Source organism: Orcinus orca, chromosome 1, assembly GCF_937001465.1.
Source record: "Orcinus orca chromosome 1, mOrcOrc1.1, whole genome shotgun sequence".
NCBI classification, from domain to species: Eukaryota; Metazoa; Chordata; class Mammalia; order Artiodactyla; family Delphinidae; genus Orcinus; species Orcinus orca.
In genome coordinates this window covers 164755555-164811240 of record NC_064559.1, presented here as the reverse complement: position 1 = coordinate 164811240, position 55686 = coordinate 164755555, and the positions used below count along the sequence as shown (strand labels likewise).

At 45.7% G+C, this 55686-nt stretch overlaps 1 protein-coding gene across 1 annotated transcript; it reads right to left on the bottom strand.

Annotated features, from left to right (window-relative positions):
- Window positions 1-5975: 5975 nt before the first annotated feature.
- On the bottom strand, window positions 5976-47315 carry C8B (complement C8 beta chain). Its single transcript, XM_012534473.3, has 12 exons — window positions 47085-47315; window positions 40742-40898; window positions 37637-37778; window positions 35267-35408; window positions 32275-32407; window positions 29548-29745; window positions 24984-25224; window positions 22588-22716; window positions 20134-20297; window positions 11149-11302; window positions 8870-8938; window positions 5976-6715 (listed from the first exon to the last, which is right to left on the bottom strand). The coding sequence occupies exons 1-12, from the start codon at window positions 47174-47176 to the stop codon at window positions 6564-6566; spliced, it is 1773 nt and encodes a 590-aa protein (XP_012389927.1). The 5' UTR covers window positions 47177-47315; the 3' UTR covers window positions 5976-6563.
- Window positions 47316-55686: the final 8371 nt, after the last annotated feature.

The window sequence follows — 55686 nt, the reverse complement described above, 5'->3', positions numbered from 1 at the left end:
TAGGAACTCGTGAGAGACAACCCCATGGAAGACGTTTTTACAGGACTCCCAGGTCCTACAACCTTCCTGGTACATCAGAGGGCAGTGCATGCTACTCTTAGAGACTGTATGGATTTAAGAGAGAGCCCACTGTTTCCACCTTAGTGAAGGAAAGCCCAGCAAATTGAGTTAAAATTTCTGCATTCGTAGCCCAGGGGTTTTCCGCGCTCCTCTGGGAGAGAGAAAGGAAAATATGTTTCCCTTCTATATTAACAGCTTAAAATGTGAGATAAATCCTCCCATCCTAACCTCTTTTTCACGAACGGACTTGGCTGTCCAGTGGCATGATACATGTCTGACGGATCTATTTCTCCATTCTATTTCTTTAGAGGTAGCAGCTAAGAAGTTTCATCTATTATTTGTCTCTCTCTCCCATTCCCATTTTCCTAACCAAGCATGTAGAGCAGGCAGCTGATGGATGGATGGTGTTTGGGATAAAAGGGGCCAGAATCAGATAGTTTTCAGGATCTGAACAAACTGGCTTATTAACAACGAGGCCCCTTCGGCGGGAGGTGGTGGGGGAAGGAGGGCTGGATACCAGACAATGGCCAGTGACGGATGAAGGAGCACCTGGGTTTGCAAGGTGTAGACGCGAGGTAACTGGTGGCCTCAGCCTCCGATAATGGGAGTGCCTGGGCTCCGGAGCAGCCTCCTGCACAGAGGTGAATGTCAGGCCAGCCTCTTGACTTCCTTTGACAATCCTCCAAGATTCACTGCTGCAAAGGCAAGTCCTATTCCCTCTCGTCTTCCTTTCCGTAAAATACAATCTCCACGCTCAACAAGGGAGAGCTGCTAGGCAGGGTACCAAGGGCCAGATGTCAGGCAGGGCTGGTTCAGCATCCACGCCTGGGAAGGCAGTTGAGCATCACCATGTGCCAGGCACTCTGGGGTGAGAGCAGTTCCTCTGCGTATGCCGTGTCATTCAAGCCTCATGCTTGGGCCATCGATTATTGGCCCTATATTCTGATGAGGACACTGAGGCATGGCGAGGATAAGGGACATCATCAAGGCTTCTCAGCTAGGAAGTGGTGGTGTGGGGTCTGATCCCTCTGTTCCTCTGCCGCAAAGCCTTCTAAATGGCTCTGCTTCTCCGCTGCAGGGACGTGACAGACTAGAGCCCTTTCTCTCTCTTCTGTGCAAGCGGGCAGGTGGGCATGCACCCACCCTACAATGAAACTGGACCCGCTCCTGTGGCAGCAGGACGTTGGGGAGCCCCGTGGCAGCCACCCTCGGACTGAGGCAGTTCTGCCACTTTCGAGCTGGGTGGTCTTGGGCAAATTGCTCAGTTTCTCCGAGGCTCTGTCTCATCACCTGTCAAAGGCAGATAATAAATCCTTCCTCTTTCAGGCATTGAGAGGATTAAGCTGGATTAGGTATGTGAAAGTTCTTTATAACTGGTAATGCCCTCTGCAAATATTAGTTATTATGCTGTTACATTTTCCCTTAATAACCCAGAGCTCGGGATATAAAAGCCTTCCATGTCCTTTATTAAGATACGTCCTAGGGGCTAAACTATCTTATGTCTTTCTTGTTCTCATGTGTTATAGTGGGTTTAGTACCGAAATGTACTAAACCAGTCTAAAGCGGTCTTAACCGACTTTAGAAAACCAAACACGCCAACGATAGCTCTCGTCGATGTTTTGAGGAATCCCCAGGAGCGGTGATGTCAGCGATACTATGGGGTGCTGACTGTCCCAGGTACTCTCCTGGGCTTGGTTAATTCACATCCTCCCGAACCCCAGGAGGACGCCGCTGTCACCATCCCCATCTTACAGATGAGAAAATGAGGCACACAGGGGTGCGGAACTTGTGTTAAGGTCACGAAGCTAGTAAGTCACGGAGCCAGGCGAGGCCACAAAGGCGGAAGCATGGCACCAGGGCACACACGTCTAAGCACAGTACCACTCAGCCTCTCTTCATCTGTTTCCAGTTCTACCTGAGAGGTCGTGATGCTTCCCCCACCCCTGAGGTTCTGAATCCCTCATCCCTCAATATTGTAATTAACATTCCAGAAAAACAACTCAAAGAGGAAGACACCATACAGAAAAATCTGATTTCATGACAGGCACTCAGTAAGAAGGGATTCTCAAAGATGTAAAGTGTACTATTCCAGTGTGCTCCCGTTAGGGTTTAGGTGGTCGTAGTAGGTTTAAAATGAATCCACAAATGAGAAAATGAGGTGAAGGTGGAATGTTGGAAGGCATTTTTTCCCCTAAGTTCTTCCTTATTCATAGCCTACCTCTACTGCACACTGGGCAGGCTTTTTTTTTTTTTCTTTAAAGCTGTGGTTTTCCCTTTTTTTGAAGATGTTGGGGGTAGGAGTTTATTAATTAATTTATTTATTTTTGCTGTGTTGGGTCTTCGTTTCTGTGTGAGGGCTTTCTCTAGTTGCGGCAAGCGGGGGCCACTCTTCATCGCGGTGCGCGGGCCTCTCACTATCGCGGCCTCTCTTATCGTGGAGCACAGGCTCCAGACGCGCAGGCTCAGTAGTTGTGACTCACGAGCCTAGTTGCTCTGCGGCATGTGGGATCCTCCCAGACCAGGGCTCGAACCCGTGTCCCCTGCATTAGCAGGCATATTCTCAACCGCTGCACCACCAGGGAAGTCCTGGGTAGACTTTTTAACCCTCTTGAGACTTGATTTCTTCCTCAACCTATAAATATGCTTCTCAGGTTTACCCCACCAACGATGACAGAGTTTTCTGCTCCCTTCCTCTGTAAAGTTTCTCTGGAGATTTCTGGTGGTCCCCAGTTGGTGTCACCAAGTCCCCTAACAAGTACTGTACTTTCAGCCCCTACCTGACATCAGCTATTTTTCTGCCTCTTTTGTTTTACTCTTTTTTGCACTGCTGCCCACCAAGCAGGCTGAACACGCCTCCCCCAGCCAGTGCTGTGTGGCTGCCTTTATCTCAAGGTCGCTGTATCCCAAATTTCATGATGCCACCATCATGTACCACCGATTCACTAAAGTTTCTCCCTGGCCTGGGATGGCTCTGCCCTTGGCTGCGCTCACCTCCCTTTTCATTAGTTTGTTAATTCATGCAACAATGATTTCTTGTTGCCTGCTCGTGCCAGGCCCTGTATTGGGCCCTGGCAGTGAGGGCAGTGGACAGACACTACCTCTGCCTTCAGGAACGCGATATTTGAGCAGGAATAGGAGACAGTAAACAAATAGATTATAATACAGTGTCCGCAGAGCCTGGAAACATTGGCAAACAGTCATACTGTCATTAAGGACATCTTCAATCTGTAAAACAAAAATATGTCCATCAAGATGCTAATCACGAAGGTCCCCAGGGAGGCCTGGCCAGAGTCCTGAGGGCTTTCTGCTCCAGCCCCACTCTCTCCAGAGGGCTTTTTATATGAGAGCCTGGGAGCAGGCCAGAGTTCTCTCCTTTAAAACAAAGATGGCATTTTCCCCTGGATTCTCTGCCAGCAGATGCTCTTCTCCCAGCCTCGGCGTCCCACCTTGATTTCCAGAGTCAGCCCATGCGTGGCAAGGACGAAGTTTCCCTTGGAAGCTTTCCCTACGTGTCACCTGCTGACTGTATTAATACCTACCCCATCAAATTCAAATAAAGATTAAATGAGATGACGCAGGTTAAAAGACTTCATAAACTGAGAAGCACTCTATAATTGGCAGCTATGACTATTACTATTGTGAAAATAATTATAATACTTATTAGAAGTTATATTATTATCCTAAGGTCGCACAGGAAGGGGTTGGTAGACACAGAACTCCCAGCCCAGACATCAAGCAGACGGCAGAGCTCCCAGCATTTCAGAGATTCATGCTCTCAGACACAAAACCCTCCCACACCCAGGTATCCTGCGCTGTGTTCAAGCTTCCAGGACCACTGCCAAATGACACTGCCTGGCCCGCGCCCCACGGATGCCGCAGCTCCTTCACGGGGACACCGGTGCAAGCTACAGTTGCCAAGGTTTTCCAAAAGCACAGTTTGCATTTATTTTGTTTAATTCTTACATTGTGTTTCAGCCTCCTCCTAAATGCATTTGTTTTCAGAAAGAGCCACGAGGGGACGTTCAGCCCACAAATAAGAATATAATTATTACACAGTTTAGCCGTGCCTGGACGTCACCCCGGTATTCACTGGTGCTCGGCAATTCAATTATCTCTCCTTCAAGACCGTATTTAATAGGATAAACAATTTCTGCTAAACGCAATAAACATGAACCTGCATTGTCATCTCCATAATCAACTTAAATTTCCCATTAGAAGCGGTGGCCGTGATTGAGATTCAGAATTTAATTTGGCGGCGCAGGCTTCGACGTGCTCGTGTCGGCTTCACGGGAGCCTCCCATCGACCCAAGACAGAACCTCTCTTCCCCATCTCTGGGGAATCTTAAAAGAAGACAGATTATAACGTAAGAAAATTATATGGCCTCGGTATAATGAAAGAGATAAAACATGATTGCATTAGCCTATTGAAATAACAGCGATGGCAAAGCAATAATATTAATACAAACAAGGGCCCGGACCCGTCTGCTCAATTGCAGGGGACAAGGGGATGAAGGAAGGAAGACAGAATCACCACGCTGGCTGCAGCAACCCCTAAGCAGTAAAGAATCAGCTCCTTCCATGGTTGTTCTATTGACTCAATTCCAGAGAGATGGGCGGCCAGACTGGTGGGTGTTGGTGACCTGTGCTTTGGTGTCATGGATGTGTTATGGTCTTAGGTCTCAGCACCCAGCCCAGTGGCAAATTTACAGCAGATGATGTGGCCGAAAACAAATCGGTTGAAAATGCATAGGATGAATCAATTCACCTTCAACCAACTGGTTTTTTTCCCCACCAGTCTGATTTCAACAAATTCACATGAAGGTATGCAATCCGACAGGAAGTGCCCAAGAGCAAAGAAAATATTCAGGGATGTTTTAATGAGAAGGAATGAATGAGAGCAACAAAGCTTAAATGATCACTTGACTCAATCTAAAAAATAAAAATAGTTTGGATTTTAGTAACGTAAAGATCAACTGCCCTCTTGTTCTCATCTTTCAGTACCTCCCGCCCCGAATGGGATTTGCACAAAAGCATGAGTGAGTGGAGCACAACGTACAGAGGTAGGGAAGGTTTACATTGCCCACTGATCCACAGCCATCAGCTTGATCATCTCCTGATAATGTTTCCTCTTCCAGCCACCACAACCCCTCCTCTTTTTCTTTCTTTCTTTTTAAACTGTCTCTCATTCAGTGATCAATTTCCGTGGCTCTAGTCTCCAGCTCAGCATCTCCTCTGGGCACCCACTCATGTCACAATAACTCAGCTCTGCACCAGAACAACCACTTGCTTCCTGTGCTCAGCATCGAAAGAAGCTGAGGAACCCAGATCCACTCTCTTTGTGATGCACTGGGTAGGGATTTGTCAATCTCACACACACACACACACACACACACACACACACACACACACTACCTTCTATATTTTATGTCATAAAAAGTTCTTTGTTGATCCAAGGTCCAATTTTGAGAGGAAGGGAGCATCACCGTTAAGAGTTTAAAACCCTGGGGGCTTCCCTGGTGGCGCAGTGGTTAAGAATCCGCCTGTCAATGCAGGGGACACAGGGTTTGATCCCTGGTCCGGGAAGGTCCCACATGCCACGGAGCAACTAGCCCAATGCGCCACAACTACTGAGCCTGTGCTCTAGAGCCCGCAAGCTACAACTACTGCTACCACACGCCTAGAGCCCGTGCTCTGCAACAAGAGAAGCCACCGCAGTGAGAAGCCCACGTGCCGCAACAAAGAGTAGCCCCCGTTTGCAGCAGCTAGAGAAAGCCCGTGCATAGCAATGAAGACCCAACGCAGCCAAAAATAAACAAACAAACAAACAAATAAATAAAATTTTAAAAGAAAAGGGTTTAAATCCCTAGAGCTTGAGTGCCCAGGTTTGCAGCCCAGCCCCCCCACTCCTTAGCTGCATAACTTTGGACAAGTCACTTAACGCTTCTAAGCCGATTCTCCTGCTGTTTAATAGGCTAATAAGCATCCACCTTATAAGGTTGTCATGAGGATGGAATGAATGAATGGATGCACTGAGAGCACTGTGGCTGGCACGCTAATCATTCAATACATATGAACTGCCCATTGCCATTGAATGAGACAGTGTGCTCCTCAAGACAGGAACAGTTTAGTATCTATTCATGGATTCATGGTTGGGCACCTACTATGCGCAGGTTAGTGGTGGATTGTGGGACTTTCACACGGACAGCTCCCAACACAGTTCCTGGCTGGTAGTAAATGTGAGTGAAATAAAATTGTAGAGATGAGCGAAGTGAAGATTACCAGGATGCCTAAGCCCTTCAGGAGACTATAATTATCGTTTAACTTACTATTTGTCTGAATCAGTGTGCATTTTACAAATAATGTCTTTATTTTAAGCATTCTGAATGGCACAGCCCTCCACCTTGGGCCAGCTCCAGAAGGGAGCAGGCATGGGGGGTGAGCTGGCCTGATTCCTTGCTGTGTGCAGCCCACAGTAGCATCACCTGCTAGATGCTTTCCCCTCCTTAACAGTTAAGTGTTTCAGAAGCAGGGCCCAAGCAGGGGCTGCCCCTATTTTGAGGAGGTGGATTGTTGCACTGCCTTTGTCTTGTTTTATGTCCTCCAGAACATGGAGACCAGTTTGACCAGCAATTCCACTTCCCATCAATGGGGACATCTATAAGAAAGAAGGTCAATGAACATTAATTAGCCTTTATGACACTCTCGTGCCCTATAGGAGGGGTAAGGTGTATAAACCCTAGGGTTCTGAGAGTCTGAATCTCTGATCTCCCAACTCCAGTCCACTGTCCTTCCTTCAGGCCATTGGCTCACCATGCTCCCTTCTACCACAGGGCCTTTACACACACTGTTCTCCTTGCCCTAAATACTCTTCCCTCCTCTATTCATCTGGTCAATCCTATTCACCCTTCAGATCTCAGCTTAAGTGTTATTTCTGCAAGGAAACCTTCCCTGATCCCTAACTCCCCATCACTACTTCATATTTTAAGCTCCCAGAGCATTTTGTAGCAGTTACAGTTGAAACTTTAAATGTATTTCTGGGACAAGTCAAATGATGTTGGTCTGTCTTTCTAAAGAGCAATCTCCATGATGACAGGAACTATAATCTGATTTGCTCACCACTGAACCCCAGCACCTAAACTGGCACACAGGAGTCCCTGAGTCCATATTAGTGGAATAAATGAATAGTTTCCAGCTTAGATGCTTCCCAGCTATAGGATGCTGGATAGTTTACTTCTTCTCAGTGTATCAAGCGGGAGCTCTGTTATCTATGTGGCCGTTGTGCATTTTAAATGAAGTAATCACACTGTGCTCTACCCTCCCTGACATTTGCCTTTCCCTTGAGGATTTCTGGTTGTTGACGAGACTGGCAAATAATCAATTACATCCACCATGATAGATCACGCGGCTGGCTGAGCCTCTAACTTGCAGTGTAGCTCTGGGTACATTACTTAATATCTCTGGGTCTCCCCATTGATAACATGAGATAGCTGGAGTGGGAGGTTTCCAAGGTCTCCTCCAACCAGTGGAAATCCTGTGGCTGTGCCGTTACACTCTTACTGGGCAGGTCACTGTGGGGGGCCTGGTTTAGACGTAGTAGGAGAGGGAGTGGAGACACCCTTGAGCACTTTATTGAGGAGGGGAGCAGAGCAGGCCCCAAGAGCAAAGGCTACAGAGTCAGACTCACTGGACCTGAATCTGGGTCCCTACACCTACTAACTGTGTGACCATTGGGCAAGTTAGCTAGCCACCCCCTGAACCTCAGTTTCCTCTATAAAATGGGGGTATTGACAGTTTCTACTTCATGAGGTTGTTGTGAGGATGAAAGGATTTAATATATGTGAAATATAAAGTAACACTATTTATTTTGCTCTAAAACCAACTAACCAATATTTATTTTGCTCTTACGATGGGTTAGGCATCCTTCCAAGTGCTTTATATGCCTTATGAGAAACTTAAGACAACTCTATGAGGTAGTTAATATCATCATCTCCATTTTACAGATGAGGAAATTGAGGCACGAAGAGGTCAAGTAATTTGCTATTAAATGATGGAGATGGAATTTGAACCCACACTGAGTCCAAGCCCTCAGCAAGGTGCCTGGTACATAGTGGACCGCTTAATAAATGTTTGGTGTTTTTATTGGATGTGCCATTTCCTTTAACAGTATCACCAAAAAAAGTCACAGAAAGGAAAAGAAAGGGGAGGAGCTGGGGGTGGAGGGAGGCAGTGCTAAGAATTCTTAGAAAATAAACCAGCTAAAGAATCTGAGAACTGGAAGAGATCTTCATCATAGTCCAGTCGTTCAGTTATTAATTCAACTGCAGCAACTGTGTGGGAACCTGAGGACCCATAGGTAAATGGGACATGATCCCTACTCACAGACACAGGGGAGGTAGAAACACACAACCCAAAACAGAATGTGCTAAGAGCTGTAATAGATACATGTTCGAAGTCCTATGGGATCCCACAGGAGAAATTAATTCTTCTTGGATGAGAATAATTTTTACAGAAGGGGCATCTATGTTGGATTTTGAGGGCTGAATAGGAGTTCACTAAATAAACAAAAGGATAAACATTCCAGAATGATTCAAAGAGATGACTCGAAGAGGCCATGCATTAGCAGTCCTGTAACATGGAGCACTCTCAGTTGTGAAAATAATAAAATATAAAATCAGGAGTCAAGATGGATCTCAAGTATCATAGTGTCCAGCTCGCTAGCCCACTCCCCGACTTTGCTCTTGCTCTTTTGAATTATTCTCTGGACTTCCCTAGACTTCCCTTTCCCAACCAACTCTCACAGACTCCTTACTTTTCCGATTGGTGATCTCACAGGCAGGGCCTTGGAATCCAGCAGGACAGATGCAGTCACAGCGTGTTCCTGAGAAGATTCAGAGACAGTATGAATCATACCACATGAAGTAAGAGCTCCTAGACTTCACCCCTCCCTCCACATCACGGCTTTTCCATTAGGTTAAAATAGGGCAAACGTTTAATTGAATGGTTTGAAATAAGAAGGTTCAGTGCCAAGAATACCCACTCCTTTCTTGAGGGTCCTTTGCTCATGAAAGGGTGTTTATTCCACCACAGGGAATGATGCCGAGTTGTTGAGGAAAATTACCCATTAGCTGACCTTTGACCTAGACATTGGTGTTGGGGGTCAGAAGCTACATTATTGAAGTCCCTGGGGCCAGTGGTCATTGATGCTCAATTTCACCACAAGTAATTGTCTAGTCTCTGCTTGAACATCTCTAGTGATGGGGAGCTCACTACCCTTAGATGTTTCATGCTACCTTAGGCCACTTCTGACATTTTGGAGGTTACTCCTTATGTTAATTTGTCACATGTCACCCTGGAGCTTCTCTCACCTGAATCACACGAACTCTCTTTACAGGACTGTCCTTTATAGGCTGGGCCCTGTCGGCATTCCAGCCTCTGGCTTCCTTTTCTCCATCACCTCCAAAGTAAAGCCTCCAGTGGGTCCCAGTCTCTAGGTCCAAGTTACACACAAGGCAAGGGGGATTTCAGCACCCCTAGATCAAAACCTGGTGCCGGTGAATGGATCCCACCTCCTGCTGAACTGACCCTCACTTACACGTCCTGGTCCTCAGGCAGAATTTCCCATTCTTAGGCTGTCACTTACATCTGCTTTGCTCATTTCCATCCCATCTGAGAAGCTAGACACACATCCCTCCATCTCAGCTGGGCAGGTGGACCCTTTCTCCCTGAGAACAGATCTTCTGTCATGTCCCCTCTGTTGAGTTTGCTCCAACCATGTGAGTTCTGCCTCGAGTCCTGCTGGCTCCCTGGGCTGGGATATACACTACCCAGCTGCTCTTGATGCCCTGTTTTGGCATCATGCTGGACCGGACTCTTTCTTAGCCCATCACAACAGGAACAGAAGATCCCAGGCCCCAGCCTCTCTCACGTTTGCCCTGCCCCATGCAGTGACCCCGGATGTGACCCTCAAGTTAGCAGTCAAGTTCTAGTGGCCATCCATGCCACCCCCCCATCCCCCAATCGTCTCACGATGTATTGGTCAGGATATGCACAAGGTGTCTCCCCTGCTCAGCCCAGGGAGGGCCTCTTCTTTGACCAGGACAGAGTCCCAGAGTCCATCCCCACTCCTTGTTACAGACCACACAGTCTCAGCCTGCTCCTGCCTTCAGTTTAATGCTGCTGTCAGCCATGGGTCCCTTGTGGCTAGAAGCTAGGTATCCCGACAGCCAGAGCAGCCTGTTCTAGCTGCCTGCATTCTGACTTCCTGGGAGATAGACTAACACTGCTTCTAACACTGGTGCATTTCGGTGCAACCCTCGGGTCAAGGCTAGCTCTCCTGCTAGTCTAAAAGCTGGGCAAAATCATGGATCCTGTCTGTCAGTGAATTCAGCTGTGGAACAGCTTCCCAGCCCTCACTCGACAACAAATTATCTGCTAGGCTTTTTTTTTTCAGAGGCCAATCCCAGTGATTCGCTTTAACTATTTTGGGCTGAGGCCCAGGGCTTCGTGCTTGTGCAAAGCTCCCTGGGTGATTCTCAGGTGCAGCCTGAGAGGACATCAGGCGCCTTGCCATAAGTAGTGCCTGAGTGCAGCCATCTCCTTGGTCCAACCCTACTTCATTGTGCTCCAGGGAGGTGGTGCTCCATGGCGAGTCACAGCCCAGCCACAGATTAGAACTACCCGGAGAGAAGAGGGTTTAGCCATCCTGATGAAGTTCTCTTCTCTAGAGAGTCTCACGTAATGATTACATCTGGGGACTGAGCATCAGCCGTTCTAAAGATCTCCAGTGGTTCTAATGCCCAGTCAAGGTGGAGAAGCTCATCCTTAAGAGGCTCCAAATGGCCGGAGTGGGGGGGGGGGGGGCGGCGGCGCTCACATTTTTTCCTCTGAGAAAAAGAACGGAGCTTTATGACAGTCCCTGGGGCCTGAGGCAGAGGACTGGGGAATGACCTGGAAATTCCCCTGGATATACACAGGAAACCCCGACCTAGAAACACGCCTCTGGAGGGTGTGTGGATTTGATCACGTGTTCCGGCCCCAGAGCCAGCCCCTCCAGATGACGTCTGCCACAAGCGACACTGGAAATGGTACCTTTCAGGACAGGGACTCCGTTCCCCTGGCAGGGAGCACACTGGCAGGAGCTGACTTCCTTCTGAAACTCCTCCAGGGCCCGCTTCATGTTCTGCCTCACTGTGCTGGAATAGGCGAAGTCGGTGGCTGTCACCAGTTCGTACAGAGGCTCTGCCTGGGAAGGGAGCAAAGGCGCTTATTTCAACAGAAAACATTCATCACATAGAAACATGAAGCAAGGCTCTACGGGAATGCGCAGGTTTGCTGCATGCAGACCACAGTGGATTCATAGGCAACTGGATAGCGGCCCTTCCCTTTCTCATTCCCACCCCACCCAATATCCACAAATAAGCTCACTAGAGTTCAGGTCAACAAACACTTGCTGAATACCTTCTAAGTGTCAGGCATGAAGCATAAGTAATGAGTAAGATAAAATCCCCACTCCCAAGAAACTCAGAATCTAGAGACAGACACAAAAGTACTAACAGATACACAGTGGTTACAGGTAACAGTGGTAACTTGTAATGGGTAGAGAGCAGCGGCTAGTTAATCTGCTTTTGGTTGGGGAGGGGTGGTGGTTTGCAAGCTACTCTTTGAAAGTATCATGGGAGCATTGTTCCAACATCACTCTCCATCCCCACCCCCAACCAAACCTCTGAAAATCCTTCGTGGCATGCAAGAGCCTCCATTAGGGAGCCATTCCCGAGCTCCAAAGAACACCTTCCCCCCACGAGATGCTCAGAATACTGTCTATACTACCTCATCTGATGCAAATTCTACCTCTTCGCTCCTTTGTGGTCAGCGTCTCGGGTTGAAGTCCTTTTTCCTTCTTCTCTAATTAGATTGTAAGCTCCTGGAGATCAGACCTGTATACTGCTCAGCTGTGTCTCCAGGGTCCCGCCCAAAGCTGAGTGAGAGCCGCTAATAAAAGTGGGTGTGAGGGGCTTCCCTGGTGGCACAGTGGTTGAGAGTCCGCCTGCCGATGCAGGGGACACGGGTTCGTGCCCCAGTCCGGGAAGATCCCACATGCCGCGGAGCGGCTGGGCCCGTGAGCCATGGCCGCTGAGGCGTCTGGAGCCTGTGCTCCGCAACGGGAGTGGCCACAACAATGAGAGGCCCACTTACCGGAAAAAAAAAAAAAAAGTGGGTGGAAGAATGAAACGGGGATGGGAGGCCTCATTAGGGCAACAGCAGCTGGCATGGAGGCGAGGGTGTGGCGAGCAGGGTTAGTGATGCTCTCAGTGGGCACAGCAGTGTTTGAGAGCTGGAAGCCACAGAGAGATGTGGTAGTGTTCGTGGGCTTGGAAAAACAGAGGCAAAGTCCAAAGAGGTAGTTAAACATGTTCAGAGCCTCTTGGCTCGAGTTTCAGCTCCAGGGCCATGTTCCTCTCCAGATTTTGTTTGTGATCCTGCCCTAATCTGGCCCTGGAGCGTTTAGGGTCTGTCTAAATGCAAGCAATCATGCCTAATAGAAGCCTTCAGTGGGAAGAAAACTGCTTCCATTTCTTAATGCACCCGATGCAGACCTTCACTCCAGAGGGCAAAGAAAGGCCCCTTGGTGGCCCCACTGTCGGTCGGACCGTCTTGTGGTCACTGAATTGATCCAGAGGCTGTCTGCAGAATGGCCCAGCCTGCCGGCCACACATGGGAGGGCGGGGCTCCATGGGGGTTGTTGTACACCCACGATGAGCTCCTCCAACAGCCTGCTCTCCCTGCCAGAGCACCTTGAAAGTCTGCCTTTAACCTGCCTTTAACCCCCCAAGCATTTTTCTACCAGTACCGAGATCTGCTCCAGGAAACAGAGTAGGTCAGTGGCAGAACCGGAATAAACCGTCCACGTGTACTGTGTGCCAGGAGCTGTGCTGGCGACTTACACATATGATCCCACTTCATCCTCACACAGGAGCAATTACTAGCCCCATTTCAGGTGAGCGTTAAGTAACTTGAACAAAGTCAAGGAACTCATAAAAGCGCATTGCCAGGATTCTAACCCCAAATCTGTCGGGTTTTTCCTACTAACTAGCCCAAATCTGTGTTTTTTTCATCACATGATGACTGGTGATAGAAATGGCCATTATTCCCATTTCCAAGCTCTCTCCCAGGGTTCTCTACGATGGCTGGCCTTGGAACTTGGCAGCAAGTTGGAGGGTTCCCTCCACAGCTCCATTTTTAACTTAATATGGCTCATTTGTCCTTTTTTGGGTTTGCTGGTTCTTTTCCTCCGTTTTTCTTTTTCTCTCTTTTGTCCTCTTCTTCTTCCCTCCCTCTCCCCCTCCTTTCCTTCCTCCTCCTTCCTTCCCCATCTTTCCCCAAAACACAAAATCCCAACTACTCACATTGATCATTGGGTCCTTAGCACACCTGACCTTGTGGAAATTTTATTGATCATATTGCTGCACAGAGATGGTGGGTGCTGTCTGTGAAACTCCATGCAGTTCTCTGTAATGGACCCTCGTGACTGCTGTTCTTAACGATAACAAGTAATTATTGCCATAGCTACCATTTATTAGGTGCCGAACCAAATACATATGTTATCTCACTTAATCTTCACAACAATCTTATGAGTCAGGTAGACTTCTGTATCCCCACTTTACAGATGGCAAAGCTGAGGCACAGAAAAGTTAATGAGGTTGGCCAGAGTCACAGTCAGTAAGCGGAGGGCGGAAGATCTGAATTGTTACCATCGTGGTTTGTACCCTTTCAGTATGTATTTTTGGATAGGTAGATGGACAGATATTTACACCAAATTGGTGGCATAAGAAAAGTGAAGTTTTACATTTCACTTTTTTCACTTAACGTCATATATTATCGAATGGCATTTGCCCATGCCATTCAATAATCCTTGATAAAATGATTTTCTGTGGTTACTGAGTATCCTGTTGTATTGGTGAACTACAGTGTATTCAACTCTACCCGTTACTGAATCTTTAGGTTGTTTCCATTTTCCTTTTTCCTTTTGCTACGACAAATATGGTCGTCCTCCTTTATCAGCTGGGATACTTTCCAAAACCACCAGTGAATGCCCAAAACCATGAATAGTACCAAACTCAACATATACTACGTTTTTTCCCATACACATATACTATGATAAAGTTTAATTTATAAATTAGGCATAGTAAGAGATTAACAACGATAACTAAAAATAAAATAGAACAATTATAACAATACACTGTAATAAAAGTTATGTGAATGTGCTCTCTCGTCTCTGTCTCTCTGTTTCTCTGTCTCTCTCAAAATATCTGATTGTACTATACTTACCCTTCTACTTGTGATGACGTGAGAGCATAAAGTGCTTAGGTGATGAGATGAAGTGAGGTGAATGACGTAGGATTTGTGACATAGTGTTAGGCTACTGTTGATGTATCATCAAAAGGATCATCTGCTTTGGGTGGTGCTAGATCACTGAAGCACGATCATGTCAATGGTTGGATGTCAGAAGCAGATGATGTTGACGGTTGGGGATCCCAGGTGGGGATGGAGCAGGACAGTGTGACATTTCATCACGCGACTCAGAATGGCATGCAATTAAAAACGTAAGTTGTTTCTTTCTGGAGGTTTCCATTTAATATTTTCAGACCGCAGTTGACCATGAGTAACGGAAACTTCGGATAAGGATTACAGTAACATAGAATGAGGCATGTCTTTATAGATACATCTTTACCAACTTTTTAAATGATTTCTTTAGTCGATTCTTCCATTTAGGGATATTGGATCAAAAGCTATAAACATTTTTAATGTGTTGGATATATACAGTTAAATTCTTTTCCTAAAGGGTTGTACCAATTTATATTCCCGTTTCATCATATAAAAGTTCCCATCTCATTGCTCCCAAGGACACTGAGTATTACAGATTTTAATCATCATTAATTTGACAGGTAAAAAAGAATACTGGGGACTTCCCTGGTGGCACAGTGGTTAAGAATCCGCCTGCCAAGAGTGGAGAGTGGCATGGACATATATACACTACCAAATGTAAAACAGGTAGCTAGTGGGAAGCAGCTGCATAGCACAGGGAGATCAGCTTGGTGCTTTGTGACCACCTAGAGGGGTGGGATAGGGAGGGTGGGAGGGAGACGCAAGAGGGAGGGGATATGGGGATATATGTATATGTATAGCTGATTCACTTTATTATAAAGCAGAAACTAACACACCATTGCAAAGCAATTATACCCCAATAAAGATGTTAAAAAAAAAAAAGAATCCGCCTGCCAATGCAGGGGACACGGGTTCGAGCCCTGGTCCAGGAAGATCCCATGTGCTGCAGAGCAGCTAAGCCTGTGCACCACAACTATTGAGCCTGTGCTCTAGAGCCCACAAGCCACAACTACTGAGCCCGTGTACCATAATTACTGAAGCCCGTGTGCCTAGAGCCCGTGCTCCACAACAAGAGAAGCCACCACAATGAGAAACCCACGCAACCAAGAGTAGCCCCTGCTCGCCACAACTAGAGAAAGCCCGCGCGCAGGAAAGAAGACCCAAACGCAGCCAAATAAATAAATAAATGTTAAAAAAATTTAAAAAAAAAGAATACTGTATTTTTACTTTAATTATCCTTTTCCTAGAGAAGTTAAAATTTTGCATATTTATCATCTGAGTTCTTCTGAGAGTTGTCTATTTCCTTTAAGATATGTTTCTTATAAATTGTATCATTCCTTACACATGAAAGATTTCATGTGTGGCAAAATTGTTTTGTTGTTGTGTTATTTCCATTTAATTACACTTATGGGTTTCCTTATTTAGAATTCAGAATTTATTTTTTCCAGTGAGATCTGGCAGTCTAAGTCTGACATTATCTTACCAGGTCATTCTACCAAAGCATCTGCATTATAACTGAATCACTCTGCTGTACACCTGAAACTAACACAACATTGTTAATCCACTATACTCCAATATAAAATAAAAAGTTAAAGAAAAACACAAAACCTTCTCTTAATCAGAGTAATTTGCTTTTAGGGAATCTTTAAATAAGTTGCTTTAGTAAGGTGTGATGGTCATTATCACTGTTTACCAAATATATCAGCTTCTTTTCCTTCTGGGCACTCGGCAGGGCTGTTTTTCCCTGAACCATCCTTAAGGGCAGGTTTGCAATGCGACTTTTTCTGAGCAGTGAAAGGTGAGCAGAGGGAACGCCCCTTCCAGGTTGAAGCTTTGGGAGCAGAGTGTGGTGACTTTTCCCATTCCCTTACCACTGCTCTGGTGCTCTTGGGAGCACAGGACAAGACAAAGCCTCCATCACCTGGATCCCTGAGAGACATTCAGAAAAGGTCCCTCACCAATACACTCTGGACGTGATGTGTGATTGAGCAATAAACTTTTGTTGAACTAAGTCATTGAGATTTGGGGGTGTTTCACTGCTGCATAACCTAGGCTCTCCTGACCTCTAGGTGAATCACTCACTACTGTATTTTCCCTTCTATGCTTAACCATGCTAAGCTCCTTACCATGGCTTCTCCATCAGCCTGAATCCCAGACCACAACCTAGCACCTCGACCACTATAGAAATGTACATGGAAGGTAGGCTTTGTGACTAGGGTTGCCAGTCAAATACAGAACGCCCAGTTAAAATGGAATTTCAGATAAACAACAAATAATTTTTTAGTATATATCCCATGAAATATCTGAAAGATGCTTATCCTAAAAAAAATATTCCTTATCTGTCTGAAGTTCAGAATTAACTGGACATCCTGCATTTTCGAGTGCTAAATCTGGCGATCCTCTATGTGACTCCTTTAATATCTCAGAATGTCTTGGGAACTTTTTCATCCCTTAATGACCATTTCACTGGGCCACAAGCTTTTTCCTTCAAGATCTTGTGGTTGTCACTCCATAATCTTTAGGCATTGAGCACTGCGAAGAATTCTAAGCCCAGTGTGACTTTTATTTTTGTAGGATCTATTTGTTCCTCCAAGTCAAAAATTTCACCCCCATGTGTCTCAGTATTGTTTTATCTTCAGTACTTTTACCTCCTTTTCAATGAGCTGTTCATTTTGCATTATCAGCTCAGGGAAGTTTCCCTTTCTATGTGCTTGATTAATGCATCTTCACATGTAATCCTGGATCTTTCTCAGGAAGAAGTCTTTGGTTTTTAGATTTCCACTTCTGTACTCTCTGTCCATCATATTTCTTTTATATCATTGTTTTAATCTCTTTGTCTTTTGCTTCTGCATTAAAGAAACATTTTTATAGCACCTTCTACATCACTGACTCAATTTCCGGCAGCGTCAATTCTGTTCTTTATAGTTTCCAATGTAGTTTCTGATTCTACTACTGTGCTTTTGGCTCCCTACATTCAGCCATTTCCCCTTTCATCTGATTAGTGTCTACACATCTCAGCTTCTATTTTTTATTTCATAAATTCCTTATTTTCCTTAATTGTATTATAACCACAGAGCAAATACATTCTAAAATTGACTTCTATTTTTAGATGTATGCTTGTCTTGATCTTTTTAAAATTAAGAAAAGTTTTTATTCTATTTATTTATTTTTGGTTGTGTTGGGTCTTCATTGCTGCGCGCAGGCTTTCTCTAGTTGCGTTGAGCAGGGGCTACTCTTTGTTGCGGTGCGTGGGCTTCTCACCGTGGTGGCTTCTCTTGTTGTGGAGCATGGGCTTTAGACACATGGGCTTCAGTAGTTGTGGCACACGGGCTCAGTAGTTGTGGCTCACAGGCTCTAGAGCACAGGCTCAGTAGTTGTGTGCACGGGCTTAGTTGTTCCGCGGCATGTGGGATCTTCCCAGACCGATCGAACCCATGTCCCCTGCATTGGCAGGCGGATTCTTAACCACTGCGCCACCAGGGAAGTCCCTCGTCTTCTTTATCTTGAATGTAATTTCAATCTTTTGTGTTCAAAGTTCTCTTTATACATGTCCCTTGCTTTCTCTACCTCTTCGTTGAACAAAGAGCCGTCTCTCTGTAACCGAAGTTCACCACTAAATACTGTGAATGGGCTCTTCTGTGGTCTCCCTTTCTGCCTACCCGGCTCCTATAGGAACTGTGTTTTCAGATCTTGATCTTCAAGACTCGTGGCCAACACTCTGTGTCTAGGAATTCCTTATCGAGTGGTCTCTGCCCTCCTGGAAGGCAACTGCTGCTCCAACAACCTGGTAAGCTCACTCTGCCGAGAATTATTTTGAGATAATGTGAAGTCATATGCAGTTTTCTCTTGCCAGAAAGAGTCCATGCCCACAATAGATGTTTCCACCTCAGGTTACCGATGTACAGAAGAGGTGCATAAAACCTTCAACAAATTCACCTCCTCCAGCGCTGGAAACATCTCTCATTCTCTAATCTCTTTCCTCTTTAGATTCTCTAATGTCTTTCCCCTTTCAGCCTCCACAGCCCTTCACAACACTACACTGATAGTGGATGTGATACTTTCCAGGGTATCACATACATGCTGGGAAGCCTCTCTGTGCCTTCAGTAAAGTGCTATATCTCTGAGAATGGTGGCAGTTCTGTTTGAGATGCTTAGCACGCTAACATGTGTGTGCTCTCTCTCTCTCCCTCTCCCTCCCTCTCTCCCTCCCTCCTTCTATCTCTCTCTCACACACACACATACAAACACACACGTGCACACAAAACACACATCCCATATCATATCACATGCTGCTGCACTTCCAACCTATTTAGATAGGTAACCAGGGCAATCCATTAACTGTAAGTTTAAAAAAAGATTCAGGTAAGATATAAGTAAAAAGCAAAGACCAGGGATCTATTTTCTCATGAACTCTGTTCTCTCCCATTTTCTCATGAACTCTGTTCTCTCCCATGCCCGTCTGTGATACCAACCAATGTCACCGTGCCATCAGCCAATCCCAGATTTCTCTGGAGCTGCCTGCAAGCTATGGCTGACTTTGTCCTTCCCGATGCTTGCCAGCAACTGTACCCTAAGTGTCCCTACTGAATAAGTGGCAGAGGAAAGGAATGAATGGCAGTCTTCTTGTTCTGCAGAAACTGTGCATTTGACATATAAATAAAGACATTGGAAAACTGCCAGGGTTGGTAACTGCAGAGCCCCTCATCAGAGCTCCAGCCTCTTAACTCCTCTCCTTGGCTGCAAGAGTAAATCTCTGGGAGGGTGGATGTTGGACCAGCAATGACTGTACAGACAAGGGCAAGAAGAGGACAGTGTAAGATGTGACATGGACACCGTGCTGAAGTCCCCACGGGCAAGGACCTACCACTGCTGATTGGTATGACAGTCTTGTTCTAGCAAACGTCTTTTTAGTTTAAGGCTGCAAAACTGCTGTTGTTTGGGTGACAGGTGGTTGGGATCATTATCTTCTATTTACCAAACCCACAGGAGGGGAGGGAAGAGGTAAAATTCTCAGGTCTGGACCTAATACAGACTCGAGCAGTCACAGATGGATGCAACCTCTGTGACCTTGATTTTTATCAGCCACAAAATTAAGCATACTTAATTTGCAGACTCATGAGAATTAGATGAAATAACATTCCTGACGTCCTTGGCAGAAGTATCATGAACATAGTAGGTGCCCAAAACACGTTAGTGATTACCATGATGTATTATGCTGTCCTGTAAGATAACAATGAACGCAAGCACCTTACTGTTCAGCACAGACTGTATTTTTCATCCTTGCACCCTCCTCTGTTTTCCTCCAGTGCCTGAGTTCCTATCACATCACAGGAACTTAGCTACAATTTGTTGGTTGCGTGAATGAATGTTTAAATGAAAAAATAACTGAATGAGTGATTCCCAGATGAAATGGAAACAATCTTGATTTAAGAATGCTGGAATTAGAAGCTGATGGTTAATTTCCTTTAGCAACTTGGGGGCCCAAGTGAGAGGGAGTCAGCGTTCTCTAGCTGGTGTTGAGCATTGTATTACAATTGGTTCACTCCAGATATATTTTCCAGTATAAGGTATGTGCCTCAAGATTAGGGCTTGGGTCTTATTGAGCTCTGTATTCCATACCCTGGCTCGGAGCAATCCTTCAGACGCTGTTTTCTGAACAGAGAGAAGGAGGGGTAGGGCAGTTGCACGTACCTTAATTTTGACGATGGCCGGGTTGTACTGCACCGCCTCTCCCCATTCCTGCATCAGCTCTGCTGTCGGCAGCTCACTGTATGCCAGGGCAGTGATGTACTCACTTGCCCCTCCTCGCACAAGGACAACCAAGTCATCCACCATGGTGTTTCTCTTGTTTCTGTCTGGAATGGACATGGAGACCTGGCATGTCAGGGGATCCATTTTCACACCTTGGAATTTACTGCAACGTAACTGACAACCTGGTTACCATGATATTTATGGAGCTTGCCTAGGAGATGTAGGTGGACAGTGTGAGTCCCTGCCAGCAAGGGAGTCACAGTGCAAGGGGCAAAAGGGCAGTTCAATCATATATGACACAAGCTGGGGACAGGACAAGAAAGGGACATTTATTTTTAGCATCTGTAAGTGCCAGTTGCTAAATGAGTCTATGGAAGACAGATAGCTCATACATACATACATACATACATACATACATAGGGACAGATGAACAGATCACAGGTAAATAGACTGGTAGGTAGAGAGATAGATTATTAATCATTTACATGTCATTCACTAATTTAACATTGTACATGTATGAACTCAACTAATCTTCACTATGAAATAGGAACTATATAATCCTTACTTTGCAGATAAGAAATCTTAGGCACTAGGGTGAAGGAATTTACCCACATAACCCTGTGCAAGCTCTAAGTGAAATCATTTCTTTGTCTCAGATGACAAAGGTGGGAAAATTTGTGAAGGGTGAGCATGGGATGTAACAGATACTCACTAAACAGTGTCTACCATTATTATTTTGACTTCTCATGGAGTTTGCCAGAAAGCCCCCAATCCTATCAATGAGTCATTCCTATTCTAATTTTTCCATGTGTCCAATGCCAAAGGAACTGATGGAAAGTGACTATTCCATTCCACTCTGAGTTTGCAACACCTGAGCATCATAAAAAGGGGGTCTTGTATACTACTGGTCGGACTGTAAATTGATATAACCATTTCAGAAGAACTCGGCATTACCTAGTCTGGAAGAAGTACATACTCTACAACCGGACAATTTCACTCCTGGGTATATTCCCTGGAGAACCCCTAACACATGTGCACCAGATGACTGTGTGAGAATGTTCACAGCAGCATTGATTATAATTGCTTGGCACAGGAAATAACGCCAATTTAACAACAGGATGAACAAAGTGTTATATTCATACAATAAAATACTATGCAGCAGTGGAAATGAACTATAGTTATATATAAAAACAGGGTGTTGAATGAAAAAAAAAAAAGAACTGAAAAGATTACATTCCATTCACACAAAGTTCAAAACCAAGCAGCTCTAAGCCATATTGGTTAGCAATACATGTAAGTGGTAAAACTATCATGAAAGGAAGGAGGTGTTTAACATGGAAGTCAGGATGGTGTTATCTCCAAAGGGAGGGAGGAGTTGTAATTGTCAAGGGTCTTGGGGTGCTGGGCAGTGCTCTATCTAGTAACTTGGATGGGGGGGTTACTTTACAAGTTTCCTTTAAAGAGCACCTATGTTTTCTGCGTGCCTCCCTATGTAAGATGCGTGCTCCAACCCAGCCCCACCAAAATAAACAACAGTATCCACCATGTATCAGTCACAAGAAAGTGTTCTAGACCTGCAGGTCATTTCGTTGTTGTTTCATTTTGTTTTGCCTTGGCTGTGGGACTCTTTCTTCACGTATGATCACACATACAGGATAAGCTTAGTAAGTACAGCAGGTGAAGGAGAGCTGCTCGGGGTGCAGAAGGGGTCAGGATTGGAGCTCTGCTGACCAGCCTCTCTTTCCTACTCCACTCACCGTGTCAATTCCCAACTCCCTTGTGTGGTCTCCAAATTCTCTGCTCCCAGACACCTGGTTCTACACACTGGCTTCAGCACTCACCGCCTGGTCTAACCCACCATGTGGACTCTGCTCCATGATTTGTGGCTTAGCCTGTCCGTCTAGTTTCCATCTCCCCCATTGTTTCAGGTAAGGACTAGCTGCCTCACCTGTCTCCCCCACTGCCTCCACCTGGCTCCTACCCCTCCAGCCTAGAGCATCCTTTCTCTAGCCAGGCCAACTCCTGGTCCCCAGAGAAAATTTTCATTGTTAGATTTTTTTCTTGCCTGGAAACAACCTCAAGTTGCAATTCAAATGATCCCTGCCCTAGGAAGCCTGTCCTGACGCTCCAGACCGGGTTTGGTGCTTACCACTGCCTTGTCCTCGCTTCTTTGTTTGCCTAGTTCACGTGAGTACCATGAGGATAGGAAGACCATCTCATTCACTTCTGTATACCCAACACACAGTAGGCGCTAGGTAGATTTTTATTGAATGAATAATTCTTTTAATTGAAATGCCTTGGAACACCCAGTCTTTAGCTTAAAGAGTGACTGGCTCTGGGGTTCCAGAGAGGGAAGGATGATAAGCAGAGAAGTCACATGCCCTTGCTACTCACCTTTTATCTCATTGAGAATGCCTTTGCACTTGCCCACCGACACACCCAGCTTGACGTAGACCTCTTCTATGGCAGCGCCAAGTTTAAAATCATGTTTGGCACAGGCCTGGACATCCTTAAGAGAATAATCTGAAGGAAGCAAGCAAAGAGGCTCATGACCTAGCAGGTAATTTGTCCTGTGCCTTTTCCTGTGATTGATTCCAGAGGCCTAACCCTTCCTGGAGGCCCACAGGGACTCAGGTGTAAATTAATGGGTGGCCAGCCTGATGGCAAGAAATGCAGGCAGCTCCTAGCACCAGGGTAGAGACCTCATTAGAGATCAGCATCGACGTCCCCTTTCAGCCTCTTCAAAGACTCTGAGGGTTTTTGCTGCTCTCCAAAGACAGGACATGCTCAGAGTCACTTTCTAAAAATGTGGCTCCTTATCAAACTTCTAGGGATGAATCCAGTGAGTAGAGGCTGCTGCAGGCTGTCCCCCTTCCCCTGACCCTTCCCACTCTACTCTTTGATATAGTAGAAAGAATTTGTTAATTGATTAGTTGAGTTAATGCTTACGAAGTGTCGGGTATAGTGCCTGGCAAAGAAAAGGAGCTGATTTCCCTTATTTCTTCTCCATTTTTGGACCATTGCCCATCTGTTCCTTTCTAATTCTCCCCAAGGCATCTTCCTATCCTGGGCTTGCTGAAGTCTTCAGTATGACTTGTAAACACCTTTCTGTAGCACTGTGAGGTCAGGGAAAGGAGAGGAGAACAGCTTTGGTACCTGGGATTGTCTAGAAATGTTGGTGCAGATCAGTTTTCCCCAAAGCATGTTCCTTGAAACATGAATTCCATGATGATATCTCTTATAATTCTTGTAACAGTAAGAATGACAAGAAACCGGGCTTTTGCAGTCAAGCCAGTGTGACAAATGTTGTATCAAAAGAGGTGGAGTGGTCACTTGATTTCAGCACACCTGTGAAACTCTAAAAGTGGGATCTATTATATGTTTATCCAAGTTGATCACAGAACCTTTCTGTAGGAAGCAATCTGAGGAACTATGAAAAGTGCTTTTGAAACCTCTGGTATGGAGGACAGATCTTGGCAAGACTGAGGCCACACTGATCTAGATTTACCTTGTACACCATGTGTCCTCTTGCAAGTACACTGGACCTGTAACCAAGCCCTGGCGCTGCCACTGTAAACTGTGTGACCTAGGGCAGGTCACTTAACCTGACAAATGCCATGTTGGAGGAAAGAATACTGGATTGGGAGGAAGAAGTCATACCTTGGACTTGAAGTTGATTGCAAGTGGGAAGACCTGTAATATCTGCATGGAGAATGGATTGTAGAAAGGGAATGGGAGTTGAGTATTAGTTTGGAGGCTCTGATAATAATCTGGAACATTGCTGCTCAAAGCGTGGTCTAGGGACCAACGGCACTGATATTACCTCAGAGCTGGTTAGAAATGCAGAATCTTGGGTCTCAACTCAAACTTACTGAATGAGAATCTACCTCCTACAAGATTTACAGATAATTCACATTCATATTAAATTTTGAGAAACACTGGTCTTGGCGTGAGCATAAGGTGGTAACAGTCAAGATAGAAAGAGAAGATAATTTGGGGGGTAGAGCTGATGGGACTTACTAATAGATTGGGAAGAAAGAAAAATAATCAAGGTTGACACCTAGGTTTTTGCCTTGAGCCACTGACTGAATGGTGGAACCATTCTGAGATGCGGATGACTGCAAAGAAACATATGCAAAAGTTCTCTTTGGGGCATGTTAAGTTTCTGATGGTCATTAGACATTCAGATGAAGATATCTCGGAGGCATTTCCACATGAGCTCTTGGGTGCACAGAAGAGATTCAGGATAGACATATGCATTGGGAATAATCTGCATGTTCAAGGCATTTAAAGCCAGGAGATTGGATGCTATTGTCTAGAGGGAGTTATGTAGAAAAGAGGACTGCCCAGAGAGAGGGCTGGCAAAGGAGGACCAACATCAACCAATTCAAAAAACGACGAGGGGGGCTTCCCTGGTGGCGCAGTGGTTGAGAGTCCGCCTGCCAATGCAGGGGACACGGGTTCGTGCCCCGGTCCGGGAAGATCCCACATGCCGCGGAGCGGCTGGGCCTGTGAGCCATGGCCGCTGAGCCTGCGCATCCAGAGCCTGTGCTCCGCAACGGGAGAGGCCACAGCAGTGAGAGGCCCGCGTACCGCAAAAAAAAAAAAAAAAAAGAGAAGAAACGACGAGGAATCTGTCAATGAAACTGTGAAAGTACAGCCAGGGAGGGATGAGGAAAACTCACAGCATAGTTCATAACCCCTCCCCCAACAAGGAATAGGAGCCTCTCCCTGTTAACTCACACTTCCATGTGCCCCATCAGTAAAGCCATGGTCCTTGGGCAGCGTACCTGCTCTCTCCATGGCCTCTTTGTTCATGATGAGCGTGTATTCATAAATGCCCCCGAGCACGGCCTCTGTGATGTAGTGGGTCCCGAAATCACGAAAGAGATCTCTGTACTCCCCATAGCTGTACTCCAGGGGCAGTCGCTTGACTCTCTGAAGGAATTCGTAATGCAGCATGAGGTTCCTGGGTTTCAGCTTGTAACGCGCTACTTCAAGGTCAGAGCGTGCATGCAGAAATGCACTTTTCTAAATGAAAGACCAACAAGGGAAAAGCAGACCTTTAAAGTCAGGAATCTGGAACAAGAAGATGAACTTTCCAAATACCATCCCATGTTCTTGGCCAGGAGTCATCACTCATGATTCCTTTAGGAGACTTGAGGGAAGATGGTCTCTTTGACAAGCCTTCATTTCTCAGAAATATTCTGATGTACTTTTCAGCTTGGAAGAGCTTGTTCTTGGCTCACTTCCTTACAGTAGCAAATAAGGACCAAGGAGAAAGGGAAGCAGAAGCAGACAAGGCAGGGAGCAGCAGGTGCCCGTGGACCACTGAGGGGAGACGGGGTTTGCGGACCTGCAAAGGCAACTTCTTGGTTGACGCTTTTTTTTTTTTTTTTTTTTAAAGAGAAAGAAGGTTTATTCAGGGAGATACACACTCCACAGCCAGAGTGTGGGCCATCTTGGAAGGCGAGAGAGGCCAGTTGATGCTTTTTAAACTGTGAAGAAAAGGCACTCAGGAAAGAGTAGAAGTGGTGCTTTAGGAAGGCTGGACACCGTAGCACATGGCAACGGTCAGCAAACCTCAGCCTGCACTCAGGATCCGGTGCTTGGTTTTGTAAATCCAGTTTTTTGCAGTGCAGCCATGCCTACTTGTTCATGCGTTGTCTATCTCTGCTGTCACCCTATGATGGCAGAGCTCAGCGGTTGCCACAGAGACCCTATGGCCTCGCAAAGCCTGAAATATTTACTCTCTGGCCCTTTACAGAAAAAGTTTGGTGACCCCTGGTGTGTGGGAAAGAATGAAACATGGTAATGCTAGATGAAGGTCAAGCATCCAGGAATGTTACTCTAACCCAAAGCGAGAGGTTCCTACACTGCAGTGAAGGCTGAGGAAAAGGTGAATGCGTGGGAAGTACACATTCTCCCCTCATCTTAAAACTCTCAGCCAGCTTGACCCGTCAGCTCTATAAGCCATGCCACCTCTGCTCCCTGCCCTGCTCTCCCCCACCCGAGTCCTGCTCCAGTGACTCATGACTCCCTTCCCCATCCTTCCAACCTAAGCAGTCACTAGGTGCTCTGTTCATGACTTTTCTAAATATTTTAGCCTTCTTCCTCTGCCTGGGTTATGATAAAAGCTTCCCCATTGATTTCCTTTCTCCCTCTGGCTGCCCTCAATGCTCCAGTCAGAGTTGACGTCCTAAAACTGTTATTACAATGCTCTTCTGGGCTTAAAACAAAACCCTGCGTTGGCTCTCTACTGCCTGCAGAATAAAAGCAACTCCCTTACTCTGAATGTAAGAACTTCACAATCTGTCCCCCAGTAGCCTCCTGGCTTCATCTTCTACAACCCTGAAGTTTTCCCCACCCTACCCCACATACCTTACTATTCTCCACTGCCCACACCGTACCTCAGCATCCGTTTAACGTTTCACTCTTCCCCACATCTCTTTCATAATATAATTTTGCACATGTTGTTCCTTCTGCCAGAAATGCTCTTCCCTCCCTTTTCTGCCTGACACACACCGCCTTATATTTTATTTTTTATTTTATTATTTTTAATTTATTTTTTTTTTTTGCAGTACGCGGGCCTCTCCCGTTGCGGAGCACAGGCTCCAGACGCGTAGGCCCAGCAGCTCCACGGCATGTGGGATCTTCCCGGACCGGGGCACGAACCCGTGTCCCCTGCATCGGCAGGCGGACTCTCAACCACTGCGCCACCAGGGAAACCCCCGACTTATATTTTAAATCCCTGCTTACCTGTTGCTGCCTATGTGATGCCATCCCTGAATTTCCCTGACACACACTCCATCTCCCAGGATTGCACTGCGTATTGCTCCTATTTCCTTTGTAGTATAGACCATGCTATATTACAACTGATAGCAAAATCAGGACTAGGTTATCTGCAAACGTGTTTACCTCTCCTACTAGACTGTGAGCTTGAAGGCAAGAATCATACTATATTTGTCTCTAGGTCCCAAGTGTCTAGTTTAGTGCCTAGCACAATGTAACCATTCTATAACTGGCTGTTTGAATCAGGGAGGTGGGAGGGAGGGAGGGAGAGAGAGAAGGTGCAAAGGATGGTACCCCTCTCTTTCTCTCCTAACAAGGCAAGGTCCTTTTAATCATCCTGTCCTTCATCACTATATTTTAGTCTTGAGCACCTACCGAGCGCCATCCTGGATCTAAAGATGAAAGAAACAGTCTCTGTCCCCAAGTTGTTCACAGCCGAGAAGATGAAGGAAAATAACCAGAGACAGTTACAGTCTAGTTCACGTTTATGACTCATTTTCTGCTGGTTAATATTTTGGCAGCAGAGAACTTTCTGAGCCCCTCACCACTCCCTTTTTCTCACATAAATCGCTGTAGACTTTTAATTTCCTCCACGCTCCTCTCAGATTAGTTTGCTACCACATCATGCTCATGTTGCAAACTCTCAGCGACCAGAGAATAAATGCACCTCGTTCACTCTGGAATCCAAGATTCTTCAAGTCCACCTGCCTGTCACCTTACTTCACACTCCAGTTGCTCCTCTTCCACTAAGTCATGGGCTTTGATCTTCACCTTATGGGCAACAGGGAGCAGCTGATACGATTAGATTAGTATCATAAAAACATTTTTCTGGAAGCACATAAATTTGAAGGGGCAAGTTGGAAGACAGGAGACCCATTAGGAGGGCTGAAGCCAGAGATGAAAGGGCCTGGGCTAGTGAAGATGTAATCAGAGTTTGATTAAGAAATACTGGATGGCCAAGACATGGAAACAACTTAAATGACCATCGACAGACGAATGGATAGAGAAGATGTGGTATATATATACGATGGAATATTACTCAGCCATGAAAAGAATGAAATAACGCCATTGGCAGCAACACGGAGGCAACTAGAGATTATCATACTAAGTGAAGTAAGCCAGACAGAGAAAGACAAATACCATATGACATCACTTATATGTGGAATTTAAAATATGACACAAATGAATTTATCTATGAAACAGAAACAGACTCACAGACATAGAGAACAGACTTGTGGGTGCCAAGGCCAGGACAGGGGGAGGGATGGAGTGGGAGTTTGGGGTTAGCAGATGCAAACTATTATACATAGAATGGATAACCAACAAGGTCCTACCGTACAGCATAGGGAACTATATTCACAATGGAAAATAACACAAAAAGGAATGCATATATTTATGTATACCTGAACCACTTTTCTGTAGAGCAGAAGTTAACGCAACATTGTAAATCAACTATACTTTAATTTAAAAAAGAAAGAAGAAATACTGGAGAGTGAACCTAAAGGATTTGGTGGCCAACAAATGTGGGAATGAAGAGAAAAGAGAGCCAAATATGATTCTGACATTCCTAGCCTGGAAAGGCAGAAGGAAAAGAATGCTATTTAACACAGACAGCTTGGCGGGAAGCACTTGCTTTGGAGTGTCCATAAGGCATCTAAGTAGTGATAACCAGAGGAGTGGGTGGTGCGGGTCTGAGCTTCACAGAAAGGGGAGAAGCGGTGGTGAAGGCTCATGCTTGCCCTGGGAGAAGAGGGGGGTGAACAGAAGAGTCACCTGCAGCAGCTGTAGAGTAAGAAGGGAAGAGGGCCACAAATGAAAATAGAGAACAGGTGGGGCTATTAGAACCCAGGAAGGAAAGTAACTGATACGGACCAGAAAGCAAGCAGGAGAAACAGGCATGTGACCACAACAACACCCCCAAGAAGTTGGAGGTGACCCCAGAAGAGGTCTTGGGTGACAATCGGGAGAGGAATTTCATCTGAATATTTGGAACAGAAGTCAAATTGCTGGGAGTCGAAAAGTCTCCAGAGATGATTTAGTCTTGCAAAGCTATGTTCTTCAGCTTAATGAAAACCAAGGGAAAAGCTCATTAGAAAACGAGAGTACACAGAGAACTATATTCAATAACCTATGATAAACCATAATGGAAAAGAATATTAAAAAAAGAATGTCTTTATATGTATACATGAATCACTTTGCTGTACAGCAGAAATGAACACACTGTGAATCAATTATACTTCAATAAAAAAATTAAAACTGAGAAAATAACATTGTAAATCAACTATACTCCAATAAAATTAAAATAGTAAAAAAAGACAAAAACAAAAACAATGCCATACTAAAAAAAAAAAAAAAAAATGAAAGTAAATAATTATAGAAGGCCACCCCTGTCTGGCCTTTCTGAAAAGTAAGTTAATGTAAGGCCAAGGTATTTTTTGTGAAAAGCTTTTTAAGATAGCAAATATAATTGGCTGCCATTACTAGTAGCAATACAGACACATCTGTGGGCATGAAAATTCAAATGAATACACAGAAATGGAAGAGCACCCGAAGGGTACTTACCGTATGAGAGAATCGTTTGGTCCTGCTAATAAAACGTTTGCCGTTATCACTTGCACTGCTAATGCCAAGTTCAAATATCCCAGGTATTTTAAAACCAAAGCTGAAACTAGACTTGCTAATTGTTGTCCTTGAGACATTATGTTCGAAATCTGAGTATGATTCATATTCTGTCAGTGCAAATTCATATTTGCCTTGGGTCTGAAGGAAGAAAAAAGAAAATGTTCCTTATGTCATTTGACTTACATCAGTTCAAGTCAACAGATATCCACTGTACTCTTACTGTGTTCCAGGTACTAGACTAAGTGCTCCGGACACAAAATACTCAGAGGCGCCCACATCTCCACCCCCAGGGCTCTTGATCCAGCAGGAGAAACAGATGTGTCCAAGCTGATACTCAGAGGTGGGCGCTTGATTTGGACGTCAACTGACAGAAACGTAGGAGAACATTCTGGGCTGTAGGCAGAGACGTGGAGGTGGGCAAGGGCAGGGTGTGGTCCAGAAACTGTAGGGATGCTAGTGCAGTTGTATCAGAAGATACAAGAGTGAGGGGAAGATAAAGGTGCTATGAGAGGGTGTGCTGGCATCCAGACGCTGAGGCTCTGAGTGACCTGTCAAAATGTGAGCTCAATCCAAGAACGAGCCAACCGAGGAAGCAGCTGAGCATCAGGAAGCTCGTGACGGGATGGAAGCGCGGTTGGGTTGGAAGGGATGAATCTGGGGTCAGAGAGACAAGCCAATGCGGAGGCCGTAAGAGGAGCTCAGTGAAGAAAGGCAGTGCAGGGGCGACGCAGGGACAGGGCAGCCAAGCGCCTTTGAGAACTTAGAGGAGCTGTTTGCTCGAAAATCAGTGCTCGTGGTGCTGTGCACAGGGAACTGCCAAGGGCGCTGCCTCGGTGGCCTCCGAGTGACCAGCCCCAAATCGTCTCCGCCCACACCCCACCGGCTTCTGGATACTTGCAGTCCCCATAACACCTCAGCTTCCGAGGAAGAAAAGCAGGTGTGATTCCGAGCGTGGCGGGGAGTAAGGCACCCAAGGTGGGAGGCACCATTTTCTCGTTGGGTAACCCTGGACATTGGCCTTAACCTCTCTGTGCCCTGGTTTCTTCATGTGTAAAATGGATATGATAACGGGTCCTTCATTGGGCTTGTTCTGAGGGTTGAGTTTATGTGGGTGAAACACTGTATAGCGCCTGGCACAGGGCTCAAAACACAGCTATGGAGAGAGGAAGCTCTATATCCTGCCTGGGCCAGGAGCTGTCTTTACCAGGAGGATAAACGGCTACTCTGAGATCCTCCCTTGAAAGCGGAGGCCACAGGGATGGAGCTGGACACCACGGGGGAGGGTGTGTTTGTCCCAAGGCTCATTTTGTCTTTTTCAGCCAATAACTATGTGTGGGGAGGGGAACAGGAAAGGAGAGGGAGGAAGGGTAGCAGTCTAACCTCAGGACTGCACAATTTTAGATGTGAAAACTACCATCCACGTCATCCAGTCCAGCCCCTCCTTTTACAGATGAGGAAACTGAGGCACAGAGAAGAGGAGGAACTTAGCCTAAAGAACAACTGGGACCTGTGACAGAGCCAGGCCTGGCACCCAAGTCTCTCCCTCAGTCTCAGGTGTGTGTGTCACACTGTAACACAGTCTATTCTAAACCCCACTTCCTGTGAGTTTGCTTTTAAGTCTGCTTGTTAATAACACAGGCTTATCTTGGTAGAGCATTTTATAACTTAAAAAAATGCTTAGAACAAAGCCTGGTTCTGATAGGCAAGGACTTGATAATAAGAGTTAACACTTCCTGTCATCTGGCTGTCTCTGGACGCTAGGATTCTTGCATGTCTGTCACGATGATTCTAGTATCACCTGGCATCTGAAACATCTATCTCTTTGCCACTCAATTGACTACATTTATTCAAACCACTGACTCATGATTCCAGTCACAAGGTTAAGTCGCTTGTGTCACTTCCTACCCCACTGACCGTTTGCTCTTCCATCACTGATATAATTCTTTGTCTGTAATGTCTATATAAACTCTGGAAGTCTAGGTAGGGTGTCCCAGCTGTCATACCAATGTTTATATATGAAAGTCTGTGAAATTTTCCAAAGGCAAAATAAAGTATGGACCTTACAGGGTCTGTATTTGCTTTTGCTACAAATATGAAACTGAAGCTACCAGTTTTCTCTATCTATGGCTATAAATAAAAAACAAAAATAGCCTTTTTATCATCCCCCCCAAAAAAGAAGAGTTAGCACTTCCTGAGACTCACCAATTAAACCAGGTATTGTGTGTGCTAAGCATTTACACTCACTAATCACCTCACTAATCCTCTGCGTGCAGATAGAACCTTTATAACTCCCATTTTAAAGACAGGAAAACGGAGGCGCAGAGCCTTTAAGATGATACAGATGGTAAGTTGCAAAGGCATCTGTGAGACTCCAAATCCTAAGCTATGCCTGTCTCTTCACGGGAGCTTTTGTTATTGCTGTTAGTATGATTACGGCTACTACATCTCTGTACTGCCTTTACTATACATGGCATGTCAGCCTCACCACTGTGTCCAGAGGAAGGGACCACCCATTTCACGTATGAAGAATTGACGCTCAGAGAGAAAAAGCGATGCGTCGGCGCTCGCCCAGCAGGCAGGCTGTAGGCCGGGTCTGGATCCATGCTACTGGCTGCTCTGCCAGTGTCCCTGCCATGGCCCTGTGGTGGCTTCCTGGCCGGCACATACCTGTGGGATGAAGTTTTCCACATTGTATGGCTTCCGAAACCTCGTGTTGAGTATGTAATGGGGGGAGCAGGCACCGGCGTAATACCTGTGATCAAGAACTGGGCCCTCCAAGTTGTTTGTGAACAAATTTATCCTGCAGGGAAGGGGCGGAGAAGGGTAAGAGGTGAGGGTGTAATCCCAACTGGTAGACCTACTAAAGGACAGCCAAATTCCTTGGTACGGCACTCAAGGCCCTCAATATCTGGATGAAACCAGCTTTCCAGCTTCATCTCTGGACACTCCCAGCCACAGTCACAAAGCCAGTCCCTTACTACTTGGGGGTGTTCTTCCTCCAGTCTGCTTTGCTCCTCTCCTGTGTAAGGGCTGTTCCCTACGCCTAAATGCCCTTCCAGCCATTCACTGTTTTCTCTCTCACTTATCTCTCAAGAATGGGTTCCGTCGTTGTCTGTCGTGGGCAGCCTTCACTGACACTTGTACCAAGCTGCGTGCATTAGAGGTCCTCATTAGACCCCGTGCTTGCCCCATTCATGTATTTATTGTTCTGCACCCACTGCAGTTGCCTAAGAATGGTCTAGCATGGGAGGAAAGAACATGGACTCTGCAGCCAGATGCCTGGGGTCAAATTCCTGCTCTGCCATTTACGAGTTCTGTAACCTTGGGTACACCAATTAACCTCTCTGTACCTCAGTCTCCTCATTCATAAAATGGGAACAAAGAAAATCTTATCTCTTGGAGTGGTTGTGAGGATTACACGTGTCCATATTTGTTAAGTGCTTAGAACACTACTTGGTCTGTGATAAAGGCTTGTTATTATTTATGTGTCTGTTGTCTCCCCTAGATTCTGTGCTCCTTGGGGATGGTGGTTTTCTTCTTAATTTCTGTATGACCCCCATGACAAGACACTAAATTAATTCCCATTTACTGAGGGTCTAACTGGAAACAGACACAGTCACAGATGGCTCAGGGCATCACCTTACTCAATGTCCCTGAAGTCCTGGATGCCATTATGTCCATTTAGAAAGAATGAAAATACTGTCTCTAATTTGACATTCTTTCTCACCGCCTCCTAAGAAGCCTCCATTCCTGGAGGCTTGTTCTTGCCGACCATGCTAGACCATTCTTGGAAGTCTGCTTTGACTACTACCGACAGCCATTTTTTTGTTCAAAGGAGCTCTGTCTCCTTTTAGCTTCTGCCTGTTGGCCTGTTCTGCTCTACCAGAATTGTCTTAGGCTCTCTCTCCTGTGACAGAGTTTCTTGTAGCATAATAATGCATATTCTTTTTTTTTTTTGCGGTACGCGGGCCTCTCACTGTTGTGGCCTCTCCCGTTGCGGAGCACAGGCTCTGGACGCGCAGGCTCAGCGGCCATGGCTCACGGGCCCAGCTGATCCGTGGCATGTGGGATCCTCCTGGACCGGGGCACGAACCCACGCCCCCTGCATCGGCAGGCGGACTCCCAACCACCGCACCACCAGAGAAGCCCCATTTATTTTTTTAATACTGTAATAATCAATTACACATATTGGCTCACTGAATCCATGGGTATTATTATTATACCCATTTAACAGATGAGGAAAGCGAGGCACAGAGAGGGCAACCGAACTGCCCAGCAGCTGGCAGGGCCAGGACTCAAAGTCTGAGTGTCTTAAGTCAAGAGCAGAGTCTGCTTTCTTCCCACCACACGCATGCCTGCTGCCTCTTGTGTATTAGTTTATCACCACGGCATTAGCTCATGCATCCCTCACAGATTGGAAAGAAGGGTATTACTAACTTCCGTCTACAAATGGCAAAACTAAGGCGCCGCACAGACAAGTGCCTCAGCCAGGGTCCCGTGGCCTGTGAGCCTTATTTCTGCCCCTCCTGCAGGGTCCAGTCAGCCTCTGCTGAATGTCCACTCTGTCACCCTCTTTGCCGTGTGACTCCTGAGAACTCTCTTAACTTTCCAGGCCTCAGTTTCCTTATCGAGGAGATGGGGCTTATAGTCACTAGTTTCTAAGGTGGTCCTGAGAGGAGGTTTTCCCCACCTGAGGCATCTGTATCTCTAATGACAAACTTTCAGGATGGAGGTCTGACGTTCATTTAGGAAGAGGGAGAACCCCATCCAGGGCCACTCTGCTCCCCACACTGCGTCACACACGCTGATTTGTGAGGCGTCTGAAGGGAGGCCCTCCTCTTCCCCTGGAGGCTGAGAGGCTGCAGAGCACAGCAGGAAGGGAGGGTGGGCACCAGGGCAGTCTGGTCCCTTCTGACCCCTCACCTCCCCAGAGGATTTAACCAACTCAGAGGCCCCCAGATTGGCTGCACACAGAGTGGCTGCAGAGCCGTGCTGAAAATGCCCTCCTTCACTGGCTAATTACTTAGCACCTTCTCCTCTGGGCCAGCCCGACAGAGAAACAGATAAACCTCCCTCGCAGCTGTCAAGGGGATTCAAAGGTAATCCTTCCCACTAGCTATCTACCTTACGTTTGGTAGTGTATATATGTCCATGCCACTCTCTCGCTTTGTCACAGCTTACCCTTCCCACTCCCTGTATCCTCAAGTCCATTCTCTAGTAGGTCTGTGTCTTTATTCCTGTCTTACCTCTACTTTGTTATAAAGCAGAAACTAACACACCATTGTAAAGCAATTATACTCCAATAAAGATTAAAAAAAAAAAAAAAGAAAGGTAATGCTTAGAAAGTACCTAACACAGTTACAGAGCAGGTGTCAAATAACCCTTCCCCCAGCCCTCGCGTGGAGCCTCCACGGCCCCAACACACAGCTCTGCCCTCAGTGCTCCCTCCCTGCAGCTGCGTAGGTCCATCTCTCTGTGGGATGTGCTCCCGGAGGCCCTGCGTCTGTCCTCAGGGAGCAGCTGCAAGCATCCGCCTACACCCCTGCCTTTTTCAGAAAGGAAAACGGAGCCACTCTTTACAGGTCCATCCCTGGTTCTTCTCCAGAATCACATTTAACTGTGTGCCCTTCCAGCTCTACAACAGAAGGCGGTAACTTACCCACTGGCCAGGCTGCCAATGGCCCAGTATTGGTCCATTTCCTGCTGACATTTTTTATAAATCCTTCTACAGTTCCCCTCATCTGACTGGTCTCCACAGTCGTTGTCCCCGTTACAAAGAAGTCTGCGGTTTACACACCTCCCTGGAATGGAGAAAGGGGGTTACCCACGGTCCAGTAAGGCCAGTAAGATGGGGGGGGGGACTCACATGGTTTGAGACCCACTGTGGGCCAGACACTTTGCTGCGCCTTTAATGCTCTGTTTGCATTAGTCCTCATGTATCGGGGTGGGTGGGTAATGGAATCCACAGTTTAACCCCCCAAAGAAGCCAGTGTTATATTTCTGAAAGTACTTGAGGGCAGATCCACTAGGCAGGGGTCGAGTGGCCAGACAGAAAGGAAGGCTGGACTCCTCTGCTTGGCACTGGTGAGAGGTGGTGAGTTCGGTGGGCCCTATAATAGTACTAGTCGTGGGACCTTCCAAATGTTACCTGACCCCACCCCCCACCCCCGCCTCAATGTACTCATCTGTAAAATAGAGACTCCACCATACCTACCCCTAGGGTTGCTGGGGATTTAAATGAATGAAACAGTACTGGCTCATGGTAAGTGCTGGATATGCGTTATTACTATTATTAGTGTTTTGATGGCCCAAATGCACGTTGCTGGTAAGTACTGGCAGGAGGATTGGAACCTATAGCTTTCTTATCACAAACTCTCCCCACTAAACCACACCGCCTTCAACACCAGAGCCATTCGGACTACTTTTATTTTTTTTTGCGGTACGCGGGCCTCTCACTGCTGTGGCCTCTCCCGTTGCGGAGCACAGGCTCCGGACGCACAGGCTCAGCGGCCATGGCTCACGGGCCCAGCCGCTCCGCGGCATGTGGGATCCTCCCGGACCGGGGCATGAACCCGTGTCCCCTGCATCGGCAGGCGGACTCTCAACCACTGCGCCACCAGGGAAGCACCGGACTACTTTTAGATGATAAAATTATTTGGACTGTATGTTTAAAATCATTTGCTTCCTTGAAACTCTTTTCCCCATTGACTTGACTTCCTTTCTTATTTGTATATTCTTGCGGGATAAAGCCCATAAGACAGGTAACCTTTTTTCCTCAGATGTGTCTGGTCAATTTTAACCAATGTTTTGGGGTATTAAAGGCAGAAGAGTAACAATCTGGTTTTCATATGTTCCTTACAAGGCATTTAAACTAAAGCCTGCCCAAATAACCATTATGGCTTTGGTCAGAATCATGGAACACTGGTCATAATTAGTCCATGGACACCCTGTAAAAGTCTTTCAGATTTACTGGATGGAGTTTCGCCTTTGCAATAAGCCCTAGAAATTGCTCTAATTCTTTCTGAGAAGATCCCTAAGCACAGTCCGCATGGTTACAGAGAAGGTAGAGAGTTGCAACTCCCATCTAGATAATTTGGGTCAAAATACTCTGATTTTTGCTGGAGCCTTGGAGAAACAGAGGCATATGTTTGCCTGAATGAGCTAGAGGAATGAATTGAAAAGACAAGTGTTTTCTTAGCTCTGCCACTGATGATTATTCATTTGTGTGCGCCTTCCTCCCTTCCTTCCCTCTGTCTGCCCGTTCATCTGTCTTTTCTTTTTTTCCCTTGCGTCCTTTAATCGAAAATGTTTTATGACTATCTCACGGGTTAAGGGTTATGCTGTACTTGGCGATACAGAAGTGCAGGGACCATCTCACCAAAGAGCTTTCAGAGATAAATGATGCTACCCACCCTACCCACGTGTGTCCTCGTCACACGAGCAAAGGTGCGTAGGAAGAGGACTGTTGCAGGTGGCTTTGCTACATTGCATTTAGCCTCAAACCTCTGAGAAAGCCAGCAGAACTCAGGGTCTGCAAAGAGCTTTCACATCCATTGTGTCACTTGATGTTTATGGCAAACTTGTAAGGTATTAACATCACTTCTGATTTTCTGTTTAGAGAACCAACAAGTGAGAAGGTTAAGTGATTTCTCTAAATTACAAAGTCAGAGTAAGATTTAACTCGGGAGCTCTTATTCTAGCACACATAATTTTGGCGTCCATAATGTCAGTGAATGTAATTTGAATTCCCCGATTCCTAATTGTACCTCCTCCACTTACCTGCTATATGATCTTGAGGGAGTAACTTCTCCAAGTCTCAATTTCTCAATTTGTAAAATGGGGGTAATATTAACACCTACAGGGTAGGGTTGTTTTTATGAAATAATACGTGTAAAAAGAGGTCAAGGAGGCCTCCTGACCTGACACATGACCGTGATCTTGAGCACCAGGCAATGGCCAGTCCTCCCACCATCATGTGCCATTGGCTCACTTGATAGCTTTCCCCTCCCGCTCCTGCGTCCCTTTATACCTGTCTGCGCACACACAAAGCCTTCACAGCGCACTTGACTTCTGCATGGCCTGTTGGAAACACAGTCTTCAACTTCTTTGTCAGAGAAGGTGCACGGTTCCCCATGGAACTGAGAGGGCTGGAGCAAGTAGGCATGTCTGTACTGTAGCAGAGAGGAGCAAGGTGAACCAAGGGCAGAGCCTTGGAGACCTGGGGAGCTAAGGGGTACACTTAGGGATCTATATTGCCACTGGCTGTTTGTCTATTTCAAATAGACTGGGAGCCCTCTGAGGGCAGGGACGTTATCTTCAGTTTCTGCATCCACAGTGATCAGTAAAGATTTGCTAAATGTGGGGAAAGCGTGGGCTTTGGAGTCAAAGGTATTAAGTGCCTTGATGCAGCCAGTTCAGTCTTTCAGCTTGCTTAATCCAATGGGTTGATTCAAGTATTCTCATTTACTAAGTAGCTTATAACACAAAAGCATGCACTTTGGAGCCACTGACTCTGATACTTTTTAGTTATGTGATATCAGGCAAGCTACTTAAGCATTGTGATCTCAATTTACTCATCTATAAAATGGGGATAATGAATTACCTAAATATACAGTTATGGAGTTTCAATTATATGTGTGAGATATATATGAAACCTCATGTTGTCTGGTACACAGGAGGCACTCAATTGCTTGTGCTCATTTTTCTTTTTAATTATTAATAATTTTTAGCGGTCAATATTTCTCTATCTCTAGATTATTTATTCCAGAAATATGGATTGGATTTCCAAACTTTTGATTGAGCCACCCAGTGTTGAAAAAGGTAGGTGCTACTTATGCTTGTTTGGTTTTGATCATAGTCATGCCCTCTGGGCTGCCCTCGAGGAGGCTGCAGATGATGGTGGTGGTGATGATGGTCAACACCAGGCAGTGACAACACAGTGCGACGGGTGCCATGACAGGGGCAGTACCGAGCGCTCTGTAAACGCAGAGGGGAATCCACAGTGCAGCCTTAGGAGACAGTGAAGCGACATCTAAGCTAAGCCCCAGAGGGTGAGTAGACACGTCAGGCAAACACGGAGAGCTGGCTGAGGAGGAGAGAGGAGGGCGATCTGGGTGGAGGGAACCGCTGTGCCAAAGCTGAGAGACTAGACAGTATGCACCTTGTTCCAGGAAACAAGAAGAAATCCATCACAGCTGGAGTGAAGAGTGAAGGAGGGAGAGTGGCAAGAGATGGAGGGAGACGTAGCCAGGAGCAGGTGAGGCAGGGCCTCCCAGGCCTCAGGAAGGCTGGATTTAGTACTTCATTATGGGGAAATGAGAAACCACTGCAGAGGAAGGAAATGATCAGATTTGGGTGGCATCCAAATGGTAGCTGCAGTCAAGATTTTGGTACCACCAAAGGGGGCAAAGCAGGACAGCAGCCCCTTTACAGACTGACATGTTAACCAGCCACACTTATCACGTGCATGGTATCTGGAAATCTAGAAAAGAAACACAGACAAGCATCCACCCATGGTCCTTTGCTTTCCCAGAGTCTTGCTTCCTGGAAGGCAGAGGCTAGCAGGACAGGGATAAGGTCTGCAAAGAAGATGCTAGAAGACTAGCCCCAGGCACCAGAGACAAAATGGGTTTGAGGAGTGTGGAGATGATGGAGGAAAGACATCTCCCAATTCCAGTCGAAAGGTTTTGATGAACTCCCAGCCACTGACCCGGCAGACAGCAGTGATGTACACTGAGGGATCGTGTGTGGCAAAGTCTGAGTGCAGAGCTCTGTCTGGCTGAGTGCGTGGATGGATGGACGGCTCATGCTGGGTCTTCCTGGTTTATGGTGCAGATGAAGCAATTATCCAGATAACTGGATCCATGTTGATCACATTAGCAATAATGCCTACTTTGGGAACTGAATAAGCCTGCAGGGCTCTCCACATTGATCCAGTTAAGCGTGCAATTGTCCTGGGCCTACTTCCACAGCCTCTTTAGAGTCCTAGCCCATGGCTGGTTCAGTTTCCCAAGGAGCCGGGGAAATGAGAACCGTTCCCTTTTCTCTGACACATCCTGTTCTTAGAGCCGGCTCCTGGGTCAGCCCTCCTGTGACAACGAAGATCGAAGAACAAATACTGCAGAGACTGTGTGTTTTGACTGGTAGAATGCTAGACAAGGAGGCCAGCGGCCTGAGTTCAAGGTCTGTTTTTGCTACTGGGTGAACCCAAGAAATCACTTCCCTGCTCTGGGTCTCTATCCATCTGCCTAACAGAAAGTGTAACAATTATCCTCCCTTCCTTATAGAGATGTCAAGAAATATGATGAGATCAAACAACACATGTTTATGGAGGACCTCCTACATGCCAGACATTGGCCTATACACTGAAGATACAGTACTGAATACGTTTTTAAGCGCTCACCATTTAATGGAAAGACCAATAATAAAAGAAAAGTAAATGATAAGTGTTAGGATACAGGAGGAATAAGGAGCTATTGTAGTTCATAAAAGGGTATCTATCTAAGGGCAAGGGGGGCTGAGAAGTCAGGGAAAGCTTCTCAAAAGAGGCGGCCGCTAAGCAGTTTCAAATATGAGTAGGTGTTAGCTGGTGAAGGAGGGGGAAAGGTCACTCCAGCCTAAGAAAGCGGCATGAATAAAGGAACAGACAGAGTGTGAAATGTGCCGGAAAATACTCGTGTCCTGTGTGCTGGCATGGGGGCTGTTCTATGGAGATGTAGGCCTGGTCTAAGGCATGGGGGGCCTTGAACACCATGAGTCTGGACTTGATCCTAAGGGCCATGCACAGACTTTGGACGTCCAAGCTGGGGACAGACTGGCCAGACTTTCATTTTCAATAGCTCCCCTGGCTGCACCATGAAAGATGGATTAAAGAGCAAGGTTGGAGGTAGGAAGTCTAATTAAGAAGCTGCTAATGGGAGCAAGGACAGATATGCTTGGAAAAAAAATCTGAAAGATCAAAGAAAGGATCTGACTGCTCCTTGGAAACTCAGAGGAATAAAATCCATTAATTAAATCAGCCAACATTTACCCAGGTCCCACTATGATGCAGGCACTGTCAGTAATGCCTCAGACGATCTTGCTAAGGATTAGGGCTCCTGGAAGCTCAGAGGTCTCCCAAGGCCTGGGTACCTACCCTTTTCTTCTGACAAGGATCACACGTGGTCCAGGAGGACCAGCTGGACAGTTCGCAATCAATAGGCATTGAGGTGACATCCACACTCCGCATCTGTCTAGTCCTGGCGAGGCTCTTGTTGACTGCATTTGACTCAAGAGAGGGTGGCCCTTCACCCCTAAAAGGTCATCATAGAGAAGAGAGTCAAGTATCAGAAGGGAATTAAATATACCTCCAACCACCTGTCTGTCCATTCAATAAATATATATTTGCTCATTTGTGCAAGGCTATTCCTTTATCAGTCAAGTAGAGGTTAATTCACTCAACAAGTGTTTTGGAACCCCCAGTTACTGCCTGACATTATGGCTAGCTAGGGTCAGAAGAGTGCTGAACTCTGATCAGAAGACAGTCCATCAGGAGCTGGATGATCTTGGTCTGGTTTTTCAACCTCTGTGAGCTTCCCTTTTCTCACCTATAATGAGAGAATCATACCTAGCTCATTAGGCTATTTGTAGGATTAAATAAGAAAGTATATGTGAAAGCACTTTATCAACTCTAAAGTGCTTTAGATATGCAGGGATTACAACCACAGTTAGATGTATGACCTCAAGCAATACCCTCCCCATCTTGGGGCCTCTGTTTTATCCCCTGGAAAATGAGAAGTTTGGACGAGGTGGTCTTTAAGTTGCCCTCTCACATTAAGAGTCTACGAAATTTGGCCTGAGAACAAACCATGTTCAGGATACCATGCTAAAGAGGATACAGAGAATTATAAGACACAGGTTTTTCCTTCTGGAACTCACAGTTTCGCTTAGGATAGGAAAAGAGAAACATGCCTCACGCCTTAGCTCTTCCAGACTTTATCCGGTAGGCAAGGTTTTTAAGCATGCAGGCTCCACGGTCAGAGCTGAGCTTTAGGACATCACTGTGGCTGCAGTATGGAGGCTGGGTGGAGGTGGGAAGAGCCCTGAGGCAGGAAATGCAGGTGGGAGGCTCGAGCAGTGGTACCAATAGTGATGTGAGGCTGCACCATTGCAGCATCCAGGGGAGACAGAATGGGGAAAACAGACTTACTAGAGATTCTCGGGTGGAATGGATAGAGTGATGGATAATAGGATGGGGGGCGTGGGTTAGAGAGAGGAACAGGTTTAGGTTGATGCTGGTTTCTAGTTTGAGTGGGTGGGTGAGTGGGGAACTCAGGAGCAAAGGAATCTGTCGAGGATGATGGAGTTGGGACAAGCGGAGTTCCAGGTGTCTGTGGAACACCTACGTAGAGTCATTTGATAAATAGTCCCTACATAGTTTTGGAACTCAGGAGAGGGATTTGTACTAGGGATACAGATCTGATCATGAAAAGCTTTGGGAGAGGATAAGACTGTTCTTGAGAGACGCCGGCCAAGGACAAGACCGTGGGAAACATAAGCACAACCAGCAGACAAGGAGAGACTGGTGTCTGCCAGGCCAGGGCGAGGACAGTACATAGGGGTGGGTAGGGGATGGGGTGAGGCCAGTGGGGCGGGGGGATGGGAGAGGCAGATGGTGTCACATCTGCAGAGCCGTCAAGCAATACGAGATCTGAAATCTGTCTAGAAGATAAGGCAACACTTTTTGTTGAGTTCCTGGCAGTCTTGGGACATCGAGTAAAAGAGGGAATGAACGGGCATGTTATTTAATGTGCCTAGGCCTCTGGTTTCCCCATGTGTAATACGATGGGTATAGTATGGTTTCTCTTTTGCTTCCATCTGAAAGAATGTATAACACTGCAAGATTCTTTGTAATTTGCGTTTCTTTTCAAGGTAAAAAGGGACAAGAGAAGAGAAAGAGAATTAAGATTTGCTGAGCGCCCAGGACGTGTCAGATCCTGCCTGAGATGTTTCACCCATGCCATCTCATCTAATCCTGACAGCAATGCTAGAAGGCAGCGACCTTCCAGAGAGATGAGGGAAATGGCCGAGAGCCATGCAGCTGGTATGTGGTCATGCTGGGGTCTGAGCCGAGGTCTGCTCAACTCTAGTCTATGTTAGGTCCATTTCTCTATGCTGCCCGTAGGGGAAGCAGGCCAGCATCCACTCTGCCAGTCCCCTCCATCTCCACGCAAGGCCTCTTGCATCCCTGTGTCCAAGATTCATTCATTACAGAGCATCACATAGTTTCCACTGTCTCAAAATTTTAACATATCACTCCAGACAAGGTCATTAACGATACATTCTCACTTGGCAACTGTCCTAAAAAAGAGGATGATATTAACTACAGTGAAATGTATCTCCATGACCACCCCAGAGATCAGCAAAAATCAATTGCCTAGTAAAGCTGGATCTTTAATGAAAGGTCAAAGACTAGCGGGAACCACAGGTGTAGAGTCTTTAAAATGGTTACTCGAGGCAGGATGCTGCCTAGCGGCTGGGGGCTTCAGAACGTGCTCTTATCTACTAATCTGCCAGGTTTGACAAAACAATATTGTCTGTGATTTGTCTTCTCCTAAGTACGAATTTGACAGCTCTGCAGGGTATCCTCTTTCTGTTGCCACTAAGAAATAGTTGCATTGTGTTTTTAGCAACTTTCCACCCAATTCAGGCCACAGGGGAGACTGAATAGATAAATAATGTGCACGCTTGCCATTAAGAGTCACAATTATTTTCCCCGCTGAGATGTGAAAGCCTGGTAATGGGCAAGATGATCACTTACAGAAGGAACTTGGTAAAAAGTGGTAACAACCACCAGATCTCTTTTCATTATGGAGGTGGCAATACAATGACGTGATCAGCTGAATAAACAGCATGTTTGTAAATTACATTGGATAAATGTGTGTGGTTTATTAGTACTATAAAATGCAAATCGGAAAGCAAGGCTAGCATTAAATTGCATCTTTAATTCCTGGGACTAGCATGGACCCAACAGAGGACAGGGGCAGTCAGGACCTCTGTGTATGGTTATTATAACATGTGCCTTCACGCTGTGAATTTACAGAGATGAACCAGATGGACGTTCTGACCAACTGCCTTGACTTCTGTCATTCAAAATCCTCTGTGTATTTTTAATGTTGAAAAATTAAACATGCCCAGAGAAGTACAGAAAACAAAATAATAAATACTCAGGTATTCACAAAACAGCATTGGCAATTGTTAACATTTTGGTACACTTCCTTCAAGTCTTTTTTTTTTTTACATAAAAAATAACCTTATAAATTTGACGTCTGTGGTTTACACCAGCCCCAGTTCACTTTCCTCTCTTCTTCAGAGGATACTACTGTCATGAATTTGCTGTACATCCTTCCAGTTTTTTAAATGTTTACATACATACACACACAACACATAGCGTTGCTTTTGTGAGCTGCACTCATACTGGACATAGTATTCTATAACTTGCTTTTGTCAATCAACATTGTATTTCTGGCCTATCCATGTTGATTCATAAAGAGGTCTTGTTTCTTTCTTTTATTGACATGTTCCATCATAAGACATACACTGCATTCAACTTATTCTTTTTGAGGGATGTTTATATATTTTTTTCATGTTTTGCAATTGCAAACAATGCTACAGCAAACACCCTTCTACAAGTCCTTGGAAGGTATCCTCTACGTAAGGACTGGCAAGGAGGTACCTGCCATTCCTCGAGGTGCATGGAATGCAGCTGCCAGCAGGAGGACATATTTCACTTGGTTCCTGTCTCCTACTCTCTTTCTAACAGGAGTCTCTGATCAAAATAAAGATGGACCCATCACGTACGGCAGGATTAGGTCAGCAGTAAATTGCGAGCCATAAGCTTACATAGACAGGGTGCATCAATACATTTTGGCTTTCTGTAGAAATGCCCTGACACAACAACTTTCTTGTCACACACAATTTGTTAGGCAGCTGCATCCTTTGCAAATAGCATCCTTCCTCTTTGCTGGAAGGGGCAGCTTCTGGGTGGTGGATTTTCAATTTCTCTTCTCTGTGTCATTTGCTGTTGTAGAAATGAAATTTAAAGCAAACTCTCAAGGCAACAGATGTGTGGTCCAGAGATAGAGAAATGGCCTGGGAGTCCAGAAAGTCAGATCCACAATGCAGGTGGAGAAGAGATAATGCATTAGCAAGAGGCAGAAAGATACAGGGGCTCTGGAACCAGAAAAAAAACAGATATGAATCCATATTCTGTTATATTGATACACTAGGTGAGGAACCTAGAGATAGTTCTCTCTCCAAATCTCAGTTTCCCTCTCTGTAAACTATAAACAATAGCACTTATCTCAAATAGCTTTGAGAATTAGACTTAATATACCTCAGTGCCTGGCACAGAGTGGCAATAAGCAAACCTAAGTCTTAAGATGACATGATGAGTATTTCATTTGACTTGATTACAAGAGTAACTAAAAACAGAAACCTTTCTTAGCTAGTACAAAGGAGGTCTCAGCATTTCCTGTTGCAGAACTGAAGGCTATTCCTCCACTTCGTGTATGGAATTCAAACACATGCCACGTTCAAGACTGCTCCATGGAATCGTGGGTAGAGGCCAGAGCACTAAACCTGGATTCAGGTAAGGGTTTGAGACTCATGAGATATGAATGAATCTCTTCTCTTCTCTGAGGACCCGTTTGCTCTTCTACATAGTGAGTAAGGATAACACCCCATCTCATGACATCGCTGGATGATTAAGCAAGGTTTCCCAACCTGTTGTCTATACTCACCCACTCACATCTCCACTTCCTACCTCTGGGTGAACTTCCTATATATAAATCTGACTGTGTCGATCGATCCTTTGCTTAAAACCCTTCCATGGCTCCCCATTGCCTAGAGGATAAAGTTCAAGCTCCTCGGCTGGTGTACAGGCACCAACCCCTGCCCCAGCTCCACCCAGGATCTGACTCCTGCTGACTCTTCCTTGGTCCCATCTCTGGCAGCTCCCCACTTTGACCTGTGCTCAAGGCTTACTGAAGTAGATGTGTGGCTTCAGGAACAAGCCAGGCTCTCTCATCTCCCTGCCCTTGTCTATGCTGCTTCCTCTGCCTGGAACACCCCTCACCTCCGTGGCCATCTGGCAAATACCTATTCCTATGTAAAGGTTAAGCTCAAGCATCCTCTCTTCCAGAAGCCTTGCCAGACTCCATCTCCGGTAAAGCCAATCACTCCTCTCGTTTCCCACCTGCCCCTGTGCTATTTATTGCAACAGCACACATAGTCTGTGCTCACATGTTGGTTTCCTCCATGAGAACATGAGCCCTTTGTGTCCTAGTCACTTCTGTAGCCTCAGAGCCTGACAAGGGGCCCCACATAGGGGTCCATATGTAGGGCTGCTATGATCCCTTTAAACCCTCTATTCCAGACACATTTCCTTGGATCCTGATGGACACACAGTACACACAAGGAAAGCCTTGGCTTCTTTTTTCTTCTCAGGGCCAAGCTGAGATTCTTGATAATCATAATACCTACTATTCATTGAGTGCCCAATGGGTAGCAAACACTCATCACCCTAGTCTCGGGGTGGTGCCCAATGGGGGCTGAACGCTCAACAGAGCTGACACCAGGGGGTGCGTACGGGTACCAGGTGCTCCCCCCGTGGGAGACTGTGCGCACACAGCTTTTATGGAATGAGTAAGAGGAATGGCATTAACAGTCCTTCTTCCCACGGGATGGCTCACAAGGAGCCTAGGACAGCTGACAGCTTAGCCTCTGATGGTAGCGGCTTCTCCTGTACCAGAAGGATCCCCCAATTGCCATGTCACTGGTGCTTCTTTCAGTGGAGCCCACGTTTGAACTTTCACTCAGATTAAGTTTGAGCTTTCAACTCAGATATTTGTTTTTAGTCTGTTTTGCAGCCTAGTAACAAATACCAAAAAAAGTATGAAATAAATTAGCTAGCATTTAACTGCGGCGAACATCTGGAATGTGCACGTGTGTGTGTGAGAAAGAGAGAGGGAGAGCGAGACCAAGCGAGAGAGAGAGAGAGAGAGAGAGAGAGAGAGAGAGAGAGAGAGAGAGAGAGAGAATGCAGGAGCCTGAGAACAAAGAGTTTAGGTTGATGAGCAGGTAGGGTAGGTCACTCTCATATTAAAATCATTGTTATGAATTGCCTTTTTTCCCCATACATAACAACCCTTCTGCATAAAGAATCATGCCAAGGTTTTGTTCAGAATACAGAACAAGTATTCTCAGCATGACAAAATACATTTAAACATGTCAGTTTCCTACAAGAACTTTTGTTGAAGTTGGTCGCTGTTCCACAACAATTTGAAGAGTTGTTGATATTATTTTATCAGACGCATGCAAATTGCTTCAGGAGATGTTTCTTATTTAATAGGCATGTGACAAGGAGAGGGTCACTATGATGTTGCTTTATGTTCCTCGTCATATTAGTGATCAGGGAATCATTTGGAACCGTCACTTACCTGGAACCCGGCAAACTGAGACATGCCAGGGCAGCACAGAGGAGAAACAGCTCTGCCGGTGCCCTCCAAGCCCACGCCCTGGATGTCTTCATTTTCTCTATGCGACAGGAGATCTGACTGAGGCTCCTGGATCCATGAAGAGCCTGCCCAGGGAGTGCTACTGTCAGCTTCTGTCCCCAGAGAGCAAACAGTCGGGCAAAGTAAACAGAACGCCACCAGTAACCAGAAATGCCTTAGACTTTGCACGGACAGAAGACTTATCTGTGACTCCAGAAACCAATGAGAATGATGGGAAAATGTGCTGCATTTGGTTTTTATTCATGTATAACAGACTCTGGGGTAAGCAGCTGAGAGGACAGACGGTTAGTGAGGCGAAAAGGACTGGGCTCTAGGTCCGGACTGCCTGGGTTCAAATCCTTTCTCTGCCACAGCTTTGGGACCTTGGGCAAGTCATTTTACTCCTATGCCTCAGTTTCCTCACTTGGAAAGTGGTGAGGATCAAATAAGTGCATACAAATAAAGCGCTTAGAACAGGCCCGTGCTGGGCACTCAGACATGTGAGCTATTGTTACTAAGTAAATACAGGGTCTGGAGTCAGACAGGCCAGGCTTCGAATTCCAGTTTGCCTCTTTCTAGCTACGTGATTTTGAGCAAGTCAGTGAGAGGCTGTAGAGCTTTAGAGCCCATCTACCTGAGTTCAAATTCTCTCTGTATCTTTCACCAGCTGTGGACCCAGGGCAAATTATTAACCTCTCTGGGCCCAAATTTCTTATCTACAAAACAGGGATAAAACAGTACCCACCTCACAGGATTGTGGTGAATATTAGATAAATTGAAAGTTTTAAAGCACTTTGAACAGTGTCAGCACATACTATGTTCTCTCTCTATAAGAGAGATGATATATATTTTTTTTTGAGCTGACATTTTTATTGACTCTCTTTGATTCTGTTTCCTCATATGTATATAAACTGGGAGGGCTCTGCCTACCTATCACTTAGGGTCAGGAGGGTTCAGACGAGATGCTAAGTGTGGAAATGTTTCACAAATAGGCATTATAAAAATGATAACTGTATGAGGCTAGTTAACCAAATACGTGTTGTTCTCATTGTAGAACTTCTGTAGGACTTTATTATATTTAGGGAGAAATAGATGGCTGCCCTGACCTTGTTGGGAAGTGAAGTATAGTAGATGATTGGTATCAGATTTAACATTTGTCTCCAGTATTTGCTGATAACCCTGAGAGCCATGGTGATAGCAGCACATGGAAAAAACTCAAACACCTTCACCCTTCACCTATCACTTCTCCCACATTCAAAGTCAGAGGACTTTCCTTAGGGGTGAGCACGGCAAAGGCAGGTACCACTCAGGTAGGGTGGGTCAGACTTGTTTTATTTGAGACTGGGGAAGTGCTTTCCCTTCATCTTTTCATCATTCTGAACAGCACGCTGATTGCCTTGTCGTTTCGATGTAGCCTCACCATTAAACTGGATGAAAGAAAAATGTGACTCTAAGGGGCTCTTGAAATGGCATAATTCAAGCAAATGTTCACTTCGATAACTCTAGAAATGATTCCTAGAAATGACTCCCAGGTTGCCTGTGACCAGATGTGGGGTGGGTGTCTTCACATTTTCAGTTCCACTGCCGACATAGTGTCAGCCCCGAATCCCAACCTGGAGATGGTACCAACCCTGGCTCTAGTGGGGAGCACGGAAGTGCAGTGTAAAAGAGGCCTGGTGCAAACTCGAAGGCCATGTACAAATGGCCTGGGCTCTCAGATGTACCCCCATCACTGACTCCTTAGAAGCAACAAGTTAAAGTACAGACTGCACTGACCCGGCATTTACAAAACTCATCTGCAGCCCATGAAGAGATGGAGGAACGTGGTCGATGACCGTCTTGTCTCTGTTGATCTGGCAGGTGTAGGTGAGCGGCCTTGGAGGGGAGAGGCAGCGGGCAACTTGAGGGTGGGCTGGTAGAAGGAACACAGCCTGGATTTGATTTCCTTGAACAAGCCACCTAATTTCTCTGAGACTGTTTTTTTCATCTGGAAAATGGGGATCATAATTCATTATTACCTACTTCATAAGGTTATTTTAAGGCTTGACTATATAAAACATTAAGCCCTTAACTTACTTTCTGATGCAGGCTGGAAGCGCCCGCCTGCTCCCATCCTGACCTGTCTGCTGAAGTAGCTGGGCTGCGGTTGGGAGTGCAAATAAGGAAGAGTAGCAAGGGGATGAATGGAAAACCACAGAAGGCGGAAGACCCTTCGCATTAACTGTGCCCAGAACACAGAACACAAGTTCTGCTCTCAGGCCATCCTGTGTGCATTCCAGTTATTATTATCCCAAGCACAAGGCATTTTCTCATCGCTGTCCCAAAGGATGCAGTGACCTGAACTTTGACACAATGGATTGTGGTGGTTAATCATTTGTAAAGAAGCAGAAAATTGCATTTCAAGGAAGATCCACGTCCTTTCTCGTGTCTGCCTGCATTTAAGAGAAGCCACATCCTTACAAGATAGGGTTCTTTTTTCACCTCCTAAACCTAAGGGACTCATGGAGGAAGGCACAGATTTTAGAGAGGGCAGTTACACGAATGAATCGTGTGCTCACTCATCTCCAGATTTTTTGTGCATGCTGTTCTCTCTGCCCAGAATATGTGCCACGTGGCTAAATAGGACTCATTCTTTATGTTCCGTATTAATGTCACTTTCTCAAGAAAGCCTTCCCAATGGACTCTCCTGGGTTTGACTCCAGGCTCCAATGGGTTTCCTGGAATTCCAACCTCATAGCGCCCCCTGGTGGCATTAGGTGCCGCTCACCTGAGGTCATGCCAGGAGGATGGCAGCCTCAGGCTGTGCTGATAATACGCATATGTTTCATGGACAGTTCTTAGCAATTTAACAGTTTTCCCCATATATCATCTTGTTTGATCTTGACAATAAAAACAAAGTACCGTCTTCCATGCCTCCAAGATGAGGTTCCACAATTGGTTCTACAGTTGCTAAGTAGTCAATCTATGACTAGAGTCAAGTTTTTTCTGACTCCTAACCTCTTCTTTCTGTAATTTCAAGGCTTTACCCTCTTCTTAGGAATTTCCAGGACTGATGAAGGTCTAGCACAATTATCACACCTCACCATTCTCTGGCCATAGCTCTCTTCTCTGGCCAGGAAAGAGTTTTTGAAAACAATCATGTGCCTTCAGGCTTTTAAATTATATGTAGGAATTCATAGCTCTAGGTCTATGGATCCACTGATGGTGTTGTTCTTCCAGACTTTGAGAACTAATTTTCTAGCCTCCAGTTCCATAATCAATGCTACACGTTTTAGGGGTTTTTTTTATAGCAGCACTCTGGTACCTATTTTTGTAGTAGTTAGCTTTTGCTGCATAACAAATAATTCCCAAATTCAGTAGCTTAAAATAATAGTCATTTATTAGCTCAAAACTTCTTTGGGTCATCAAGTAAGTCTGGGCTAAGCTGGGCAGTTCTGCTGGTCTTGCCTGGGTTCACTCATGCAACCTCAGACAGCTAAGATGTTCAGCAGGGGGCTGGCTGATACAGGATGGCCTTACTCACCTGCTTGAGGATTTATTCTGTTGGTCTGTAGGTGCTGGCTATTGGCCGACGTGATGGGGTAACTAAGCCACATGTCTCCAAAAAGACTAAGGTTTTTTCATGGTGATCTCATGGTTCCAAAGAGCAGCAAGAAAGCATAGACTCCGATGCACAAGTGCTTTTAAAGCCTCTGACTGCAGTATGTTTCTTAATGTCCCATTGGCCAGAGAAATGGCCAAGCCCACATTCAAGAGACAGAGACAGATAATACCTGTTGATAGGAGGAAAAGCACTTTGTAAAGGGGTGTGCATACAACGTGGGAAGGAATTTGTGGACATCTTGCAATTATCCCAGACATGTGCCACTTTCATGCTGAAGCAGTTATAAAAGCCTGTGTACCTTTTCTATTTCTCTCTTCTTCTGTCCTGATGATTTGAAAGCATGTGTTGAGATAACAGTGTCTTATGATGGAGGGAGCCTACAGCCCTGACACACTAGTTGAGGAGAGTCCCTGCTGACCCATAAAGAACTTTCTATGAGTGAGAATTAAACTTTGATTGTGCTACTTCATTGAGATTTTGTGGTCTATATGTTACTGCAGTAACAGCTACCTTATCCTGGCTAATACACTCTTCTTTTACATACAAAATTTGGTGTGTATGTGCATTTTTCTGGAGAAAAAGTCCATAGCCTTCCTCAGATTCTCAAAAGGATCTGAGATTCAAAAGAAGTAATAACAAAATGAAATAAGAAGGAAGAATTCCTTTAAGAGATAGAACTTTTTCAGCTCACAAAGTTATCTGTGGTCTCTTTGAAGGCAGTGTGGAGTACTCTGAAGTGTTGGGGACATCAGACGGACCTAGATTGGCATTTCATTTCTCTCATTTATTAGTTTATATCCTGGACAAATCCCTTAAGCCCTCTGAGCACTGGTTTCCCTAGTTTCAAATGTAGGCTTGTGAATTAATGCTTCAATAATCATTTATTGAGAGCTACTAGATGGCAGGTCCAATGCTAGGTGCCTGGATATAAAGATGAATATGTAATAGACCTTCCTGTAAGAGCTGACACCCTGGTGAGAGGGACAGACATAGTAATACAGCAGGGCAGTACCGTGTGATGAGTGCAGTGCTGGAGACATGCATTAGTATGGTTTGGGTGTAGCCAGATGTGCATGCGTGTGCGTGTGCCTGTGGTCACTGAGAAACATTTCTCAAAAGTGATGCTTGAGCTGGCCCCTAAGGGTTGAGGAGGAGGTAGCAAACCAAGCACCAAAGGGAGGGCGCGTGGCAGTACAGGGAGAGGCCAGAAAAACCAAGATGCAAAGGTAAGAAATTGCACAGAGTTTGTGCGGAACCAAAGCCACTCAGTGTTGCTGGAGTCTGGAGTTCAGCTTGAGCGGTGGAAAGAAATGAAACCAGAGAGGCAGGCAGGAGGGGCCTGATGGGCAGGGTTAATGATATGGATTTTATCCTAAGTGCAATGCGGAGCTCTTGATGGGTTTCAGGAGGGAAGGAAGGGGGCAGCTTTCTTTGTGAGAGAGATTACTCGGCCGCAGTGTAGAGAATGGATTAGAGGGAGGCAAATTGGAGCAGAGAGACGGTTAGGAGGCTGTTATAATAGTCTGCCGAGAGATGATGAGGGCCTGAATTAGGGCAGTGGTGGCACAGAAGGAGAAGAAGGCATAAACGTAATATCTGTCTCCTGTCGTTGATAGAAGCCCTTCGTGAAGGGCTTTGTAAACAGTGCAGCTGTGCACAGAGGTGGGGTTATTATGACGGAGATTACGGTTCTCTGTTAAGGAAGGTATATTAAGTCCCCAGGGCCGAGTTTGGCAGGTGTTCCGAGCAGCCCCCCTCACGTTTCCTTCTTGGTTACCTGGTCCTGTGGATTGATGTGCCCAGGCTTGTCTCTCTTAAGTTGAGTTCCTGGTTTTCTAGGCTCACCTTCCCTGGATCCCGGAGGGAACGCGTTATGCCCCTCTTATTGTTTGAGTCCTAATCAGTGTCTGTGAGCCCCTCGTCTCCAAGGTTTCTGCTGTTGATTTGTCCTTGAGTCCTGGAGAACCTGATTTAAAAGAGCCCTTAGCAGACCACTGTGATAACTGCATCACCGGAAGTGGTGATGCACATTGGAACTCCTCATCCACGACAGGGGTGTTATCACCAGGGTGGTGCAAAATGGGGCCAGAAAGAAGTGTGCATGGACCGAGTGGGCAGCGAGATCTTTGGAGGACTAGTTGGCAAAACGATAACCCACAGGAGAAAAGGAAATGGATCTATTATGAACTAGAAAAATGAGAAGGGGGAAAAAAAAGATAGCCAGGAAAATGAATGAAGAGTCCCATCTTTTCATGGAGAAGAGAATAGCTGTTCACGGAACCCCATCCTCTTCCTCTGAGGCAGTCAGTTACACTACATTTCCCAGCGCACCCACAATTCGACTTGGCCCTATGACTAAAGTCACGTGGAATACAGGGAGACGCGATGCGTGGCATTTTACCCTCCCTTGTGCCACTCCACACTCTTTTCCCTCATCAGCCTGCGAAATGCGGATACCCAGGGTGACCCTGGAAGCCAGTGTTGGAGAGGGTGGAAGCTCTGGCAGCCTCGATCCCTGCACGACTGAGTGGAGCAGAATCCTCCCCACTCCCTGTTGACTAGTCTATGCCTGAGTAAGAAAGAAACTTCTATTGTGTTGAGCTAGTGAGATTATATACAATGGAATGCTACTCAGCCATGAAAAAAGAAATGACATTTTGCCATTCACAGCAACAAGGATAGACTTGGAGGGCATTATGCTCAGTGAAAGAAATCAGACAGAGAAAGATAAATACTGTATGCTATCCCTTATATGTGGAATCTAAAATGTACAACAAACTAGTGAATATAACAAAAAAGAAGCAGACTCACAGATATAGAGAACAAACTAGTGGTTACCAGTGGGGAGAGGGAGGGGGGAGGGGCAATACAGGGGTCAGGGAGTGGGAGCTGTAAGATAGGCTCAAGGATGTATTGTACAACATGGGGAATAGAGCCTATATTTTGTTATAACTGTAAGTGGAAAGTAACCTTTAAAAATTGTATAAAAAATTTTAAATTAAAAACAATTTTAGTTAAAAAAATAAAAATTAAAAATAAAGAAATGCAAATTAAAAAAAAAAAGAAATAAATTTCTATTGTGTTGAGCTGCTGAGATTTCAGGGGTTTTCTGTTGTGGCTACCATTACCTAAACTAATACACCTCCTTCCTACAATTCCCATTCCCCACTTCATGGAATTGGCAAGCATCCCTTGGAAAGGAGTCATGGGTTCACAGCAGTGATCTCAGTAGCCAATGTCTATGACGCAGCTCTGGTGGTGGCAGAAAAGCAGCATCTGCTTTGCAGAGGAGGCTCCCTATCTATGCCATGGCTTGGTTTGTCTTTTGTGTTGAATTCTGTGTCCTCGACTATGTATATCTCTGTATATAAGTTTGGATGTGTGTTTCTCTATGGAATACATAGGTGCCCTGTTTCTTCTATTGTAGTTGGTCCATAAAGGGTAGATACCTATTTCTCTCTGGTTGTAAGTAGAAAGGAATAGCTATAGGACACTGGGCATAAGCCAGACAGTTCAGGAAAACAGAGTAGGTGCGCCAAGAATAGGGGATCAACCCCAATGGGGGTGGTCAGCACTGTAAAGACCAGGTAGATGGGAGAGGCCAGCAGTGGGCTCCAAGGTGAGGGCTGGCCAGAGTGCTGAGGGAAGAGGCAGCTGTGCAGGCTCTGCCTCCATCATCTGGGATGTACTTGCCAAATGCAATTGGGAAGATCGGGAAAGCCCTCTAGGTACAAATGGATTTGATGCTAGTGATTCGGGGCTGGAGAGGGCACACTGCTTGGCTCCTGGTCATTGGCAAGGGTGCTGATCAGAGAGGACTCTACAGTATATGTGAGGAGAAGAGGTAAAGAAGAAACACTAGAAGACAGGTGGGCCATGACAGTGGTGAAAATCATACTTTTAACGCAGTCCCTACTGGAGAAAACTTTTAGACATAGATCGTGAAGCAGCAGTGTGTCCGGGATTCACACGTGGGCAAGGTCACCCAGTGGTTCTCAGAGTCTATACATAATTGTATGTTTAATACTGGAGCATAGTACATCATATTTTCTATTAAACACATTTTTGGTTCCCAAACTCTGAGGATATTTCACTGACCCCATAAAGCCCGTTGATATTACTGGCATTGGCAATGAAACATCTCGAGTTCAACCCAGAGCAACAAGTTTTTGTAAATGTTTTTAGATTAAAGTACAGGCAATTGCTTAAAAATAAAATATTGAGTACTCATTTTCTATTTCAGAGATTTCCAGGAATGCTAGAAATGCGTAAGGAGGGGAAATGGGATTCCACCTGGCAATGTGCCAGGAAACTAATTACCTGGGGTACTTGAAATGACTCAGTGAATTATGTAGTTACATTGATTTTGTGGATTGACTGTGGCAAATGGTGAAATTTAAGCTACCCCGTTCATCTGTTCATTCACTCACTAGTGGATCAAGTTCAAACTTTACTTAGCCTGGCAAATGAATAATTTCTCAATCTTTGCCTTAGCTACTCTGACCTTCATACCAATCTGAACTTTGCACCAATGTATTTATTCATTCAAATATTTAGATATTTTTGATGTCTACTGTGCAGGGAGCCCTGTGCTAAACTGGGGGCTGCAGCAGTAAATATCACCCTCGCTCCATGCCCACACGGATCTCCCAGGTTCCTAGAGGAAATAAACTCGAGTAATTGCACACATCTACAATGATGACCCGAGTAAGTGTAAAGAGTAGAATCATATACTTTCCTGATGTCATCGGGGTGGTGGCTTGGGGCAGGCAAGGAACTCTGGGAAACCTCACCTGTGCTTGGAAACCCCAAACCAAAGAGTGAAGTGGTTGAATGGTCAGATTTTTGAATTACTGACGCAATTACTGATGTTACATTGTATGACCCAGAGTTTCTGTTATCTGGTGTTTCCACAAAGAATCATCCCAATGAACCCTCCTA

What these genes read in the sequence shown, in the direction of transcription:
- C8B (XM_012534473.3), bottom strand. Translation starts at nt 47,176, where the DNA reads ATGAAGACATCCAGGGCGTGGGCTTGGAGGGCACCGGCAGAGCTGTTT. An exon ending in AGAGGCCATGGAGAGAGCAG is followed by an intron (nt 22,717 to 24,983) that starts GTACGCTGCCCA and finishes TGCTTCCTTCAG; the next exon opens with ATTATTCTCTTAAGGATGTC. An exon ending in TGAGATCACCAATCGGAAAA is followed by an intron (nt 6,716 to 8,869) that starts GTAAGGAGTCTG and finishes TCTTTCTTATAG; the next exon opens with ATGTCCCCATTGATGGGAAG.